Source organism: Gorilla gorilla, chromosome 1, assembly GCF_029281585.2.
Source record: "Gorilla gorilla gorilla isolate KB3781 chromosome 1, NHGRI_mGorGor1-v2.1_pri, whole genome shotgun sequence".
NCBI lineage: Eukaryota > Metazoa > Chordata > Mammalia > Primates > Hominidae > Gorilla > Gorilla gorilla.
In genome coordinates, this window is record NC_073224.2 from 223,965,801 (window position 1) to 224,021,520 (window position 55,720).

General features: G+C 53.8%; 1 protein-coding gene across 6 annotated transcripts; it reads left to right on the forward strand.

Annotated features, from left to right (window-relative positions):
- Positions 1-8,225: 8,225 nt before the first annotated feature.
- On the forward strand, positions 8,226-35,005 carry ARHGEF19 (Rho guanine nucleotide exchange factor 19). 6 transcript variants are annotated; one of them, XM_063702442.1, is made up of 16 exons: positions 9,074-11,774; positions 12,831-13,271; positions 13,689-13,970; positions 14,125-14,233; positions 14,310-14,386; positions 14,694-14,956; positions 15,632-15,792; positions 15,889-16,041; positions 16,305-16,434; positions 16,545-16,619; positions 16,793-16,882; positions 17,050-17,210; positions 19,395-19,553; positions 20,074-20,153; positions 22,688-22,792; positions 23,198-23,838. In XM_063702442.1, the coding sequence occupies exons 1-16, from the start codon at positions 11,663-11,665 to the stop codon at positions 23,353-23,355; spliced, it is 2,556 nt and encodes an 851-aa protein (XP_063558512.1). In that variant the 5' UTR covers positions 9,074-11,662; the 3' UTR covers positions 23,356-23,838. The 6 variants fall into 6 exon arrangements, with proteins under 6 accessions (XP_063558517.1, XP_063558521.1, XP_063558519.1 ...); XM_031005102.3 differs by having other exon boundaries at positions 9,074-9,420; XM_063702447.1 differs by lacking the exon at positions 19,395-19,553 and having other exon boundaries at positions 8,226-11,774.
- Positions 35,006-55,720: the final 20,715 nt, after the last annotated feature.

Sequence of the window (55,720 nt, forward strand, 5' to 3'; positions counted from 1 at the left end):
CACTCATCCATTCATCCAAATATCCCCATGTTCATCAACCATGCAAACAGACTTTCATCTGCTCATCCACCTAACCATCCATCCATCCATCCTCATGTCCATCAGCCATCCCATCAAACTTTCATCTGCTCACCCACCTAATCATCCACCCATCCATTCATCAATCCTCAACCATCCAACCAGACTTTCATCGCTCACCCACCTAGCTATCTGTCTATCCTCCATTCATCTATCCATCCCCCCATTCATCCATCCATCCATCTATCCATCCATCCTCATGTCCATCAACCATCCAACCAGACTTTCATCTGCTCACTCACCTAACCATCATCCATCCATCCATCCGTCCATCCATCCATCCTCATGTCCATCAACCATCCCACTAGACTTTTATCTGCTCACCCACCTGGCCATCCATCCATCCCTCCACCCACCTGCCTGTCTACCCACTTACTTGTGAATAAACTATAGAAATTTACTGATTGCTTGCCTAGTTTACCTGCCCATTTGTCGGCCTACTGCCTGCTCACTCATCAGTCTATCTATCCCTTTTCCACATGTCCACTCATTTGCTGTTTACTTCTCCGTCTACCCACCATCCATCTAGCCATCCATCCACATGCTTTTAACCATGCCCTGGGGAAAAAGGTCCTGCAAAACCAAAAATGAATTAGAACCCATTCCTGCACTTCCAGAGCTCCCTCTGCAGTCAGGAAAAGGTGGGGGGCTTCCCCTAGCCTAGGATCATGGCACCAGCCTCTTGGCCCTAGGATGCACATTTCTGTTGCCCCCTGTGATAGGAGTGCCCACATCTACAGTTTGCTGCCCTGGCCCTGCAGATGACCCAGAACCCAGTGACAGGCTTGAAGGAGCCCTACTTCCAACCACACAGCTGCCTTTCCCGCCTACTCACCAGCTCTGCAGCCATCCTCACTGTGGTGAGGGGACACTGGGCCTTTGCTCTGGAAGGACTGGCTCCTCCAGGGTGGGTGCACTGGAACCCTGGCAGTCCACTCTCCAGCTCTGACAGCCCTCTCTCCTGGCCCCCAGCTCTGTGTGGTGATGATTTTCCTGGTATCTGTCATAATTTACCATGGCATCATCAGCATTGCAATGTTCCACACTGGCAACTCTGTGCTCATGACCCAAGCAAATGTCCTCTGGGGCAATGGAGGGTGAGAGCACTGTTCCAGGCTCCAGGCCTAATGTGGGCATCTTCAGGTTTTTTTCATCCCACCAATGGATGGGCTCCCGGTAATGGCCCACCACACCCGCCTAATTTTTGTATTTTTAGTAGAGATGGGGTTTCACCATGTTGGTCAGGCTGGTCTCAAACTCCTGACCTCAAGTGATTCACCCATCTCAGCCTCCCAAAGTGCTGGGATTACAGGTGTGAGCCACTGTGCCTGGCCTGTTCTTCCTCTAAAACCAGGTAATGTGTTGCAAGGCTATCTTTGTGTCATCTGGGAACTGGGAGTCTGGTGTCTCCAGTCACCCTCAAGCGAGAGTGGCCAGGGACACATGGCTGGCATTAGGGGTTGGTAGGTTAAGGACAGGAGCATGGGGGCTGACCTGATGGGCTATGCCTGCCCCCTTGCGCCCAATAGAATTCTGACCAGCTCTGCCCTTTGTCCAGAGATGCATAGAATCCAGACCCTCCATGAAAATGCCTTCACTTTCATTTTCAGTTTGTCAATTTCTATTCTTCACCCTTCTACATGGCATTCTTCAAAGGCAGGTGAGGACCACTCCCCAAACCCCAGCCTTAGGGCTGTCGCCTCCCAAGGAAGCAGCCCAGCAAAGCAGCAGCACCCTTTGGGCTCCAGATTTGTTCCTAGCTAGGTGTTGCTATGGACCTTGAAGCTGGTTCTTGATTTCCCTGGGCGAGAGTCTTAGCAACTGTAATTTATGGGTACACCATTGCACAGCTGTGAAAATCTAACACCTGCATTCAGTCTGTCCTACAGCCCTCACTGGGTGGCCCCAGGCCTGACAATGCCACCTCCCAATGCTGCAGTTTGAGTTTATCACCATCTTTTGGGGGCCTTCCTGCTGTGCACCCTTGGTTGGATGCTAGGGACACAGAAATGAATCAGAGCTGGTCCTTTTTCCTAGAAGCATTGAGTCTTTAATGAGATCTGGTTAGGAGTCATAAAGTGCTGGACTCTCAGGAGGTGCTGTTATTGTGTAATTGCCATTGTCATTTGATGGGATGGGAGGGATGGTCACCAAAAGAGCCCACTCCCCAGCACAATGACCCCATCTTCCTGGGCCATAAATGCCGCATTGGCTGATCATGGGTTGAGCAGTAAGTAGATTTAGGCCATGGTCCCAGCAGACTTCTGGGGCCTAGTAGGGTAGGCAAGGCCTCCCATCAGCTCTGTCAGCAGGGTTAGCTGTCAATTCAGGGGGTGGCCAGAGGACCAGGAGCAGTGGGGAGAGGGGGTCAGCCTCAGCATGGAGTTTAGCTGCAGCCTGGCTCCAGAGAGGGAGAGCAAATTACCCACAGATGCAGGGGGCCCTCAAGTTTGTGGGATACCCCGGTCAGTATGGCACATTGCTCAGCATGCAGAGTGAGGATGTGATTATGTACCCCTGGGTTGCTGATTCTTGGGGGTTAGGGGGTAGTCATCACAACCTCAGGTCTGGCAGGGGTAGGATCTGCCTCTGGGGCCTCCAAAGTGGGTAGGAGGAGCAGGTGGCCAACTCTCTGCACCAGCAGGGAGGTGGGGTAACCCCTATGCAGCCCCGAAGCCCTGAGTAAGGTGCTCTGTGTCTGCCAACAACAGTGCGGTCCTGGTGGCTGCCACATTCAGGTCACCCAGCAGCTCATCATCATCATGGTGGGCAAACAGCTGCTCAACCACATGGAAGAATTTGTTGGGCTGTGAGTGTTGGGGGAAGAACGGGGGACAAGGCTGGGCCTAATCAGGCCATTTGGAGGGCTTTTATAAGAGCAGAGCAGAAAAACCCTTTACTGGGACAGAAGATACGGGCACAAGTCCTAGCCCTGCTTCTTGTAAGCTGCGTGGCTTTGTGTCTCTCTGGGCCTCAGTTTCGTCATCTGTACAGTGGAGACAATAATACCTTTCCATGAGAGTTGAGGGGATTATGAGGCGTTCAACAGGAAACAGTTTTGCAAATGGAGGGCTTTCTATTACTGTTTTTTTCAGGGGACAGTGATATTTCAGAGACCAAGAATGACTATGTGGGAAGTGCAGAGTTGAGAGCACTGGACTCGAGTCTAACAGATTGGATTTGAACACTGGCTCCACCACTTACAATTTGGGGAGCCTGGGGCAAATTCTCCAGGTGTGTTTCCTCATCAATACAGTGGAAATCATCATGGTGCCTGCCTCTAAGGGGTGCTGGTGATAGAAGTGGCAGTTCCTAGCACAAGGCCCTGTTATGACCATTATCTGGTTGCCCTGCCTCCAGGAAACGGAAGGCTTGGTGGCAGAAGTGGCAGCTGGCAGGGCAGAGGGACACCCAGATCGGGCAGGAGCTGCAGCACTGGGAGAAGGAAGGACTATGAGCTCATCAAGTGTCAGGGCCTGTTTGATGAATACCCAGGGATGGAGGAGCAGTCGCTCAGCAGCGTGTGCCCTGGGCATGAGTGGGGCCCCTGGGGGCCTGGCACAGCAGGGGAGGTGGCCCCGGGCCTGACACTCCCTGCCTGCCAGAGCTGCAGTTTGGGTTCATCAGCATCTTTGTGGGAGCCTTCCTGCTGGCACCCCTGTTTGCTCTGCTCAACAACCGGGTAGAGATCGGACTGGACGCCCACAAGTTCCTGTGCAAGTACCAGCGACCAATGGCTGGGCGCGGCTGGACATCTGGATCTGACTGCTCCTGCTGGAGGCCATGGTACACCTTGAGGTCACCGTGAATGGGAGTGAGGTAGATGAAGGGAATACAGGGGCAGGGGGCGGGGGAGATGGAGCTCAGAGACTGGGGAAGGGGGTTCAGGAATAGGGAAATGCAGGGCTGGAGAAGGAAATCCGGGTCAGAGGTTGGGAAATAGGGGAGAGGAGGCTAGGATCCCGGGCCAAAGGCTCATCCTGCCACGGGAGGGGGTCTGGATCCGAGTTGGGGTGAGTTAGGGGGTTGGGCCCTGAAGGCCCTCTGGCTCTGCAGGCTTTCGTCTCGCCTTCATCTCGGACTTCTGCCGCATATCCCGTAACAGTACGAACACCACACCCAGCTGCACGGATTTGTGAATTTCACGCGGGCACCCGCGCCCCCTGCCTACCTGGCCCAGAGCAAACACACTCTGTCCTTCAGGCTGGGGAGGAGGGGCGCGGCGGGAGGGGCGGGGCCCTGAGCTTTGGTGGGCGAGGCCTTCCTGGGAAGGGCGTGGCGCTGAGCCTTGGTTGGCGGGACGCTGAGGCGGGAGGGGCAGGGCTGTCTGGGAAGCACGGCGCTGAGCCTTGGTGAGGGAGGCCGGCCTGGGAGGGGGCGGGTGCTGAGCCTTGGTGGGCGGGGCCTGTCTGGGAGGGGCAGGTGCTGAGGAGGGAGGGGCGGGGCCTGGCTGGGAAGCCGGGAGCCGAAACTGGACGTGTGGGGTGGTGCCTGGCTGGGGTGCAGTGAGCTGATTCTGCCCCGGACAAATGCGCGGAGCCGGCTAGGGTACTGGCTGAACGGGCAGGGCCAGATTCTAGGGAGGAGGAGGGGAGGAAATGCGGGGTTCGGAGTCGAGATCCGAGAGCCTCTCCAGACCCCGCAACCCAGATACAAGGCCTCTCGCGACGTGGGGGTGAACCTCGCCCTCTTCTACTGGAAGCTGCTGGCTGTGCATGTGCATCTGGGCTTCATTATCGCCTTCGAGGTAGGCTCAGCCATCTGTCTTGGACAGACTTGGTTCCAAGTTCAGGCTCTGCCGCCGACCGGCTGGAAATTGGGATATATTATATAATAGGATCTACTTCATAGGGTCGTTATGAAGGTTCGGTGTCAAGCATTTGCACTGTGCCTGGCATGTTGTAGGTGCTCAATGAATTAATATCACAAATAATAATAACATTATCTCTTGGCAAGAGAAAGGAGAAACGAGAGGAAGCACTCTCCCACCAGCTTTGCTCTTTTACAAGCCCTGCCCTGACGGGGTTCCTAGTGTTAAGGGGTTCGAATCATACCTCTATGTCTTTGGGCAAATGGCAACCCCTTTCTGCTTCTGTTTCTTCACTTGTGGAGTAGAAATTACCCCCAGCTCATAGAGTTGTTGTGAGGATTAAATGAATTCATATCCGGAAAATCTTCAGGTTAGGGTTTGGCGCAGGGTAAGCGCTCCATGAGTTAAGATCGCTAAGGCAATCATTCTCTCTTTTTGGCCCCCTTCTCCCCAGAATGTAGTGTTCTTCTTCCTGTGCCCCAACGACCGGCTCGTGCCCGATGTGCCAGCCCTGGCTACCAAGATAACTGCGCGAGCGCTACCTGGCCAAGCAGGCGGTGGCAAACAACCGGGAGACGCTGTTTCAGTCAGCAAGGCAGGCGGACCCCGGCCCCACCCGCACCATAATGACCATAATGACCAGGCCCCTTGGCCTGCCCTCAAGCTTTAGCGCAGCCCTCTCAAGTTCAGCACTCTCTAGCCCCGCCCCCTTATTTGGCCTCACCCATTGGAGGGATTGGCTGGACTCCCTGTAGTTTCCGCCTGTTCCCGCCCATCATTAAGCTCCGCCCCCGCCAAGCCCCCTTTTCTACTTTATCTGCAAGCTGGGGTTGGGGGCTCTGCTCTGGAGTGCCAGCCTGCTCAGCCTGACCAGGCTGTGCTCTATGTCCGCACAAGGGACGCAGGGGCGTCCAGGACGCAGGGGCGAGTGAGGCAGGGCTGCCCTTCCAGGACCCTAGGTTCCCCAGGATGCTCCTCCTATTGGGGTCCTCTGGCTTCCAGTTACGCATCTGGGCAGTGTCCCAAGGCCGGTCCGGGAGTTGGATGAGAGGATTGGAGTTCCCTGGAGACCTCCAGACCTGCACTGCTACCCTTCCGTGTTCCTTGCCTCCTGGCCTCTGTGCAATGCTGACAATAAACCTGTCTCTGCGTCCCAGACTGCCACCTCTCCACGGCCACCTGGTCCCCACCCACACGGTGCAGTGTCTCCTCACTATGTGGCAATGCTCTAGGGAGCCAAAGTGAACATGGGGGAGCAGAGGGACCCTAATCACTCTGAACTTAATGGCCGTCGGTTGGCAGCCAAGGAAAATACTTCGGGGCCGGGCGCGGTGGCTCACGCCTGTAATCCCAGCACTTTGGGAGGCCGAAGAGGGTGGATCACCTGAGGTCAGGAGTTCGAGACCAGCCAAACCAACATGGAGAAACCCCGTCTCTACTAAAAATACAAAACTAGCCGGGCGTGGTGGCGCATGCCTATAATCCCAGCTACTCGGGAGGCTGAGGCAAGAGAATTGCTTGAACCCGGGAGGCGGAGGTTACGGTGAGCTGAGATTGCGCCATTGCACTCCAGCCTGGGCAACAAGAGCAAAACTCCGTCTCATAAATAAATAAATAAATAAATACTATGGGGGACTAGGGCATGGGCCATGAAACCTCTGCTGTGTATTCCGAGCCTGTAGTGTAAGAATAATAAGACCAATAAGAGTTTAGTTAGGTCAGCCGAGACACCCCGGATTACACTTTCACACACTTTTCACCACGAGACCCTCCTAAAAGCCTGGTGAGGCAGTACCAGGCAGTGGTGAAGGACTCAGGTTGGTGGTGGGGTCAGACAGACCTGGGTTTCTTTTCTTTTTTTTTTTTTGAGATGGAGTCTCGCTGTGTCACCCAGGCCAGAGTGCAGTGGTGTGACCTCAACTCACTGCAACCTCTGCCTCCCCACCTCCGTAGTTCAAGCAATTCTCCTGCCTCAGCCTTCTGAGTAGCTGGGATTACAGGTGTGCGCCACCACGCTCGGCTAATTTTTGTATTTTTAGTAGAGACAGAGTTTCACCACGTTGGCCAGGCTGGTCTCAAACTCCTGACCTCATGATCCGCTGGCCTCAGACTCCCAAAGTGTTGGGATTACAGGTGTGAGCCACTGTGCCCAGACTATTTTTGTGTTTTTAGTAGAGACAGGTTTCACCATGTTAGCCAGGCTGGTCTAGAACTCCTGACCTCAGGGGATCCACCCACTTTGGCCTCCCAAAGTGCTGGGATTACAGGCGTAAGCCACCGCGCCCGGCCAGACCTGGGTTTCAATACTAGTCCTGCCCCTTATTAGCTGTGTGACAAGTTATTTAATCTCTCAAACCTCAATGTCATCTGTAAAATAGGGACTTCATAGAACTGATGAGAGATTTCAAAGGCATAATGCTCATGACTTAACTTGTTAAGTTGGCCTCCCATATCCTCAGGTTCTGCATCCTTGGGTTCAACCAACAATGCATGGAAAATGAAAATAAAAACAAAAAATAACAAAAATAATGACAATAAAAAATAATGCAAATAAAAAACATTACAGGATAACAACTATTTACATAGCATTTACACTGTATTAACGTCTTATAAGTAATCTAGAATTGATTTAAACTGTACTGGAGTGCCGGGCGTGGTGGCTCATGTCTATAAATCCAGTACTTTGGGAGGCCAAGGCTGGTGGATCGCCTGAGCCCAGGAGTTTGAGACTAGGCTGGGCAACCTGGTGAGATCCCATCTCTACAAAAAATACAAAAATTAGTCAGGTGTGTGGGTGCACACCAGTGGTCCCAGTTACTCAGGAGGCTTAGGTGGGAGAATCACCTGAGCCCAGGAGGTCGATGAGACTGCAAGTGAGCCCTGTAATTGCACCACTGTACTCCAGTCTGGATGAAAGAATGAGACCCTCTCACTTGAGGACATTTTATTTTATTTTTTGACAATAAATACATAAAATAGACTGGGTGCGGTGGCTCACGTCTATAATCCCAGCACTTCGGGAGGTTGAGGCGGGTGGATCACTTAAGGTCAGGAGTTCAAAAACCAGCCTGGCCAACATGGTGAAACCCTGTCTTGACTAGAAACAAAAAAAATTAGTAGGGTGTGGTGGCATGCGCCTGTAATCCCAGCTACTGGGGAGGCTGAGGCAGAAGAATTGCTTGAACCTGGGAGGCAAAGGTTGCGGTGAGCTGAGATCCCACCACTTGCTCCAGCCTGGGTGACAGAGCAAGACTCCATCTTAAAAATAAATAAATAAATAAATAAATAAATAAATAAATAAATAAATAAAATAAAATAAAATTTACTGGAGGATGTACAAAGGTTATAGCAAACACTATGACATTTTATATAAGGGACTGGAGCAGCCATGGATTTTCGTATGGGAGGGTTCTAGAACCAATTCCCCACAGATTCTGGGTACCAAGGGACAACTGTACTCACCTGATAAGTGGTAGCAGTATCTACCTGACAGGGTCATGGTGGAGATTAAACGAGTAAATACATGTGAAGTGCTCAGGACAGTGCCTGGCACCTAGTAGGTGAACAATAAGTTAGTTTCATGAGTATTAGTCTGTGTACACATCTGCATATTAATATTAGGTGCCTGGCAATTGCTGTTAGCTCAAACAGATGGCAGGTAGAATTAGGGGAAAATGCAGCTTCCCCTCCCATAGGATTGGGAAGATTGCATGCTGGGCATAGAGCATGCCCTTCTTATTAGAGGCAGTTTGACTTGGCTATTTGGCTTGGTTTATTGAGGGCTCAATTGGTATAGTCTGGGAAGGCTTCATGGTGGAGGCGGCCACTGGAGATGGTGGGGCAGGTCATTCCAGGCAGTGGGAAAGGATGGGGATTTGCAAGCAGTGGCTGTACTAGATGAGGAGAGGCTGTCCAGGATGATGCCACATGTCACATCATCAACTTTCAGGATTGATTTCTGTCTCCCAATCATAGGGATGAGTGTTCCAATTTGATAGATGTAGTAATAGGATCAGAGAGGGTCATCAGGGTTCTCAGGGTCCCTAAGGAGCGCAGGGCTTGGGAGGCTCTCTGTGAAGCTCCCAGGATGCTCCCCAGCTCCAAGAAGTCCCCTGAGCATGCTCATCTTTGGGAAGCTCCAGAAGAGTGGTGACCTGTCTCCTAGGAGCAGAAGCACTGCCTCCCCCGTCTTTAGGACCTGGGTGTAGGGTCCTTTAGAGCCTCACTTGGGCATAGGACTCCCATTGTTCCAGCCCCCCTCTTGTACCCCAGACTAGCCAAACCGGTTCTGGGGAAGGGGGGCGGGGAGCAGGCACGTTGAGACAGCCGCCTGCCTCTCTCTGCAAGGTTCCCTCCTCCTTCACCTCCCCCTCCCTGCCCCACACAATACCCAGGAGCTTGCCTTGCTCGGCTCTGGGGCCATGCTGACATGCTGACATCGCCCCCTGAGGACTTGGCTGCAACCCCAGAGCCCCCAGGGTGTCCCGGAGCCCTGGACCGTGCTGGCAGCTGGACGGAGCTCCCTGGCTGAGGTAGGGCCCCACCTGGGTGCCAGCAGTCCCATTATCTTCCCGCCAGTTTTCCCCGCTGAGTGAGCCCTTTGTGCTGCCCGCCTGGTCTCTGATCCTGGCTCTGACCCACTATGGCCTTCTGGGGCTCTGTGAACCACTTGGCCTGGATCCACTTTCCAGCCATGACTTCCCACCTGGCTTTATTCCTTAAAGGGCAGAGAGGCTCTGGCAGGGTACCAGCTCTCCTGGGCAACAAGGCAAGGGGCACCCGGGAGGGGGCAGGGAAAAGCTAGGTACAGGAGGCCAGAAACGCTTTTTCTGATCATGGTAGTGTCCAGGGACTCTCTGGCAGCCTTGCTAAATGGGCCCATCGTCTTCTGTAATTAGCAGCACCCACCAAGGGTACTTTCCTCGGCCCCTGCCCATCCTTCTTGGCCCAGAGACATTTATGATGAGACATGTTAGAGAGGGCATTGGGCGGTGGGGCGGTCCCTTAGGAGCCACTTTACAGATGGGAATACTGAGGCCAAGGGATGGGCTGTGAATTGCCTAAGGCCACACAGCTGGTCAGTGTCAACACTGGGCCTCAAAGCTTGGGCGGAGGTTATTCTTTTTGGGCTCCAGAGTGGCCCTTGCCTAGTAGACACTAGAGTCTCTATCCTGTGATCGTGCCTTGGGAAGGTAATGTCCCTGCTGTCTGGGGCCAGTTCTCTTTCTGAGGTTTTTGTTTGTTTTTTCTAACAGAGATGAGCTACACACAATATGAACACAGCTTGTCCCTCTTAGCTCCCCAGCATTGAGGTTGGGTGGGCCAAACCCCTGGAGGGCCACAGGGCTGGCATCCCAGCTAGATGGGTCATTCTTATTACCCCTTGGCTTGAGCATAGGTGGAGGCTGACACACTCCTGACTTCCCCGCTAGGTACCTGCCTCCAGCTTCATCTCCCCAGGAAGCCTTCTATGTCCCCTCTCCCCACATTCACCTAGCCTTCTCCTCTGCAGCCTTAACTGGGGGTGCTCCTGCTGCAAAGCCTCAATGTTTTGCCTACTTATCCCTGCGAGCCATGGGAGAGAGGGTCCCTCCCTGCCCTCCAGGAGCTTCCAGAACCCAAGTGCTAGAATCTCCCAGCATACAAAGGGGCAGGGGGCATGTGTACATGCCTGCACATGTGTGCCCCCAGAAGCAAGCGGGACTTCTGTGTCGAGGACTTCTGATTCCTGCAGAGAAAGAGACCTGTCTGTGGGCAGGGGCCTCCTTCTGCACACTCCTGCAATATAATGTGTGTCTCAGCCTCACTCCTTCATCTTCCCCATCTGTGTGAAGGCCTGAGCTGCCTTCTGTCTAGAGAAAGACTGATGATAATAAAAATACTATCCTATTTGCTGGATGAGGAGACTGAGGCTTAGGGAGACTTGCTCAGATGGGTACTTTTCAGGCTAGAGGGACAGAGGCTGATGGTACAAGCTAGAGTGGCCACCGTAGAGAGGACCCCTTTGGAGCAGCCAGTCCCCTTCTTCCCACCCTCCCAGACAGCAGGGTGAAGGGAGCAGGGGGAAGCAGTTGAGAAGCTGTGCAGAGAGACTGGGACCTGCCATAGACCCAGCCATCTCTCGCTGGGTCCTCTTCTCCCTCCCTGTCTCCAATAGTGACTGACACTGTCACTGTTCAGGCCAAGGCTTTCCCTCTAAGTGCACTATGTATTTCAGCCATGGAGCAGTTACCTATTACCTCCTCCAGGAAGTCTTCCTGGAATACCCAGGTTGAGTTGAGCCGACCACCCTCCTCTGATGGTTCCTCTGGCTTGGCTCTTGCCAACCAGGATTGTAACTGTTTTCGTTTTTGGCTCTGCCACTAGACTGGCAGCCCACGGGCATGAAATGTTTGTCCATCTGTCTCCCTGGGTTTTCTGGGTTTCATCTGTGTCTCTGAGGATCTGGTTGGCCTGAAATTGTCAGTGTCTCTGTCTCCATCTCTGTTTCCCTGAATGTCTCAGCATCTGTGGTTTTTCTGTTTTTGAATGTCTTGGGGTCTTGGTTTCTCAGTTACTGGCTAAATGGTCTCTGTTTCTCTGGGTCTCTCTCAGTCTTCATTTCCTGGCTCTCCTGGTCCTGCCAGGCTGGGCACTGCCCCTTTGGCCTGAGGGGGCCTCTGGGGGGTCCTGGCTGCCCGGCCTGCCCACAGCGAGGCCAGGCTAGGGTAGGCCCCCGCCCAGCCCGCTGCCTGCTCCCTCCCTCCCTCCCTGCTTGCCTCACCACAGGGTTTGATGAATCAAACTCTTTGTCTGGGTGGGATCTCCCCCAGCCAGCTGGGCAGAGAGAGGGCTTCCCCTGCCGGAACAGCCAAACAGCATCAGCAGCGGGCCTGGGCCCAGAGAGGTGAGGGGCTGCAGGAGGGAGGCTGGCAGAGGGCCACAGGGCAAGAGCTGCGGGGGCTTGGGCCTCTCAGATCATCAGGCCTGCCCTGATCGGAGGGCTGGCTCCCCAAGGATAACTTCCTGCCCAGAAAGGACCCATCCAGCCTGGCCCACCCAGGGGCTGGAAGCTGGGGTGGGGGACAGCCCCTCTTTCACTCCAAGCCGGGGGTGCTGGGGCACCTCTTTGAACTTCAAGAAGGCCCCTGCCTGATCTGGGTGGTGGCCCGCCTGCTAGTCCATGAACCTCCCAGCCAACTTGGCACGGGTGTGGGCACCACTCAGCACTGAAGGCCGCAACTCTGGGCAAGGGTCGGGGAGATGGGGGGAGAAACATCAAAGCAAGGACCTGTGGGCTGGTGTGTGTCTGTGTGCATGTGAAGGGAACAGGAGGGTGAGAAATCTTGGGTGCCTGTGTAAATATCGGACGGGTCAGCGTGTTTGTGAGGAGTTGTCTGTGAATGTATGCGGTTGTGTAAAAATGTGTGTGTCTGTGACTGTGTGAGCCTGAGTTTGAAATGTCTGTATCTATGAAAGTGTACATGTCATTCTATACTTGGGAGAAAATGTAGTGTGGATGTATATGTTGGGAAATGGATTTGTGTGACAATGTATGTATTTGCATGTCTGGTGACATGTCAGTGTGTTTTAGAGAAGTACAAAGTGGTTAAAATCATCGATCTCAAAGCTAGAATGGCCAGGTTAGAATCCTGGCTCCACCATTTACCAAATAACCTCTCTGTGCCTCAGTTTCCTCACCTATAAAATGGGGATAATAAGAGCATCAACTCCCAGGGTTGTTGTGAGGATTAAATGAGATAGTATGTGTAAAGTACTTGGCCTATCATTCAGGCAATGCCAAGCAAGCATCAGCTATTTCTATATAATTAGACAAGTGAGTGTGTTTGTGGAGATGTGTGCACACAAGTGTACACAGGGGTTTGTCTAGGCCTCCAGGGGTGGTGGCTTACTGGCCAGCCCCACTGTCCTCTGTCTAGGTCTGATATCTTCTCTTCTGCAGGGCCAGGTGGGTGGCAGAGCAAAAGAGGAATGGACTGTGGGCCACCTGCTACCCTCCAGCCCCACCTGACTGGGCCACCTGGCACTGCCCACCACCCTGTAGCAGTGTGCCAGCAGGAGAGTCTGTCCTTTGCAGAGCTGCCCGCCCTGAAGCCCCCAAGCCCAGTGTGTCTGGACCTTTTCCCTGTTGCCCCAGAGGAGCTTCGGGCTCCTGGCAGCCGCTGGTCCCTGGGGACCCCTGCCCCTCTCCAAGGGTTGCTATGGCCATCATCCCCAGGAGGCTCAGATACAGAGATCACCAGCGGGGGGATGCGGCCCAGCAGGGCTGGCAGCTGGCCACACTGTCCTGGTGCCCAGCCCCCAGTTCTGGAGGGACCCTGGAGTCCCCGACACACACAGCCACAGCGCCGGGCCAGCCACGGCTCAGAGAAGAAGTCTGCCTGTGAGTCACCCTGGGGGAGGCGGGTGTGGGTGCCATGGCGGGGGGATAGGGGAGAGGCTGGGCAGCTCCTTAACCTTTATGTCCCAAGGTTCCCCCAAAAGTCAGGACAAGTGGTAGATTAGTGATAAGGAAACTAGCGGGGCTCAGGGAAGGCAAGTGACTTGTCCAAGGTTATGCAGTGAGTGAGTTACCATTCTGGGCAGCCTGATCCCTCTGCCTACTGCAGCCAGGCCCTGTGCTCTCCTTACCCCTCTCGTGGACCCCAGGGCTCTGGGGACCAGATGCTAGCAGAAACACAGGCCCTTCCCTTGGGCATGGTGCCTGAACCTCCCCAGGTGCTCAGGGCCAGGGGCAGCAGCTGGGAGGAGGTTGGGGGAGACCCCAGCCCGTGCTCTCACTCCTTGCCCCCAACCCTAGGGCGCAAGATGCGGGTGTACCAGCGTGAAGAGGTCCCCGGCTGCCCCGAGGCCCACGCTGTCTTCCTAGAGCCTGGCCAGGTAGTGCAAGAGCAGGCCCTGAGCACAGAGGAGCCCAGGGTGGAGTTGTCTGGGTCCACCCGAGTGAGCCTCGAAGGTCCTGAGCGGAGGCGCTTCTCGGCATCGGAGCTGATGACCCGGCTGCACTCTTCTCTGCGCCTGGGGCGGAATTCAGCAGCCCGGGCACTCATCTCTGGGTCAGGCACCGGAGCAGCCCGGGAAGGTACCAGCTCCTCCCATGGGCCCTGAGGGCAGCCAGATGCCGGGTGGGGGATGCCCACTCACCGGCCGCCTGAGGCCGTCAGGGTGCCTGGGCCGGGGCCCAGGCCCCAGGCCCACTCTCTGGACCCCCCACCCTCAGTTCTCGCCCTCTCCAGGGAAAGCATCTGGAATGGAGGCTCGAAGTGTAGAGATGAGCGGGGACCGGGTGTCGCGGCCAGCCCCTGGTGACTCACGAGAGGGCCATGGCGATTGGTCCGAGCCCAGGTACCACCTCCCGTTTGGGCTTGGGTCCGAGACAGGGTGCAGGCGAACTAGGGCCGTGACGCTCTCTCTTTCCTAGGCTAGACACACAGGAAGAGCCGCCTTTGGGGTCCAGGAGCACCAACGAGCGGCGCCAGTCTCGATTCCTCCTTAACTGTACGTGGGAGGGGGGTCCCTGGGAGGAGGTAACGGAGGAAGGGGCTGCGGTGTGGAAACGGGGAAAAGAGGGTTTGGAGAGTTGAGAGGTAGGGATCGAGTGAGAAACGGAGAATGGAACTGTTGGTATCTAGCACTCAGTAGGTGCTCAATTTGTTTATGGAATGAATGAATGAATGAATTCACTGTGTCCAGATATCCGAACCGCGGCAAAGGTTAAGTGACGCGGGCTCTTGAGGGAACCGGGGAAAAGCCGGGCAGGGGCTGGCGGGCGCCCCACGCTCTCGCCCGCCCGTCTTTCCCCCAGCCGTCCTCTATCAGGAATACAGCGACGTGGCCAGCGCCCGCGAACTGCGGCGGCAGCAGCGCGAGGAGGAGGGCCCGGGGGACGAGGCCGAAGGCGCAGAGGAGGGGCCGGGGCCGCCGCGCGCCAACCTCTCCCCCAGCAGCTCCTTCCGGGCGCAGCGCTCGGCGCGAGGCTCCACCTTCTCGCTGTGGCAGGATATCCCCGACGTACGCGGCAGCGGCGTCCTGGCCACGCTGAGCCTGCGGGACTGCAAGCTGCAGGAGGTGGGCGCGCGCGGGGACCCGGCGGGGCGGGGGCGGGGGCGGGGGCGGGGGCGGGGGCGGGGGCGGGGGCGGGGGCGGGGGCGGGGGCGGGGGCGGGGGCGGGCCGGGGAGTACGCGGTCCGGGGACTTAGCGGAAACCGGGCCATAGAGGGAGGGGGACACACAAAGGGGGTTGCTGGCGCGACTGTCCGCGCGGAAGGTTGGCTCTAGGACCTGACTACACGAGGCCGTCTGGAAGCGAGGACAGCAAGCCGCTGAGCGAGAGGCGAGGGGAGCCGGGCTTGGGTGCGGGTAGGGGGCGGAGCCAGCGGGACGAAGCCTAGGATAGGACAGGGCCGGATGAGGAGCGGAACCATTGGGAGAGCAAACGCCTGGTGGGCGCGGAACAAGGCGGGGCCAGGATCAGGGGCGGGACCTGGGGTGGGTGGGCGGGGCTCTGGGAGGAACGCGTCGGGGCGGGGCTTAGGAGAGGGGCGGGATCGAGGACAAGAAAGGCTTGCACAATTTCCCGCGGCGGGACGTGGGTCGCCGGGCCCGCCCGGCGCCAGATTAGGAGTGAGGCTAGAGAAGGGGCGAGGACGCGAGGTGTGGCGTCCTGGGGTCTGGGGATGCGAAGCCAGAGCCTCCGAGGTGAACTGGTCCTGCCCTTTCGACCCCGTGTGCGCCCTCCCTCAGGCCAAGTTTGAGCTGATCACCTCCGAGGCCTCCTACATCCACAGCCTGTCGGTGGCTGTGGGCCACTTCTTAGGCTCTGCCGAGCTGAGCGAGTGTCTGGGGGCGCAGGACAAGCAGTGGCTGTTTTCCAAACTGCCCGAGGTCAAGAGCACCAGCGAGAGGTGAAGAAGTGGTCTGGCCTGGCCCGGGGTGGGGACCGAGCCAGTGGTTGGCCAGCTCCCAGATCTGGGGTCTCCATCCTGGCTCTGACTCCTCAGGTTCCTGCAGGACCTGGAGCAGCGGCTGGAGGCAGATGTGCTGCGCTTCAGCGTATGCGACGTGGTGCTGGACCACTGCCCGGCCTTCCGCAGAGTCTACCTGCCCTATGTCACCAACCAGGCCTACCAGGAGCGCACCTACCAGCGCTTGCTGTAGGGCTGGGGGCTCTGAAAGGGGCGGGGGTGTGGAGGGAGTCTCAGGCAGGTGTAGGCACTGAGGGCTGGGTGATGCAAGGTGACTCTGGGAGGGGAGGGGTCCCTGAAAAGGTCTCTGTGACCAGGATAAGGTGAGATGCAACCCCAAAGGGCAGTAAGGATGTGCTGAGAAGCCCCCTGAGGACCCCGTGGATGGCCAGGGTTGTGGATCCCAGGAATTCAGGCCTACCTGTGATTCCAGAGTCCTCCCCATTTTCCAGCCTGGAGAACCCCAGGTTCCCTGGCATCCTGGCTCGCCTGGAGGAGTCTCCTGTGTGCCAGCGTCTGCCCCTTACCTCCTTCCTTATCCTGCCCTTCCAGAGGATCACCCGCCTCAAGATGTTGGTGGAGGTACCTCGAGGGGACAGGCCACAGGGCTGGGCGAGGGAGATACACCTGTGGGCGGGCCGGGTCTCAGGGGTATATGAGGACTGCCTCATTGTGCTGATCCCACCTTCCAGAACATCCTGAAGCGGACAGCACAGGGCTCTGAAGACGAAGACATGGCCACCAAGGCCTTCAATGCGCTCAAGGAGGTGAGCTGGGCAGGGCAGGGGCTGCTTGGCTCCTGAGGCCCCCCTGGACCCCCAGCATGTCTCTAAAACAGCCCCCAGCTGTCAGAGTCTCCGGTCCCCAGGCAAGAGTCTGAGGCTGGGCTCTGGGAGCCGGAGCTGAGGGGCTGCAGGTGACCTCCCCACGGCTCCCCTAGCTGGTGCAGGAGTGCAATGCTAGTGTACAGTCCATGAAGAGGACAGAGGAACTCATCCACCTGAGCAAGAAGATCCACTTTGAGGGCAAGGTGTGTGTCTGCAGCCAGTGGGATGGGGACCCCAAGGGGCAGCTCTTGTTTCTTCCTTGCCCTGGGGGCTTCAGGCCAGTTAATCGCTGCCCACACCCTCCCATCTACCATCTTGTGCTCTCTGCCTGGTGCCCCTGGGCCTGACCCATCCTTCTCCATCCCTCTAGATTTTCCCGCTGATCTCTCAGGCCCGCTGGCTGGTTCGGCATGGAGAGTTGGTAGAGCTGGCACCACTGCCTGCAGCACCCCCTGCCAAGCTGAAGCTGTCCAGCAAGGCAGTCTACCTCCACCTCTTCAATGACTGCTTGCTGCTCTCTCGGCGGAAGGAGTGAGTCGGGGCAGTCAGGGGTGGGTAGGTAAACTGGAGCCAGGCTGTCTTCCTCCCCACCACTGGGCTTATGACCAGTCCATCCCTGGGCCTGGGAGTCCCTGCCTGTGCCAGGGTATGCTGCCAGGGCACCCTGAGATTTGGAGGCTCCTGAAGCAAAGGCAGAGATGTGAGACAAGTCCATGTTCCAGAAGGGAGAATCAAGGGCTAGACTGTATGCCGAGGACTTGGAGATGCTGTGAGCCTCAGCCAGTAAGAGCAGAGACTAAGAGCATAGCCCTGGAGTCCCAGCTCTGCCCTGAGTCACAGCTATGCCAGAAGCCAACATTTACTCAGTACCTACTCTGTGCAAGGCATGCTACGTGGATTATTCCCTTTAATCCTCCAAATACCTCCCTGGGAAATAGGCTTCTCTGTTACTCTCAGATCATGGAGCTAGTAGGTGGGGGAGCCAGGAGGATGCCAGCTCTGTCTGATGGCAGCACCATGCCTGACTCACAGTGAACACTTGTTCAGTATTAGCTGTGATTGTTATGAGGAGTGAGGTAGAAGACTACCTGGATAAGGTGAATGGGATAAAGGATGGACATGTGGGCTGGGCACGGTGGCTCACACCTGTAATCCCAGCACTTTGGGAGGCCAAGGTAGGAGGATCACTTGAGTCTAGGAGTTCAAGACTAGCCTGGGCAACATAGTGAGACCCCATCTCTTAAAACAAAAAAGGATGGACATTTTATGCTATAAGAAGAATTCATTCCTGATTTGTTTGTTCATTTAGTAAACAGTCACTGAATCTCTGTTCTGTAGCAGGCCAGTGCTAGGGACATAAATATGAATGAGACTTGTTTTCTGCTCACAGGAGCTCTCAGACAGTGAAAATATATTCTGATAACCATATCATCAGGGTTTTGATGGAAGGGTGTACTGCGGTAGTTCCTGGTGTGGAGTGAGAATCAATAAAGCTTCATAGAGGACAGGACATTTGAGCTGGGTTTTGAAGGATGAGTAGGAGTTTTCCAGGTAGACAGGTAGTTTGAGTGTAGGAGTACAGCAGAGTCATGGTAGTGTAAAAGAGCGGAATGTGTGTTTGGGAATGATGAAGCCTAATGTGGCTGGATTTGTAAAGGAGAAAGGCAGCAGAGGGAAGCTGGGATGTTGAAGGTCATGGTAGAGAGGATGGACTTTTTCTGGGGCAGCAGGGAGCATGGAGAGTTAAGCAGAGGGATGATATTTTGCTCCTGGCCAATTTGGAGGATGAACTGGAAGGGGAGAGGCCAGAGGGTCTTGCAGTTGCTCAGGAGAGGGTAGATGCTCCAGAAGTGGCAGGGTACTTCAGGATAAGTGGATTCAAGGGACAACAAGGAGGAAAGACAGGACATAGCTACCAGGTGGGTGTAGGGGGGATGGAAAGGGAAGAGGTGAGCATGACGTCTGAGTCTCGTCTTGGGCAAACTGGTGGGGTCTTTCACTGGAATGGAGAACAGTAAAGGGGATCTGGCTTGGAGTGGGAGAAGCTGAGTTTTTTTTGATGCCGAGTTTTGTTGAATGAGTTGACATCTGTGGAACACCCTCCACCCATCCTGCCTACAAGTACTTACTGAGCCCAAATTGTGGGTCAGGCAGTATCATCAGACACTGAGATACAGTGGCAAAGAGACGAGGCTCAGCCTTCATGGGGCTTATATACTGGAAGAGAGTTAGACACTCCTCAGGGGAGCTGTCCAGTTGGCTCTTTGGAACAGACGCTTGGCAGAGAGGTTCAGAGAGAGGTCGTGAATCGCTTGAACCTGGAAGGCGGAGGTTGCGGTGAGCCGAGATCATGCCCTGCACTCCAGCCTGGGAGACAGAGCGAGACTCTGTCTTAAAACAAAACAAAACAAAAAACCAAAAAACAAACAAATAAAAAAACAAAAAAAAAGAGAGAGAGAAAGGTCAAAAGTGTGCTTGGGGCTCAGGGACTGGTCTCCATCACCTCCAGCCTCTACCAGCAAGCCAGCGGGGAAGGAGCTCTTGGTTCCTTGTGGGGACTAGCAGTGCCCTATCCAGAAGCAGGACCCTGTGAGAACGCTGGCAGGGCAGGCAACCCCTTCTTCCCGCTTCCAGTCAGAACCCACCTGATCCCGAGGGTGGGTGCCTGGAGCCAGGGCCCAGGCCAGGCTGACCTCCCCTCCCCCGGTCGTCCAGGCTAGGGAAGTTTGCCGTTTTCGTCCATGCCAAGATGGCTGAGCTGCAGGTGCGGGACCTGAGCCTGAAGCTGCAGGGCATCCCCGGCCACGTGTTCCTCCTCCAGCTCCTCCACGGGCAGCACATGAAGCACCAGTTCCTGCTTCGGGCCCGGACGGAGTGAGTGGGCCTGGATATGGGAGACAGGAGGCTCCCCCTCCCCATGGCAGGCACCCCCTCCCCATGACGGGCACCCCTGGGACATCCTGGCCTTGTTCCTCCCCAAGTGCTCAACTCTTCCCTGACTTGGGCAGGACACAGGGGCAGAGGGCAGGGCTGGAGTCCAGAGCAGGGGTGCCTGCCCCATAGGTGGTGTCGGGGGGCTGCCACCTCCTCCTCAGCCTCTAGGCATCTCTTGGATGTAAATCTCCACACCCTGCTATCTCTGGCTTCAGGACTGTGGCATTAGGCAGGATGGGGGTAGGGCTGGCATCCAGGGGGTTCTGGGCCTGTTATGCTCAGAGCTGGGTGGGGCACAGGCTTGGGAACAGGGTTGTGGGGTGGGCCCTGGGGTGGGGCAGACATGACCTGGGTCCTAGACCTGGACATTATGTCCGGCTCCCCCAGCCTTGGTTTCAGCACCCTGCCCTGGGCAACTGCACTTTGCATGTTGTGACAACTCAGCCTCCCCCTTCCCTAGAAGTGAGAAGCAGCGATGGATCTCAGCCTTGTGCCCCTCCAGCCCCCAGGAGGACAAGGAGGTCATCAGTGAGGGGGAAGGTAGTAGCTCATCCCTGCTGCTTACATCCCTGGGCTGGACCCTCACCCACTCTCCTCCCCTCCCATCCTGGGTGCTGTGTTGCTGGCAGGGCTATGGGGAGAGAGACCAACTTCTGGGGCAGTCAGGGGTAGCTCTGAGGAACCTCGAAGGCTGGGCAGAACTTACATAGCACAGGTGGACTCTGTGTTCACAGGCAGCATCCTGGAGATCACAAAGCCTTCGTAGCCTCCCATTTCACCCCTGTTTTACAAGTTAGAAGAGAGGTTCAGAGATAAATGGACTTGTGTAAGTTCACCCAGCCAGTAAGTAGCAGAGCCGAGACCAGAGCCCGGGTCTGTCTCCATCTTTGCATCAGTTGCAAACAAGACAAGAAGCAGCCGGAGCCAGGGTATGAGGGGTGGTGGGGGTAGTGGTGACAGGTGAGACATCTGCTCAGTTGGAATAAAGGTTTTTCCTTTGGGTGTGAAGTGAGGCTGGTAAGCCAGGGTGCGACCTAATCATAGAGAGCCTTCCTATAGTGTCCCTAGGGAGCTATTGAAGGTTTGTTTGGGTATTTTTTGAGACAGGGTCTTGCTCTATTGCCCAGGCTGGAGTGCAGTGGCATGATCATGGATCACTGTAGTCTCAACCTCCTGGGCTCAAGTGATCCTCCTGCCTTAGCCTTTTGAGTAGTTGGGACCACAGATATGCACTACCACACCTGGATACCACACCTTTATTTTTATTTTTTGTAGCGATATGGTCTTGATATGTTGCCCAGGCTGGCCTCAAACTCCCAGACTCAAGCAATCCTTTCCCTTCAGCCTCCCAGAGTGCTGGGATTATAGGCATGAGCCATCATGCCTGGCTTATTGGAGGCCTTTATTTGTTTATTTTTTTGGAGAGACAGTTTTACTCTGTACCCCAGGCCGGAGTGCAGTGGCACAATCTCTGCTCATTGCAACCTCCACCTCCCGGGTTCAAGTGATTCTTATGCCTTAGCCTCGCGAGTAGCTGGGATTACAGGCACTTGCCACCACACCTGGCTTTTTTTTTTTTTTTTGAGACAGAGTCTCACCCTGCCATCCAGGCTGGAGTGCAATGGCACAATCTTGGCTCACTGCAACCTCCACCTCCCAGGTTCAAACAATTCTCCTGCCTCAGCCTCCCAAGTAGCTGGGATTATAGGTGCCTGCCACCATGCCCAGCTAATTTTTGTATTTTTGGTAGAGGCAGGGTTTTGCCATGTTGACCGTGGCTGGTCTCGAACTCCTGGCCTCAAGTGATTCACCTGCCTCAGCCTCCCAAAGTGCTGGGATTACAGGTGTGAGCCACTGCGCCCAGCCTTAATGGAGGCTTTTGAGCAGAGGAGTTAGGGCTGAGCTTTAGGTAGTAAAGGGAAAGAAAGGGCACTCATGCCCACTGAGCGCCTGCCATAGGCCAGGCCCAGGGCTAGGGGCCTTGTATTTGCATTAAATCTAATTTAATCCTCATGGCAACCCTACTAGGTAGACATTTTTCATATCTGAGAAAACTCAGGCTTAGAAGGTGAAGTAAATTGGTCACACAGCCAGTAAGTGGCAGAACTGGGATTCAAGCGAGGTCTGGCCCCTCAGTCTGTGGCTTTGGATGCTACCAGCCCACCTGGTCTAATGAAAAGAGCTGAGGACCAGGAAGGGGGTAGATGCTCTGGCTTGAGCTAGGAGTCCCACCTGGGTGGGGGTAAGCTCTCTATTCCCAGATGGTCAGGGGAGGTCCCTGGCAATTAACATTTGACCCCTGAAGGATGAGGAGAGGTTGTCACGAAAAGATCTGGGGAAGAGCATCTGGCAGAAGGAAGAGCCAGCACAAAGGCCCTGGGGCAGGAGGGAGCTTAGAGTGAGGAACAGCAGGGAGGCTGGTGTGGCTGGAGCTTTGTGAGCGAGTAGGGAGGGAAAGTGGAGGGGAAAGTAGGGAGGGAACGTGGAGGGGAGAGTAGGGAGGGAAAGTGGAGGGGAGAAGACGAGGATAGCAGGGGGCGATGCCAGACCATGAAGGGCCTTGTAGGGCCTAGGGAGGACTTTGGATTTTATTCTAAGAGGACTGGGAAGCCCTGGAGGGCTTTAAACAGGGGAGCGATGCAGCTTGAATCCCAGTTGGGAAGGATGGGCCAAAGGGAGCATCAGAGCGATGTTAGGGGCACATTGCAGGGCCGTTACTGTTTTCTGTGGGGTATCTGGGGGCAGTTGGACGTTGGGGTCTGAAGGTCAAAAGCAAGGTGTTGGCTTGAGCTGGGGAGGGGACAGCCATTGGTATAGAGGCAGAAACTGAAGCTGGGATGGACTGGATTAATCCTGCACTTGTGTTTAGGGTAGGAGAGGAGATAGGCCAGGGTGGGCAGAGGGTATGCCTGCTTGAACGTGGGCCTGTGGCATGGGAGTGGCAGAGGAATAGAAGCCTCAATGGCCACCTTCCCACCCCCTTACTTCCTCCTACTGCCCCTCCCTGCCCTACCCATGCTCCTGCCCCTGCCATCCTGCCCTTGGGACTCCCTGAGCCTCCCTTGGGCTGTCAGATTGCCCCCAGGTTCAGTGTGTTAGGACATACAAGGCACTGCACCCAGATGAGCTGACCTTGGAGAAGACTGACATCCTGGCAGTGAGGACCTGGACCAGTGACGGTGAGGGAGCCTCCTGGGAAAGTCTCCCTGATGGGGCTTGGGTGGGCAGGAGGTGGCTAGATGACTAAGATATCACAGGGAAAGGTTCTGCAAGTGTTGATCTGCCACAGCATGTGGGAATCAGGTTAGATGAGAGGAGGAACTTCCTGCTTGTAAAGATATAGGATTGAGAGTGATGGGGGAGAGTGGGAAATACCCTTTCAGAGGATATCAGGAAAAACAGGTCAGAAGTTCATCTACAAGACAGCTCAAGACAGGGTCCTTCCTGGAGCTCAGAGATGCTGAGATGATGTCACCTTGGCCCCAACGGTGCAGACAAAGCTTGCATCAGGGCTGTGGTGTTCCCTTCCAGGCCTGGCCCTGGTACCCCTTTGATGCTGTTGTTCTTGGCCTATGTGTCCCTAGGCTGGCTGGAAGGGGTCCGCCTGGCAGATGGTGAGAAGGGGTGGGTGCCCCAGGCCTATGTGGAAGAGATCAGCAGCCTCAGCGCCCGCCTCCGAAACCTCCGGGAGAATAAGCGAGTCACAAGTGCCACCAGCAAACTGGGGGAGGCTCCTGTGTGATGGGCAGCCGTGGCCTAGGACCCCACCTCCATGCCTGGCTCCTGGATGGTCCTGGAGGGGCCTGCAGTGTCTCCATTCCCCAAGCTGCTCCTGCTGGCACTTCGCTTCTGTGGCCTTGGCATTGAGGGCACAGGCTGGACACAGGAATGGGGGCGCCTCCAGAGGGTCTCTCTGTCCTCATGCTCCTCAGTGTCCACACTTCAAGGCCAAGTGTAGTTTCTTCCTCTGACATGGGGACCATAACAGGTGATCACTGATACCTGGCAAAGACTGGGGCCCTCTCCTTTCTATGTCCTCAATCCTGCTTGACTCTTGGTCCTTCTGGCAGGGACCTGGCTGGGGAACGTTCTGGTGCTGATGGTGCTGGGACCTATATGTATATTTATATATATCTGGGGTCTTGTCTACCACCTCCCCTGGTCAGAGCCCGAGTGGGTGCTGGTTGCTGTGTCTTGTCTGTAAATAAACTCCTATCATGCCTTTGCTTGGAGTCTGTGATCCATCTGATGCTGCCCCCACCCCCGCAGTCCTATTTTCCCAGCTAAAGACCAGGAGAGTCTCCGGCTGGCTCCCAACTGGGGCTTTGCATTTCTCTAGAGTTCATCTCTGAGCTGTAAGGGTGACCAGGGGGCAGGGGGACGATTGTGTATCAGCTAGGCTGCTTTCGGCTGCAAGTAACAAAATGTCAGATACAAATAGGCTTAAACATTAAAGAGATTTGATTAGTTCTTTATTTGTTTCCTGTGGCTTCTATAACAAAATTACTACAAACTGAGTGACTTAAAACAATATTTTCTTCTCTCACAGTTCTGGAGGCCAAGTCCAAAATCAGCAGCACTGGGCCCACACCCAGGGGCTGTACCCCCTCCCGGGGCTCGAGGGGAGAGTGGTTCCTCACCTCTTCTCGCTGCTGGTGGCTGCCGCGTTCCTTGACTTGCAGCCGTATCACTCTGATCTCTGCCTCCGTGGTCACACTGCCTTCTCTGTGTGTCTATACCAAATTTCCCTCTGCCTCCCTCTGATAAACAAGTGATTGCATTTCAGGCCCACCCAGATAATCTTCCCATCTCATAATCCTTAATTTAAATCAGATCTGCAAAAACCCTCTGCACCCCCCGCACCCCACTTTTTTGTCATATGAGGTAACATTCACGGGTTCCAAGGACTAGGGCATGGATATCTTTTGGGGGCCCTTTTTCAGCCCAAGCTGGAGTGCAGTGGTGCAATCTTGGCTCACTGCAACCTCCGCCTCTTGGTTCAAGTGATTCTCCTGCCTCAGCCACCTGAGTAGCTGGGATTACAGGTGTCTGCCACCATGCCCAGCTAATTTTTATATTTTTAGTAGATATGGGGTTTCACTATGTTGGCCAGGCTGGTCTTGAACTCCTGGCCTCAAGTGATCCACCTGCCTCGGCCTCCCAAAGTTCTGGGATTATAGGCATGAACCACCATGCCCAGCCCCTCCCACAGTTTTTGTCACTGAGAAGTATAGAACCCATGCAGGCTTCAGGCAAGGCTTGATCCAGTGGCTCAATGATGTCACTGAGGACCCAGATCTTTCCATTTTTCTACTCTGTTGTCCTTGGTGTTGGCTTTATCCTAAGGCTTCCAGGGGCTTCTTCATTCACATCAAACATGGAATAAGAGAATTGTCCTTGTCTCAGCCTTCCCAGAGTCCTGGGATTCTCTCTGGTTGGATCAGCTTGGCTCACATGGCTACCTCTGGGCTGATCATGGCGGTGCGGATGGGCCTAGCCTAAGTCCTGTGCTCTATCCCTGGAGCCAGGCTGGGGAGTTGTCTTCCCTTGAATCCTGTGGATCCCCAAGTGGAACGTAGTGGCTGCTGCAAAGGAGGGGTGGGTGCTAGAGAGGCCAATGCTTATTACATCACCCAAAAGAGTGGAAGGGCCTGGGAATAATGAACTTGGAGATGTGAACACCTGTGGGGATGGGAGCATCCTTCAACCCTCCAAAGGAGGTCATGGGGCAAAGAAAACAGGTGAGTCAGGGTGATCCAGAGGGCAAACGTGGGACAGGTGGGGAGAAGCTCAGATCCATGAGGAAGTCTCTGGGAATGACTTTCTATCATGGTGTAGTATAGGGATGGAGGAGCATGTGGGCTTAGGAAGCAGACACATTGGAATTTTTTTAATTTTTTTATTATTTTTTTATTTTTTAGACAGGGTTTTGCTCTGTTGCCCAGGCTGGAGTGCAGTAGTGTGATCATGGCTCACTGCAGCCTCCCAGGCTCAAGCAATCCTCCCGCCTCAGCCTCCTGAGTAGCAGGAACTACAGGTGTGCACCGCCCTGCCCAGCTAATTAAATTTTTTTTTAAGATGAAATTTTGCCATGTGTTGCCCAGGCTGGTCTTGAACTCATGGGTTCAAGTGATCCTCCTGCCTCAGCCTCCCAAAATGCTGGGAAATCAGGTGTGAGCCATCATGCCCAGCCTTGAATTTTTTTGTTTTTTGTTTTTTGTTTTTTTGATTTTTTTTTCTCGAGACGGAGTCTTGCTCTGTCACCCAGGCTGTAGTGCAGTGGTGCAATCTCAGCTCACTGCAACCCCTGCCTCCCAGGTTCAAGTGATTCTCCTGCCTCAGCCTCCCGAGTAGCGGGGATTACAGGCGTGTGCCACCGTACCTGGCTACTTTTTGTATTTTTAGTGAAGACAGGGTTTCACCATGTTAGCCAAGCTGGTCTCGAACTCCTGACCTCAGGTGATCCACCCACCTTAGCCTCCCAAAGTGCTGAGATTACAGGTGTGAGCCACTGCGCCCAGCCTCCAGCCTTGAATTTGAATTCTGCTTCTGACATCTATATCCCATGTGATTTTAAGAAATGAACTTTTTGTTTTGGAATACTTTTAGGTTTATAGAACAGTTGCAACAATGGTACAAAAAGTTCCATCCACCCCTTTCACAACTTCCCCCATTGTTAGCGTCTTACGTGACTACGGTACAGTAGTCAAAACTAAGAAACCAACACTGGTACACTGCTATTAACTCAACTCCAGACTTGATTCGGATTTCACCAGTTTTCCCACTAATGTCCTTTTCTGTTCCAGGATCCAATCCAGGATCCCACATTGCGTTTAGTTGCTGTGTCTTAGTCTTCTCTGGTCTGTGACAGTTTCTCAGTGTTTCCTTGGTTTTCATGACCTTGACAATTTCAGAAGTTCTGGTCTGTGGACTATCCCTCAATTTGGGTTTATCTGATGTTTTTCTCATGACTAGCCAGGAGTTATGGGTTTGGGGGAGGAATACCACAGAGGTAAATAAAGTGCGCTTCTCATCACGTGATTCCAGGAGGCACGCGATGTCCACGTGACTCGTCTCTGGCAATGCTAGCCTTGATGACTTGGTGAAGGTGGTGTCTGCCAGGTTTTTCTTTTATGAAGTTACTCTTTTCCCTCACTCTTCTCTTACTTTCTTCCTTCTTCTTCTTTTTTTTTTTTTTTTTTTTTTGATGGAGTCTCGCTCTATCGCCCAGGCTGGAGTACAGTGGCACGATCTTGGCTCACTGCAAGCCCTGCCTCCCAGGTTCACGCCATTCTCCTGCCTCAGCCTCCCAAGTACCTGGGGCTACAGGTGCCCGCCACCACGCCCGGCTAATTTTTTGTATTTTTAGTAGAGATGGGGTTTCACTGTGTTAGCCAGGATGGTCTCGATCTCCTGACCTCGTGATCCACCCGCCTTGGCCTCCCAAAGTGCTGGGATTACAGGCGGGAGCTACCGCGTCTGGCTTCCTTCCTTCCTTCCCCTTCTTTCTTTCTTTCCTTTCTTCTTTTCTTTCTCCCTTTCCCTTTCCTTTTCCCTTTCCGTTTCTTTCTCCCTTTCTCTCTTTCTCTCTCTCTTTCTTTTTCTTCCCTTCCTTCTTTCTTTCTTTCTTTCTTCCCTTCCTCCCTCCTTTCCTGCCTCTCTTTCTCTTGCTTTCTTTTTGAGATAGAGTCTGGCTCTATTGCCTAGGCTGGAGTCCAGTGTACAATCGTGGCTCACTACAACCTCTGCCTCCCAGCCTCAAGCCATCCTCCCACCTCAGCCTCCCGAGTAGCTGGGACCAGAGGCACATGTCGCCACACCTGGCTAAATTTTTTTTTTTTTTTTGTAGAGATGGGGTTTTGCCATGTTCCCCAGGCTCATCTTGAACTCCTGGGCCCAAGTGATCTGCCTGCCTTGGCCTCCAAAGTGATAGGATTACATGTGTAAGTCAATTTATTTTAATTTAAATTTTTTGTAGAGAAGAGGTCTTGTTATGTTGCTCAGGCTGGTCTTGAACTCCTGGTCTCAAACAATTCACCCTCCTCAGCCTCCCAAAGTGCTGAGATTGGCCAGGTGTGGTGGCTCATGCCAGTAATCCCAGCACTTTGGAGGTTGAGGCGGGCGGATCACCTGTGTCAGCCTGGGCAACATAGTGAGACTCTGTCTCAAAACAAAACCAAAGTGTTGGGATTTCAGACATAAGCCACCATGCCTGGCCAACTATTTTATTTTTATTTTTTGTAGAGACAGGGTGTCACTGTGTTGCCCAGGCTGGTCTTGAACTCCTGGGCTCAAGCGATCTACTCACCCCAGCTTCCCATGAGGTAGAGACGAGCCACCATGCCCAGCCCCCTTTTCAAATTCTGTTCTTTGGAAGCAATTTGAGCCCACATTCAAGTTGGCGGAGGCGGATATACTTGGAGCCAATTATTTGGAATTCTTCTGTAAGGAAGTTTTATTCCTTTCCTTCCATTTATTTGGGAAGTCATTTACAGTCATGCATTGCTTAATGGTGGATACATTCAAAGAAATCACTGTTAGGCAATTTGGTCATTGTGAGACCATCATAGAGTGCTGTTACACGCACCTAGATGGAGGAGCCTGCTACACACTTAGGTTATGTGGTGTAGCCTTCAGCTCCTGGTAACCTGTGCTGCATGTTACTGTACTGAACACTGTAGGCACGTTACTGTACTGTAACACAGATCACTAGGCAATAGGAATTCTTCAGCTCCGCTGTAACTTTATGGAACCACCATCATCTATGCGGTCCATTGTTGACTGGCAATGTAGAATGTCACTATGCAGCATATGACTGCATTTCTATCAGCATGGACCTCTGCATTTATTATTTTATTTTATTTTATTTTATTTTAATTTTATTTTATTTTATTTTGTTTTTTGAGACAGAGTCTCACTCTGTCACCCAGGCTGGAGTACAGTGGCGTGATCTCGGCTCACTGCAACCTCCGCCTCCCAGGTTCAAGTGATTCTTCTGCCTCGGCCCTGAGAGTAGGTGAGATTACAGGAGTGCACCATCACGCCCGGCTAATTTTTGTGTTTTTAGTAGAAATGGGCTTTCACCATGTTGGCCAGGCTGGTCTCGAACTCCTGACCTCAGGTGATCCACCCGCCTCTGCCCCCCAAAGTGCTGGGATCACAGGCATGAGGCACCATGCCCAGACTGTTATTTTATTTTTCAGATGTTTCCGGCTTTGGCCATTAGGAGCTCTTTCAGATGAGCTCCTGTGTCTGTTTGACATGCCCCCATCTTTCTGTTTTTTGAGCATTTCCTTGCTTTCTTGCGCTGCATTCCAGAGCAAGATGCTCTGGAATCATCTTGCATTTTTTCCTGCCTCAGTGCTAGAATCAGCCATTTCTCCAAGGAGTCTGATCCTTTTATTTTAGAGACAGGGTGTGCTTATTGCTGCTGAGGCGTCACTGCTTCTAGGCCCTCTCATCAGACAGAGGTGGGAAATATATATATATATACACACACACACACGCACACACATATATATACATATATTTATATATGTGTATACATATAGACACACATATATGTCTATATGTATATACATATATGTGTGTCTATATGTATACACATATGTAAATATATGTATATATAAAACACATGTATACATATATGTAAGTATATAATATATACTTACATATATAATATATGTAAGTATATATTATATACTTACATATATATGTAAGTATATATTATATACTTACATACTTACATATATAATATATACTTACATACTTACATATATAATATATGTAATATATATTACATATATATTACATATATTACATATATTTCATATAATATATGTAATATATATTTCATGTAATATATGTTATATATTACATGTAATATATGTAATATATATTACATGTAATATATGTAATATATATTACATGTAATATATGTAATATATATTACATGTAATATATGTAATATATATTACATGTAATATATGTAATATATATTACATGTAATATATGTAATATATATTACATGTAATATATGTAATATATATTACATGTAATATATGTAATATATATAATATATATGTAAATATATATATGTAAGTATATATGTAAGTATATATATGTAAGTATATATGTATATATGTATATGTGTATATATGTATATATATGTATATATATGTATATATATATTATATATATGTGTAAGTATATATATATGTAAGTATATATAATATATACTTACATATATAATATATGTAAATATATAAATACACATGTATACATATATGTTAATATATAATATATACTTACATATACAATATATGTACATATATAATATATACTTACATATATAATATATGTATACATATATAATATATACGTGTGTGTGTGTGTGTGTGTGTGTGTGTATGCACCATGTGATTTTTAGGCAAGACACCAACTCTCTTTACAGCCTCTTTAAGGCTCCAAGCCCCATCTGCAAAATGGGGACGGTGATAACATTTCCTGCCTCATGGAGCCACCGTGAAATGAAGTATGTAAGTGGTTGACACAGTGTCTGGCCCATAATTAGTCACGAGAAGTGGTGGCTTTTATTGTGTCAGAGCGGCACAGCCAGAGCATGGGGGCCCTTGCGAGGTGGGGAGGCCCCCGTCCCCTGAAGATTGAAGGAACTCAGGCAGTCTGGGAATGGGATTCCTGTACTGAGTAGAGACCACGGGGCCTGCGTCTTTCTTCCAGTGCTGAGTCTGCCTGAAGAGTGCCCAACTTGGCAGCAGCTTGGCAGAGCAGAGGAAACAGGCTCTCCTGCATTCAGCCTGCCCTGGCACATCTGGAATCTGGCTGACACCTGAGTCTGGGTTAGACTGCTGGGGGCCAGGGGGCTGGCTTTGGGGCTGTGCTTCAGGCAAGGAGGCCAGGGCTGCTCACCGGGCCCACTTCCCTCATTCCCCACCTGCTCCCTGCCCACCTGCCCAGGGGGTAGATCCGGGCCAGGCATCTTAGGGGAGCCCCTCTCTCAGTGGTGCCTGCCTCTGCCCATCATGCCCTGCCCTGGTAGGGCTTTGGCCAAGGACCCAGGGCCCTGCCCCTGCTTGCTGCAGAAGGAGGAGGAAGCTGGGGGGTGGTATCTGCAGGACAGGACCTGGAGATGGCGTCTGGGGTGGGAGTTTTGGCCCCTGAGGCTGTCTGCCCAGCCAGTCTCCAGTCCTTCAGGAGCTCCTCCCCACCCAGTGCCCATGCCCTTCTCTGCAGCGATCCTGCTCTGCAGAGACTGCAGGGACCCTGCTACCCCTCCTCATTCCTCCTGGTCTCCAAACTCTGAGCCTATTGTTTAGAAGATTTTGTCCTGAAATGAAACTGTTGAGAAAGAAACTTATTTGATTGTTCATTTTCAGGGCACACTGAGGTTTCATATGAACCAGTGAGCCCTGGCTTCAGCCCAGCAGGCACTTCAGCTCTGGGGCAGACAGTGTGGCTTGCTTCTTTGTTGATGTCCTCCCACCCTCCCTCCCTTCCTTTCTTCTTTCCTTCCTTCCTTTCTTCCTTCTTCCTTCCTTCATTTCTTCCTTCCTTCTCCTTCCTTCTCCTTCCTTCCTTCCTTCCTCCCTTCTTTCCTTCCTCCCTCCCTCCCTCCCTCCCTCCCTCCCTTCCTTCCCTTCTGTTTTCTTGCTCTGTTGCCCAGGCTGGAATGCAGTGGCATGATCTCAGTTCACTGCAACCTCCACCTCCTGGGTTCAAGTGATTCTTGTCCTAGCCTACCGAGTAGCTGGGACTACAGGCGTACACTACCACGCCCAGCTCTCTTTCCATCTTTCCAATCCCCTTCATTCTCCTCTCTGATTGTGTCACCTATGGACCAAGGGACATCAGCAGCATCCCCATCCTTGGTGACACTCCCTAATGGTGAGACAGACAAGTAAACAGGTGAAGTGCAGGGCCCCACACAGAGTGTTGTCAGGATGTGAGGCAGCAGGAATTCTACATTGTTGGTGGGGTGTGAATTGGCACAGCTACTTTGGAAAACAGCTTGGCTGCATCTGCAAAAGCTGAACTTGCCTATGCTATGACCCAGACATTCCACTGCTTTCTTTGGGTATACACCCAACAGAAATGGGTACATATGTGCCCAAAAAGACCTGAATTAGCATGTTTTTAGCAGTATTATCCATTAATAGCCAAAATGCTAGAAACTACCCAAATGCTCATCAATAGTAAAATGAAAATCCTGGTATATTCACACAGTGGAACACTGCACAGTCACGAGACTAAACCGTCTGCAACTACAAGTACTGTCTGTGTCTGCATAGGCGAATCTAGACTGAATGGGAGAGAAGCCAGACGCCAAAAAAAAAAAAAAAAACAAAAAAAAACCCAACAAAACAAATTAGTTGATTTGCATAAAGTACAAAACCGGGCAGACTAATTGATGGATTGAGGTCAGGGTGGGGAGCGCCTGCAGCTGAAGTAGTGACTGCTTAGGGAGGGACTGCCGATGTTGCTTCCACAGGGCTGTGCACTTTGGGACAGTCCATCAGGCTGGGCGCCTAAGATCTGTGTGCTTTTCTGCATGGGAGTTAAATTTCAGCTGAAAGCTTACACAGTGCAAACTGTGGGGCTGTGGGGGCACAAATAAGGGAGCAGCCTGTCCTCACTGGCGGTCAGGGTGGGCTTCCTGGAGGTGGTGCCACTGAAGCTGCATCCTGAGAGCTGAAATGGAGGTGACAGGAGGGGGACAGTGCAGAGCCGAGTGGCCACTCTGGGATTCCTTGTTGATCCATGTGGTGACCTGTTTTCTGTTGTCTCTCCCACTGGACCGTGAAATCCATGAAGAAAGGGCCTCTGGCTGTCTTCCCAGTGCTGTGGCCTCATTGCCAACTGCCATGCCTGGAACCCAGGAGCAGCTCAGTGAATATTTGTTGCTGGGTCTGAGCCTGGCTCTGCATGAACCCTGAGCCCGAGCTCATAACTGCCCCTCAGACCCGCTCTGCTTCCAAGTCCCACCCCAGCTCTCTTCCCTCCTTTGAGCTACTTGGTGCCAGTATGGTAGGGTGGAGGGTCTGGATGCCCTCGGGCTGTGGGCGGGGCTGCCCCATCTGGGCTGAGACTGCCCTGGACACCAGGAGACCCACTGGGCCGCTCTTTTTTTTTTTTTTTTTTAGATGAAGTCTCACTCTGTTGCCCAGACTAGAGTGCAGTGGCACCATTCTGGGTCACTGCAACGTCTGCCTCTTGGGTTCAAGCGATTCTCCTGCCTCAGCCTCCTGAGTAGCTGGGATTACAGGCGCCCACCACAGCGCCCAGCTAATTTTTATATTTTTAGTAGACACGGAGTTTCACCATGTTGGTCAGGCTGGTCTCGAACTTCTGACCTCAAGTGATCTGCCCCCCTCAGCCTCCCAGAGTGCTAAGATTACAGGTGTGAACCACTGCGCCTAGCCTCGCTTGGCCACTCTTGTCACCCTGACCGGGATTTGAACCTGGGTTCGCTCTCACTTCCTGTCCCCAAGTGTGCCTTCCCCTTCCCAGGATCCCACTCTCCCGGCGTTTGTCTCCCCCAGATTGTATTTCTGATGCTACTGGGAGAAAGAACTAAAATAAATGGGCTGACATTGTAGCAGGAGGGACTCTGGTGGGACTTAAGGCAGAGTTTGCCAACTGTGGGAACTGTCTCAGACACCTGGGTGAGTGGAGGGAGTGGAGTTGGGGAATTTCTTCCCCTGAGCAGCGTGAAGAACAGGATGAACAGTCATCTGCTTGGGTGGGGCACAGCGGGGTGGAGAGGATGACCTTTGGAAGCCACTCTCAAGCTCTTGGCTCATGAGCTGCCCTGAGGGTTGGGAGCTGGTCAGGAAGGAGGAAGGGGTAAGCTATTGGGGCTAGCGTTTCGGCTGCTGGAAGGGTGTGGGAGGAGAAGAGGGGCACTGAAGGAGGCAGAAACCAGGACTGCTTTACTTAAATGAGGCAATAGGATTTGGGGGATTGGAAGGTTCCTTAGAGTTTCCAAAGCAGGGTGTGGGAAAGTCCAGCACCGGGTTTGGAGGCAGGTGGACCTGGCTTGAGTCTTGCTTTAACTTATAAGCCACGATGCTCTAGGCAAGCTGCTTCCCCTCTCTGAGCCTCAGTTTCCTCGTCTGGTAAACGGGCATGCTAATGCAGCTAAAAGAAAGTGATGCCTTGGAAAAGGACTTCAGCAAAAGCCCTATGCAAAGGGGAGTTGATCTCCCAGGACAGACTGGCCAAGGATTAGTATATAACGACAGCCATGTTATTCTCTCCAACCCAAGTGCCAGGTGTTAGGTCTTTTAATAGCCACCTAAATTCCAGAAGGGTATATTTTGGAGGCCAATTTAGTTCAATAGATGGTTTGTTGTTGTTGTTGTTGTTTGTTTGTTTTGTTTTTGACAGAGTCTCATTCTGTCGCCCAGGCTGGAGTGCAGTGGTGTGATCTAGGCTCACTGCAATCTCCACCTCCTGGGTTCAAGCGATTCTCAAGTCTCGGCCTCCTGAGTAGCTGGAATTACAGGCATGTGCCAACATGCTTGGCTATTTTTTGTATTTTTAGTGGAGGTGGGGTTTCACCATTTTCCCCGGCTGGTCTCAAACTCCTGAGCTCAAGCAGTCCTCCTACCTCGGCCTCCCAAAGTGCTGGTGTTACAGGCATGAGTCACCACGCCCGGCCAGGTGTTAGGTCTTTTAATCCTTATAACAACCCTATTTTTGTCACCCCGTTCCACAGATGAGGAGTCTGAGGCTCAAGGAAGTGACATGACTTGCCCAAGGTCACATAATCAGTTGGAGCTTGACCAGGGACTTACATTCCCATCTGATTTCAGTCCAGAACCCTGCACTGTTTGGTGCAGCCTATGATTGACGGAGAAGGTACTTGGCAAACCATAAAGCAATGAATATCATCATCATCGTCATCATCGTCATCGCCATCATCGTCATCATCATGAGTAGCAGCAACAGCATTTTATTTTTTTAGGGCAATTGCGGTTCTACAACGGCAGTAATGGGAGCAGCATCCTTCCCAGCCCAGCCACCAGAGGGCGGCAGAGCCCAGGGCTGGGATAGCGGGGTCCTCCGAGCTCAGCCTGCTCATTCCCCACATTGCTGTGGGTTGAGTCCTCCTCAGGCTTGGCTGTGTCTGTGGGGCAGGGGTAGGGAGTAGAGGCAGGGGCAGTGGGCTGGGTAGAGGGAAGGGAGGGCACAGAGCCCGGGAGACAGGAGCACATGGCCAGTCCTGGCCTCAGCTGTGAGGGTTCCTAAGTCTGAAACATGCTCAGAGGCTCCAGAGACCACCCCCTTGGTCCTATGATGTCCCAGTCCTTCATGTCAAGTTCTTCTTCTTCTTTTTTATTTTTCTTATATAAAAATATGAATCACAGAAATAGCTAGTGGTTGTATTTACAATTTGAACTTCATTATCACATGGCACAGTAACTCACATAATGTATCCATTCTTTATATTGGTGTAATTTTTTTTATACTTTAATTTCTGGGATACATGTGTTGAACATGGAGGTTTGTTCCATAGGTATACACGTGCCATGGTGGTTTGCTGCACCCATCAACCCGCTATTTACATTAGGTATTTCTCCTAATGCTATCCCTTCCCTAGCCCCCCATGCCTCCCTTTTTTTTTTTTTAAGAGTCTCACTCTGTCACCCAGGCTGGAGTGCAGTGGCACAATCTCAGCTCACTGCAACTTCCGCCTCCCAGGCTCAAGCGATTCTCTTGCCTCAGCCTCCTGAGTAGCTGGGATTACAGGCATGCACCACCATGCCAGGCTAATTTTTGTATTTTTAGCAGAGATGGGTTTTTGCCATGTTGGCCAGGCTGGTCTCGTACTCCTGACCTCAGGTGATCCACCCACCTCGGCATTCCAAAGTGCTGGAATTACAGGCGTGAGCCACTGCCCCGGATATGCCAAGTTCTTGACTAAATAAGGGGACAATAAAAATCACCGCCACTGTGCACTGAGTGTTGTTTACTACTCCATTGGCACCAATTATGCCCTTTAATCCTTGTAACTCCGCTAGGAGCAGGTTCTATTCAACTCAGCCAAACTTTACTAAGAAGGAAATGGAAGCTCAGAGAGGAGAAGTGACTTGCCTGAAGTCACACAGCAAGTAAAAGGCAGAGCTTCTTTGAAACCAGACCCACCAGACCTAGGCCTACTCCCCGAAGCCCTTGACTATCACAACTTCCCCGACCCCAGCTCTGCAGCGATTCCAGCTCAAAGTGTAAGCATGTTCCCCAGCCCCCAGGATTCTCACAGCAGCTTGAGAGGCTGGAAGTGAAGACACGGAGGATGTACCAGTGATGTACCCGAGCCCACTCAGACGGGCTCTCAGGAGGAGCTCTGCCCAGGCCGGGCACAGTGGCTCACACCTGTCATCCCAGCACTTCGGGAGGCTGAGGCAGAAGGATCACTTGAGCTCAGGAGTTTGAGACTAGCCTGGGCAACATAGTGAGACATCATCTCCAAAAAAAAATTTTTTGACAGGGTACGGTGGCTCATGCCTGTAATCCCAGCACTTTGGGAGGCCGAGGCGGGCAGATCATGAGGTCAGGAGATCAAGACCATCCTGGCTAACAAGGTGAAACTCTGTCTCTACTAAAAACACAAAAAGTTAGCTGGGCATGGTGGCGGGCGCCTGTAGTCCCAGCTACTCAGGAGGCTGAGGTGGGAGAATGGCGTGAACCCGGGAGGTGGAGCTTGCAGTGAGCTGAGATTGCACCATTGCCCCCCAGCCTGGGCGACAGAGTGAGACTCTGTCTCAAAAAAAAAAAAAAATTTTTTTTTAATTAGCCAGGTGTGGTGGTGAGTGCCTGTATCCTAGCTACTCAGGAGGCTGAGGTGGGAGGATCACTTGAGCTTGGGAGGTAGAGGCTGCAGTGAGCCATGATCACTCCACTGCACTCCAGCCTGAGTGACAGAGTGAGACCCTATCTCAAAAGAAAAAGAAAAAGAGGCCAGGCACGGTGGCTCACACCTGTAATCCCAGCACTTTGGGAGGCAAAGGCAGGGGGATCATAAGGTCAGGAGTTCGAGACCAGCCACAGTCAACATGGCGAAACCCCGTCTCTACTAAAAATACAAAAAAATTGGCCGGGCACGGTGGCTCACACCTGTAATCCCAGCACTTTGGGAGGCTGAGGCGGGTGGATCACGAGGTCAGGAGATTGAGACCACAGTGAAACCCCGTCTCTACTAAAAATACAAAAACTTAGCCGGGCGTGGTGGTGGGCGCCTCTAGTCCCAGCTACTCGGGAGGCTGAGGCAGGAGAATGGCGTGAACCCAGGAGGTGGAGCTTGCAGTGAGCTGAGATCGCACCACTGCACTCCAGCCTCAGTGACAGAGCAAGACTCCATCTCAAAAAAAAAAAAAAAAAAAAAATATTAGCCAGGCGTGGTGGTGGGGCACCGGTAATCCCAGCTACTCGGGAGGCCGAGGTAAGAGAATCGCTTGAACCTGGGAGTCGAAGGTTGCAGCGAGCTGAGATCGTGCCACTGCACTCCAGTCTGGGTGACAGAGCGGGAGTTTGTCTCAAAAAAAAAAAAAAAAAAGAAAAAAAGAACAGAAAAGAAAAAGACTAGTTCTTCCCAGCATTGCACTGGGAAATTCAGGCTGGTGCTGGAAGCTGCCATGGTGAGAGTGAATATTGCACCTGGAAATCAGCTCCCGCATCCCTGCCCTGGAGTCCGCTGAGGCCTGGATTGGGAAGAGATAGGACCGAGAGGCCCAGGGGCCCTCCCTGTTTCCCCACCAGGCTTCAGCCCCTCAGCCAGGCCCTGCTGATGCCTCTGCTCTCCCTTGCCTGGGTGTGGTGTGTGGTGATGAAATTGGTGGAGGCTGAGCCCCAGATCCTATTATCCCCTCCAGGGTGTGACAAGTGTCTGTGACTGGCCCTGCTGGAACCTCCCCCAACTGGAGCCTGAGGACAGGGGGTGCTCCTGAACCCATTCCCTATTCTTGACCCCCCTCTGGGCAGCGGGATCCTTCAGACCAGATTCCATGGAGGCCCTAAGCTGTGCCCTGTGGCAGAGTGGCCCTGATACCTCCCAAAGAAGAGTGACAGCAAGTGGTGTCACATAGACCTGCCTCAATGCTCGCCTACACCTGCCCCTTCAGGGTGGGGCAAAACAAGGCTCTGCAGACAGCAAGTGGGGACATGCCCTGAGAGGCTGTGCTGCTTGGCTGAGGTGGTGGCTGGCAGCACTGGTCATGCAGAGCCTTGGTGGCACCATGGACTCAGCCCACGGCTGGCTCGGACTCCTGGATCTGGTGGCTTCTGGGGTCTGGGCAGGTGGTGGGAGGTTCGAGGGGCACCTGGAGCTAAGTACCTGTGCACTGGCTGTGGGGAGCTGCAGGGCAGGACAGGGTTCCCACACACCCTTTTCCCAAACAGGTGCCTCCCTCCCTGACACCCACACTGCGTCTACTGTTTTCCAGGAAAAGGCCGATGCACTCGTTGAGTCAGCAGATCGAGGCTGCTGTCACCCTGGCAGCTCCACAGGGTGAGCCTGTTGCTCGCAGGGCCCAGCAGGGCCTGCCCAGGAGTCCCAGAGCTGGCCGGGCTCCCGTTACCCGCCCCGTACCATTGTTCCTGCCTGGCACTTGGCTCTGCCTCTCTGGCTGTCCTCTCCTTCCCCACCCTCTGGCCTAAACATCACCTTATGCCCAAACCCAGCCACTCTCCAGTTCCACAAATGTCAAACTGGCTCATCCCTGGGGGTAGGAATCAGCAAGAGAAGACCTGGATTTGAATTCCAGGACCACACTGACTGGCTGTGTGGCCTTGGGCAAGTTCCTTTACCTCTCTGAGCCTCCGTTTCTTCATCAATGAGAGGCAAGTTGTCCTCCCACCATGTCATGCTGTTGAAAGGAATCAAGTGCCCAGCACAGTGCCCGGCCTGCAGGACGTGCTCAAGAAATGGCTTTTGCAGAACACGACAGAATCTTCTTCCCCAGCGGGACCTGTTCTCCCAGGGCCTGTGGGGAAGGAAGTGGCGGGATCTTCTGCTCAGCCGTCTTACATTAATCAGCATGCAGTCATCATGTTCACACCAGCTCTAATTGTTTGCTGCTGAAATGGGCTCGAGCTTTGGGGCTCTCACCTCAGCCAGCCCGGGGCTCCGGGCTTGGGCAGAGCTGGTGCATGGAGCAGGTCTGGGGCTCCTGGCATGAATGAAGCCTGAAATGTGGACAGGTGCAGTCGGGATGTGGGAGAACCCAGCCTTGGGCAAGTCCCTTTACCTTTACTCAAAGAGGGGAGTGGGTGGCTGCCCGGGGTGTGGGGCACTGGCCGGGCACCTGCAGGTGGGGAGGCCTGGCCATCTCTGGAGCAGCTCCGGTGATGAACTCTGGTCAAAGAACTCGTCCTAGAGGGTTTGTCCCACACCTGCTTCTGGTCTTAGCACGTGACCCCTGCTCCAGATAGGTCCTTCTTGTTTGTTTTGGGCTTGAGAGGAATTAATGAAATTGTTAGGGTAATTGGCAGCACGGCGGACACCATCCAAGACTGGCAAAGGGGGGCTGGGAGGACCGAGAGGAGAGAGCCTGGCACACGGGGATTGCTTGGATGACGGTGAAGAGGGAGGGGTGTGTAAGTGGCGGATGGCATGTAGGAGCGAATCAGTGAATGAACAGTGAGTGAGTGACTCAATGAACGCGTAAGCTGGAACCTCAGTAATAGCATTGGCCAACACTCGTGTAGTTCTCACTACATGTGCAACGTCGTTCTAAGCACTTCACTTGTAAAACTCATTCAGTCCTCTCAAAAACCCTGTGAAGGAGGCACTATGATTACCTCTGTATTTTTTTTTTTTTTTTTTTGAGTCTCACTCTGTTGCCCAGGCTGGAGTGCAGTGGCGAGATGTCAGCTCACTGCAACCTCCGCCTCCCGGGTTCAAGCAATTCTTGTGCCTTAGCCTCCCAAAGTAGCTGGGATTACAGGTACCTGCCCCCCACACCCGGCTGATTTTTGTGTTTTTAGTAGAGACAGGGTTTCACCATGTTGGGCAGGCTGGTCTCGAACTCCTGACCTCAAGTGATCCGTCTGCCTTGGCCTCCCAAAGTGCTGGGATTACAGGCGTGAGCCACCGCGCCCGGCCGATGACTACACTTTACAGAGAAGGGACCAGAGGCACAGAGAGGTTAAGTAACTTGTCCAAAGTTACACAGCTGGGAAGTGACTGAGTTCAGACTAGAACCCCGGCAGGCTGGCTCCGTAGTCTCCAGGTACCAAGCACCTTCAGGATCACGAAGAGAGTTCAGAGCAGAGGGGATAGGAGGATGGACTTCTCTTTTGCAGTCTCGGCCTTGAGACTCCAGGCTTCATGTCATTCAGTCTGTCATTCATTCATGCTGCATAGTCGCTGGTCAGCCGCTTACTCACTCATGCACTCACTAAGCGCCGGCTCTGGGAGTGTGAAGCGGGGAGACTTGTAAGATTCTGTCCTCCCCGGTCCTCGTTTACCTTTCAGGGCTCAGTTCAATGCCACCTCCTCCAGGAAGGCCACAGGGCTCTAGGCTTCCCCTGATCTCCCCAGCTAGGCAGTGCTTATGTTCTCAGTTCTTGGAATACCATGGGTGCTCAATAAATGCTTGAGGAGGCATCCTGTTGCTGCTGAGCCTTCTCCTGGGGTCTCGTGGCTTTCCCAGCTCTTTGTCCCTTCCTGTCCTCACCCCAGCCAGGATGCTCCCGTATCTGGACAGAGCCTGGATCCCCCCACACCTCCCATGACCTTCCCATCCCACCAGCGGAGTGGAAACTCCCCGAGCACTGGGTCCAGCCGGGGGCCACGGTCAGCAGCGCTGGGATTCACCCCTGCCCTGAAAGGGAGGGACCTGGGCCCGCCCGGGCTCAGCCGCCAACAGCAGCCTCTTCCTTCCCTGGCGAAGTGTTTGTTTTCAAATTCCTGAGGCCTGCGTCACCCCCAACCCTGTGTCCGCTGGCCCCGGCTGCCTCTGCTTCCTTCCTCCGCTTGCCGGACCAGGCTGATCTGTGGGGTGGGGCGCTGGGCCAAGCCTCTCCCTCCCATTGCCCACCAGCTAGGGCCAGAGCCTCGAGCTGGCTGACTGGAGAGCCCCAGAGGTTGGTAGGACATGGGATAAGGGAACTCAGGACCCCTCATCCCAGCCCCTCTGGACAGAGCAGGGAAATTCCAAGTCTTTTTGCTCTTCAGGGAACAGTGCAGGCTGGCAAAGAATCATGGGCTGGTAGCCGGAACTAGCTATCTTCATCCCAGCTATCTTCTGGGTTAGCTGGGATGGGGAAGTTCTGAGCAGGGCACATGCCCCTAAGCAGGCCTGGTCTGGGCCCAGGAGGCCTGGTGCAGGTCAGACTTCATTCAAGCTCTCTTCCTGGCCGGGAGTCTTTTTTTTTTTTTGAGACGGAGTCCTGCTCTGTTGCCCAGGATGCAGTGCAGCGGCGCGATCTCGGCTCACTGCAACCTCCACCTCCTGGGATTACAGGCGCCCACAACCACACCTAGCTAATTTTTGTATTTTTAGTAGAGACGGGGTTTCACTATGTAGGCCCGGCTGGTCTCGAACTCCTGACCTCAAGTGAGCTGCCCGCCTTGGCCTCCCAAAAGAGCTGGGATTACAGGCATAAGACTTTGCATCCAGCCAGCGCTGGGAGTCTTCAACAACTAGGGCAGTGGGGTGGGTTTCAAACTTGACCTCATGTGCATCAGAATCAGCTGGGGTGTGTGGTGAACGGGCAGATGCCCAAGCCCTGGCCTCTGAGATTCTGATTCAGGGGGTCTGGGATCCCAGGGATCTGAAGTTTTGGCTTCCCAGGTGATTCTGCTGCCAGAGGCCCAAACTGTGGAAAGCCAACACTCAAGAACATGAATAACACACAGCCAGGCCCAGCTCTCCCACTCACATGCTGCTGACCTTTTAGAGCTGCACTGGCCAGTTCGGTAGGTACTATTTAAATCTAGAGGCCGGGTGCAGTGGCTCATGCCTGTAATCCCAGCATTTTGGGATCCAAGGTGGGTGGATCTCTTGAGGTCAGGAGTTAGAGACCAGACTGGGCAACATGGTGAAACCCCATCTCTACAAAAAGCACACAAAAAATTAGCTGGGTGTGGTGGTGTACACCTGTAGTCCTGGCTACTCAGGAGGCTGAGGTAGGAGGCTGGCTTGAGCCCAGAAGGCAGAGGTTGCAGTGAGCTGTGATTGCGCCACTGTACTCCAGCCTGACAGAGTGAGACTCTGTCTCAAATAAACAAATAATTAATTTAAATTAATTAAAATGAAATAAAATTAAAGTCAGCTCTTCAGGTGCACCAGACGCATCTCAAGTGCTCAGTAGCCGCGTGCGGCCAGTGCGGAGCAGATGTAAAACGTTTCTATCCATTCATCATTCCATCCACAGCAAGTTCTTCTAGACTGCTGTTCTCCAATGTCAGTTTCACAGAGGCAGAGACCTTTGTCTGCTGTGTTCATTGCTATATGCACAGCATCTGACTCATGCCTAAAACACAACAGGGGACCAGTAAATCTTTTTTTTTTTTTTTTTTTTTGAGATGGAGTGAGTCTCACTCTGTCACCCACCCAGTCTAGAGTGCAATGGCCCAATCTCGGCTCACTGCAACCTCCACCTCCCGGGTTCAAGTGATTCTCCTGCCTTACCCTCCCGAGTAGCTGAGACTACAGGTGTGCAGCACCACGCCTGACTAATTTTTGTATTTTTAGTAGAGACGGGGTTTCACCATGTTGGCCAGGCTGGTCTCGAACTCCTGACCTCAAGTGATCTGCCTGCCTTCGCCTCCCAAAGTGCTGGGATTATAGGTGTGAGCCACCATGTCCGGCCCAGTAAATCTTTTTCATTTGTCTTTTTATGGTGGTAACATATACGTAACATAAAATCGACCATGTTAAGCGTTTGGAAGTGTACGGGTCGGTGGCATTAAGTGCATTCACACTGCTGTGCAACTTTTCACCACCGTCCATCTGCAGAACTTTTTCATCATCCCAAACTGAAACTCTACTCAACAAAAGCTCCCCATCAATCAATGTTTTCTGAATAAATGAATAACCTTGGCCGGGCGCAGGGCTTATGCCTGTAATCACAGCACTTTGGGAGGCCGAGGAGGGCGGATCACCTGAAGTCACGAGTTTGAGACCAGCCAGGCCAACATGTTGAAACCTTGTCTCTACTAAAAAAAAGTACAAAAATTAGCCAGGCGTGGTGGCGGGTGCCTGTAATCCCAGCTACTCAGGAGGCTGAGGCAGGAGAATCACTCGAACCCAGGAGGTGGAGGTTGCAGTGAGCCGAGATTGCACCACTGCACCCCAGCCTGGGCGACAAGAGTGAGACTTTGTCTAAAAAAATAAAAATAATAATAATAAAAAAAAACCTTGGTCAAATCACTTCCACTCTCTGGGCTTCTGGGCTTTAGGTTCTTCATTTACAAAATGGGTAGCACATGCGTTCCCACCCGGCAAGTTCTTTGCAAGGATTAAATAAGATGAAGCATGTGGTTAGCACAAGCCCTGGCACACAGCAAGTGCTCATCAAATATTAGCTGTTCCTGTATTATTATTATTAGCTCATCAGGAAGTCTTCCCTGAACATTCCACACCTCCTTGTTTTCTAAACTCGGCAAGACTAGAGCACACCTCATTCAAGGCAACAGAAACAGAGTCCGCTGCTGCCGGTGTGAATCACGTGGGCGTGTTCTGTCTCCAGGGCGTGAACTGTTGCTGGTCCTTTGTGTGTCAGCTAGCCTAGTTACTCAGCTAGCCAAGGTTCCCCAGCCCCGATATCCCGCAACAACCTCCTGAGATGGGGAAAGGAGTTGGAAGGAACCCTTATGTGGGTGCCATTGTACAGATGGGAACGCTGAGGCCCATGGTACCAAGGAAGCCAGTGCCAGAGCCAGGACTCAAAGCAGGCATCCCGACTCCAGTATCCTTCAACAACACCACCCAGCACAGGGGAGCCGCTAACTGAAGGAATGGGTGGATGGATGAATTAAAGTAGTCAGGCTGAAGGGCCCCATTTTGCAGCTTTGAAGAAACAGGCTCAGGGAGGTTAAGTGAGGCGCTTGGTAAATATTTATGGAATTGATCATACGTGGTCAGAGGGCAGGGCACGCTAGCCAGGGGCTCTGAACCTGTAGTACCTTTAATCCCTGCCCCCAAGGGACAATCAGGACAGTTTCTTGCCCTGGACAGGAAGTTGTCATGATGGGGTAGAAAGAGACGCTAACTCTTGGCCTCGTGAGGGAAGGAAGGCATTTCTTTGGCTTTGGTGTCAGACAGGCTCAGATCCGTCACAGGTCCTGAGACACGGGAGGAGTCTTGCTAAGCTCTTAAACTTTCTAAGCTCCAGACCCTTCTGAGACGCTATAAATGCTGTGGCCTCCAGCCAGTGGTGAGCTGGTAAATGTTTAACAACCTGCTTTCTAAAAGGAAAAGAGAAAAAAAAATGAAAAGGGTAAAAAGAAGGCTAGGTGTGGTGGCTCATGCCTGTAATCCCAGCACTTTGGGAGACTGAGGCAGGTGGATCACTTGAGGTCAGGAGTTCGAGACCAGACTGGCCAACATGGTGTAACCCCATCTCTACTAAAAAGAAAAAAAAAAATCAATCGGGCATGGTGGTGGGCACCTGTAATCCCAGGTACTTCGGATGCTGAGGCACGAGAATTGCTTGAACCCGGGAGGCTGAGGTTTCAGTGAGCCGAGATTGAACCACTGCACTCCAGCCTGGGCGACTGAGTGAGACTCTGTCTCAAAAAAAAAAAAAAAAGGAAAAAGAAGAGTGTCACTGCTGATTGCTGTGGTGTAAATACTCCCACTACAGTTGACTTCAAGTAACCAATGAAACTTGGCTTGCAAAATGCATGAAAATGGAACAAGCTACTCTCCCTGAGCCTGCAAGAGCCAACTGGGCACACCACTCAGTGTAAACTCAGGCAAATGCTTCCTCTTTTTGTGCCTCATTTTCCCTATCTGTAAAGTGGGTGGTAATGGTTGCTACCTTCAAGGCTCTTATAAGGAGTCATTTCCATGTTCCAAACTAGAGGTGGCAGGATCTTCAGGGACTGGTGAGGACAGGGGAAGGTCACATTTTGCAGCCCTTGGAGGTGCGTCAGGGGATGGCAGAAATAGGGCTGGTGCCTCACCCTTCATAGGCTCCTGGGAGCATGTCTTTCTTTCCCTACCAGCAGAGGTGACCATGTGGCTCCCTGCCCTTCTCTTTAGGCCACTTTCAGAAGCCAGGCAGTGGGGAGGTCGGAGTAGCCAGGCACTGGTGACAGAGTTTGCCCAAATCTGGAAAGACAGTCTCCCATGTCCCCACCTTACTAATCCCGCACACTTACCCTGACTTTACTCCTGGGGCTGTGGGAGACAGGGGTGGAATGGGCCCCTGCCACCCAGGCAGCCCCTCCTGTCCCTGCATGAATCCTGGCATGACCCCGGACACCCAAGAAAGTGCACCTTTGACAATGGTGCACCAGGTCATGGTGGCACCTCTCCCCTTGGTGGTGGCATCTGGGGCCCTTGCACACAGGGGACAAGGAACCTGAAGTGAAGGGGAGTTGACCTATTGAGGCCACACTGAGGACAGTCCCTCTCACTTTGGGAGAGGAGATGGCACTCCTGGTCTGATGTTCCAGAATTCCTCTCCATGGAAGGAGAGGAGAACACCATAACATATTAGAGCAGAGAGGGGCTCCGCGGCAAAGGCAAGGCTTCTGTTACAAAGATGGGGAAACTGAGGCCAGCCAGGGGAAAAGTCATATTCACAGTCACACAAGGACTCAGACGTCAAGTTAGGACCTGGGCCCAGTGCATGGGTGGCCAGTCTCTCTTCCGTATCTCCTGACTTTGTGATCTGCCCACCTCGGCCTCCCAAAGTGCTGGGATTACAGGCATGAGCCACTGTGCCTGCCAGTCTCTCTTCTCTCTTCTCTACTGCCTGGCAGAAGGGGCTGAAAGGTGGGGGCCCAAAAGCTTGTCTGTCCTGGGGGAGGGGTGACCAGCCAAGGCAGGACATTTTCCAGGGGGACCCTTGTGCTGGGTGACCACCTTAGGGGAGGGCACATCACTTCCTAGGAAGCAGACCACCCCTCTGAAAGACGCAGGGACCTGAGAAGTGTGGTGACTGTGGGTTTGGGGGTGTCAGTAATGTCACTTGGGAGTGGGGGACCTGGGTCGTCCTGGCTTTGCCCCTAACCCTCTGTGCGGTGTTGAGCAGGCCATGGCCCCCTCATCGGCGCCAGTCTCTGGCTGTAGATGGGTGGTTTGGGCCAGACCAGTGTTTTAAAACTTGTCTCAAGCTGCAGAATTATTTTCTAGATGCTTAGTAGAGAAAACAGACACAGGAAGGGCAGATGCAGGGGCAGTGGGAGCTTGGAGGAGGAGGACGGAGGAGGATGGAGCATTTGGGTCCTGGAGCCTCCGCTGCTAGACACCCCCTCCCTCCCCTGGAGCAGCAGACCCCCGACATAGGGCCGTGGCATGCCTGGGGATTTTATGGCAGGGGCCCAGGCCACACCCCGAGGGAGGAAGTCTGGTACCTCTCCTGACTCCTGAAAGCTGCGGAAAAAGAAATAGAGAAAGAGACAGAGAAATCAAGAGATAGGAAAACAAAGAAAGAATGAGAGAGAGAGAGAGACAGAGGCAGGGAGAAATAGAGGAAGACAGAGAGAAAAACAGAGAAAGGGAGGTACAAAAAAGAGAAATATTCCATGATGAGAAGGAGAGAGATAGGGAGAGAGGGAAGGGGGAGAAAAAAGAAACACATGTTTCCACTCAAAGTTCTTTTTTGTTTAAAATAAAACCAACCCAACAATCTCTGCTGCTGACGGTTGGCCGGAGCCCAGGCCCCAGGCGGAGTGTGACCGCGGGCCTCCTGGCACCCGGCCTGGAAACTCAAGTCATCACCGCCTGGGCTTTGCTCTCCGCAGCCTCTGACACGGTGACTTGTCCAGACACTGGCTCACGTCTGAGGGTCACAGGAGAGACCCCCGCACAGGCAGGGCCCCTGAAGCCTCTCCCAGGTCCCCCTAGGCTCCTACCCACTACGGGAGCCTTTTAGCAATTCTAGGCTGGGAGCAACCAGCCACCATGAGGCCCGAAGCAGAGGGCCAGGCAGGGAACTGTGGCCAGGAGGAGGGCCTGCCTGAGCAGCGACAGGCGCAAGCTCGGCTTTAATTTGAGACCTAATCAGCGGGGGCTGGCATCCACCCCTGTTCCCCAACCACTTGCGGAGGCCCCTCCGTTCCTGCTCTGGAGAGACACATCCCGGCCCCTGCTGCCCCAGGCCCAGGGCCCCTGAGGTGGGGACTGTGGAGGGTGGGATGGGAGGAAGAGCAGGCTCACAGGAGTCATAGGCCTTGCCTCCCAGCACACCTGCCAGACCCGCACCGAGCCCCATCCCACCCCCTCCCACCCCCTCACATATATTTTACACTCAGTCCCAAGATTTGTTCTGGCCTAAGCCCCACATACCCAGGCAAGAAAGAAGCTGGTCTAATAGCAGCTGCAATTGAGCACACAGGGCCCCAGGGCCTGCCACGTGCTGAGTGCATCATCTCATTCAAGCATCCCGCATCCCGAGCGACGCTAACGTTCACTTTACAGATCATGAAACTGAGGCTCCGAGGGCTTAAAACACTTGCCCAAGTCACACGATGAGTACAAGGTGGGATCTGAACCCAGGTTTGCTCGCCCACCATAGCTCCACACCCGGAGGTAGTGGGGAGCTTCTGGGGTATGGGGCCAGCCCCGGCACCCCAGGGCCCATGGAGGGAGTGCGGCCCACCCCTCAGGCCCAGGCTTCCGTCCCTTCCGGAGCTGAGAGAGGCAGGCCTGAGAACAGCTGATCCCCCGGGTTTTGTTCTTGGCACAAAGGCGCCCGGATCCAGGCTTAGCAGTGAATGGCGAGGGGCCCACAGCCCCCTCCCTCGGGCAGGCCTGGCAGGCTCAGCCCCTGCCTGCTTCCCCGCAGCCCATGAGCCCTCAGCTTCCTATTCAGAACCCCGGCTCAGCCACCCACAGGAGTATCAAAGGCTGGCAGATCTGTGGGGATTAAAGGAGGCAGTGAGGGGCTGAGAGCTGGGGGCACGCATATGGGACTCCCCTTTTCCGACAACCTACTATGTGCTGGGTAGATAATAATGGGAAAGACCAGAGAGGGGAGGGGACTCGCCCAAGGTCACACAGCAAGTCAGACAGAATCAGGGTGCAAATCCAGATGGCCCTGCTCCCAGCCAAGGCCTGTTTTCATCAGACAAGTTTCTTCTGTGCTTGGGACACCCCTGTCCTATGGCCTCTTCCTGGGATGAAGAGACAGAGAGAAAAAGACAAAGGCAGACAGAGAGAGGAGAACCTGGCCAGGCCGACACAGAGGGAGGGAGGATTCCCTGGGGGAGGCTCCTCCCCTGACTGCCTGATGGGGTTGCTGAGGGCCAGGGCTGGAAGGATGCAGGTCCTGGCCCCCCTCCCTGCCCCACCCCCTGTTAATGCCTGGTTGGCTTGAGAGGCAGAGGATGGGCAGGGTTCCCCACTTGGACGGAGCTCCAGGAAGTGGGGAGACGGAGCCCCGAGCAGGAGAACTGTGGAGCCTCCTGCACCAGGTCTGGCCCTGGCTGGTGGGAGTAGAATCTGGGAGTCCTTACCGACCTGGGGTGCAGACTTGCCCAGGGGATGGGAGAGTGCGGGTCTGGCTAGTGAGGCTCTGGGTGGGTGGAGAGGAGGGCAGGCATGATGGGCACTCAGCCCCTGGGGCCTATACCTGCTGTGTGGCCTAGGGGAGGTGCAACTGCCTCTCTGGGCTTCAGCCCCATTCTAGGGCCCAGAGCCAGAAGACCCCCTGATTCTATTATAGGGGTGAGGGTCTGCTTCACGGAATCCTCACGGTGAGGCAGGCTGATGCGGAGCCCCAGACGGGCGCACTCTCATTCAGTCCTCCCCATAAGCCCACCAGAAGGCTACTGCTATTCTCCCTTCACCTTACAGGTGAGGAAACGGAGGCTCAGAGAGGCCTTGTTCAAGTCACATGGCTGGTACAGATTTCAAAGCCTCATGACCTCACTCCATCCCCCTGCTCTCAGGACACTGGGCCCTGACTCCTGGCTCCCTTCTACCTGTGGCAAGGTAACAGAGGCAGGTGTCTACCTGCCCCCCAGTCACAGGCACGGTGCCACGGCACCCCCCAGGAATGTTGCTGCATTCCTGTGGCAGGGGTGTGGTTGCCGTGGCTCTGTTTGCCCGAGGCCTGGGCTGTTGCTAAAGCAAGCCCTATCCCCAGGCGCTGAGTCAGCTGGGCAGCCAGGCTGGGCAGCTCTGGCACTCCCAGCAGAGCCCGACCCTCACCAGGAAGGTGGTGGCAGGACCAGAGGAGGAAGCTCCATTTCCCATGAAGGAGGGAGGGGTGCTTGGGGCAGGAGTGGGACAAAGGCTGGGAGTAGTGGGGGAAGTCAGGCCCAGGGGTCCAGGGAGGGGAAGGGAGATCCCCCAGAGAAGCTGGGGAGCTGAGTGAGGATTTCAGACCTGAAGGAAGGCGACTGCTTCGCTGAGCACTGTCTGTGTGCCAGGCCCTGTGTCGCTGCTTTGTCCAGCCGCCTTATCTCATATAATAAAACTGACTCACTCTCCTCAGCCTCTGTCTTTCATAAGGGGAACCTGAGGTGTGGTTAGTTCTTCCGCAAAAGAAGGACACAGACAGGCCTGTGACGCTCAGAAAGGTGCTGTATGCCCCAGTGGGAATGGTGGGGACGCAACTCCCCCACCCCTCCTCTGCCAGGCCGGCTCTATGAGCCTGGACTCCTGCTCTGGGCCTCAGTTTCCAAGCTCTGCTGGGGTTGGCCGAGAGGAAGAGGCCCCGTGAACTCCTCCTCAGGGCTGATACCCTTCAAGTGACCTCGGCTGGCCTCACCCACTCGGGGCCAGACATTGATCTCCCAGCAATCCGAAGGTGGAGGGTGCCTCCATGCTCAGATTCCTTTTTTTCTTTTTTTTTTTTTTTGAGATGGAGTCTTGCTGTTGTTGGCCCTAGCTGGAGTGCAATGGCGTGATCTCAGCTCACTGCAACCTCCACCTCCCGGGTTCCAGCAATTCTCCTGCCTCAGCCTCCCAAGTAGCTGGGATTACAGGTGCCCACCACCACGCCCAGCTAATTTTTGTGTTTTTAGTAGAGACGGGGTTTCACCATGTTGGCTAGGCTGCTCTCGATCTCCTGACCTCATGATCTGCCTGCCTTGGCCTCCCAAAGTGCTGAGATTACAAGGGTGAGCCACTGTGCCCAACCAGATTCCTTTTTCATTATGGGCCATGCCCCTGGCCTGCCGCCCTCACTCTACTCCATCCCCTGCCACTTAGAGATGCCGAGGCAGAAGGCAAAGAAAGGCACACCCCAGGAGAAACAGTAGGGTGGAGGGCCGAGGGCCAGGAGGGGCTAGGGACCGAGGGGGCCTGGGTTGTTGGCCTCCTGGTGCCAGCTCTGCTCCCTTCTGGGTCTTCCCAGGAACGGAATAGGCAGGTTTGGGGCACTGGATGCCAGGTTGGGAAGACGGGTGGAGCCGGGTGGGGCATGGGGGTCAGGAGGCTGGGAGTTTCGATGGCGGGTTTTGGCGGTTTTTGATAAGAGAACCAAGGGGTGGTCAGAGTCCGTGGGAGACAGGGCTGAATGGGGTGGGGTGGGAGGGGGCAGTGATCCAATTCCTGGCCAGCCAAGCGCTTGTGCCCCACTGTCCAGGGCCTCCGCCCAAGTCTCAGGACCAGCTGCTCACAGCCGTGGCTGCCCTCGAAGGCTTGCAGTGGGGGAGACTCCAATAGATGACATGGATGTGGGGACTCGGGGCTGAGAGGCAGTGTCTGTTGTGCTAATGCCCCTCCCTCGGAGACATTCACCGTAGAGCTGCTGGACTGAGCTGAGGTCCCAGTCTGATGGGGGAAGGTCACCTCTGCCCCGGGAATATCCCACAGCCTCTGCCCTCAGGGAGCTCCTAGTCTGATAGCAGAGGCCTGGCCTCTGTCCTGCTGAAGCCTCCACTCTCATGGGGAAGCCACAGCCTCTGCCCTCTGAGGAGGGGACATATACTCCATTTCCGGAAGAGCCCTCCAGTCTGCTAGAGGAGTCACCACCTCTTATCGTCGGGAAGTTTGTGATCTGAAGGCAGAGGCGGGCAGACGTAGCACTGACTCGCAGGGCTGCCCAGGGCCTGGGCCCTTCACCTGCTGGGCCTGCTGAGGCCAACTTGGAGGTGAGGAAGGCAGGGCAGGGCAGGGCCCAGAGATCCCCACTCCTCCCAGGGATCAGCCTAGGGTCAGGCTTGGGCGAGGTCTGGCCCGGCTGCCCTGACTGGGGGGTGGTCTTTGCAGACGGGCCCCGAGGCACATTCTCAAGCTATGGCATGAGGCAGTTCTGCTGGGCAAAACAGTTATTACCGCCCGTCGCTGGCGAGACAGGGAGGGTCTATTACAGGGTTGGAGCTGCAGGCAGCCCCCCCTTCACTCCACCCTACCCACCACGCACACACACCTGCACACACACACCCCCATGGGCAGACTCACTAGTTGCATGATTTTCAACGAATCCCTTCACTTCCCCATGCCTCAGTTTCTTCATCTGTAAAAGGAGGATAATAACATAGGCTTGCCTGGACACGTGACACCTGTGTATGCCAGGGCCTCCGTCCCCTACCCGGTTCCATTGCTCAGGACATACACACTGTCAGACGTGGACACATATACGACCCTGAACATTCACCTGGGAACTCACATGCAATGTGCACACATGTCCTGGCTTGCACGCCTTCACCCAAGTGCACACACACCTGTATAAGAAGTTAGAGAGGCTGGAGGTGACGGCTCATGCCTGTCATCCCACCACTTAGAGATGCCGAGGCAGAAGGATTGTTGGAGCCCAGGATTTCGAGACCAGCCTGGGCAATACAGGGAGACCCTGTCTCCACAGAAACATTTTTAAGATGAGCTGGGTGTGGTGGTGCACATCTATGGTCCAAACTACTCGGGAGACTGAGGTGGGAGGTTCGCTTGAACCCGGGAGTTCAAGGCTGCAGTGAGCTGTGATGGAGCCACTGCACTCTAACCTGGGCAACAGAGTGAGACTATGTCTCCAAAGGAAAAAAAAAAAAAAGGGTGGAGGATTGGGGCAAAGACCGCAGGACCCCAAAGGGAGCTCTCATACCCCCTCCACCAGCAGCATTCTATCTCTGGGGCAGCCTCCCACATCTACAGGCTCAGTGCCCCTTCCTCGCCCCCTCTCCCGGGGAAATGCCAGGTTAACAAGGGGAGTACGAGCATGTGAGAGCCACGTAGATCTGCCTTCAAATCCCAACTCTGCCCCTGAGTCTCAGTTTCCTCATTTGTAAACTGTGGAGATTAATAGTCTTTGGGAGATCATGAGGCAGCGGGTAGGGGTGGACTCCGTGAGACGACCTATGTCAAGCGTGTTGCTTATAAAGTGCCTAGGAAATAGTAAGTGCTCACTAAATGCTGCTTGGATTGACTTGGGAAGGCAGGACCTCTCTGGAGTGTGGAAGAAAACAAATAATTACCAGGTGTCTTCAACAAATTTGTTATGTCCCAGGGCCTGAGCTGAGTACTGGTCCTCAGATCAAAAACAAAGCAAAAGCAAACCAAGGCCTGCTCCGTCCCTTCCCTGAAGATGCTTGCCCAATACTGGAAGCTTGTCAACAACCAGTTTCAAGTCAGTGTGAAATATGTTGGGAGACACAGCAAGGCAGGAGGGCATGGGTCAAAGAATAGGGTTGCCACTTGTCAGGGGGTAATCTTGTCAAGTGACTTTCCTTCTTTAAGCCTCGGTTTCCCTCTCCATATAATGGGCATGAAATAACCACCTCCCTGCACTGTTGTTCACGTTCACGAGGTTTTGGGCACATGGCCCGGCGTAGTGGCTCATGCTTGAAATCCCAGCACTTTAGGAGGCCGAGGCGGGCAGATCATTTGGGGTCAGGAGTTCGAGACCAGCCTGGCCAAAATGGCGAAAACCCATCTCTACTAAAAATACAAAAATCAGCTGGGCATGGTGGCGCATGCCTGTAATCTCAGCTACTCAGGAGGCTGAGGCAGGAGAATCACTTGAACCCAGGAGATGGAGGTTGCAGTGAGCTGAGATCATGCCACTGCACTCTAGCCTGGGCGACAGAGTGACACTCTGTCTCAAAAAAAAAGGTTTTGGGCACATAGCCAAGATCACTAAATAGAAGGGATGATGATTGTGGTGTTGCTGCCCTGGAAGTTGTCTCTGGGCCCATTTCTCCTCTTCTGAGCCTGTGCTGGAATGGGTCTGAAGGTCTGGGATGAGGCTTTCTTTTTATGGCAGAGCTGGAGGTTTCCCCACCAAGAACCCAGTCCTGTAGACCTCAGATCTCAGGATCAGGACAAGGGACTGGGGCACCTTGGGGTGTGCTTGTGCTTGCAGAGACATGGTCAGCCTTTAGCCTGGATTTGGGCATTTCTAGTGACCACAGACCTGGGGGAGTGACAGAGGTGTCCTAACCCTTAGCAGTGTCCAGCCTGAGAGGAGAGGCACAGCCCCTCACCCCCAGGAGCATCCGGTCAGAGGAGGGAGACAGCACAAGAAGTCACCCTCTCAATAAGCTAAGACTTCAGAATGGCAGAGCTGGAAGGCCCCTTAGAGATGTCTCTTGAGTCACTAGGAGCTTGGTCTGGAGAGATTCACTTAGGGTCCCAAGGGTGGGGATGCACTGGGGGACAGAGTGGGGGTGTGACGCAGCAGGGCTGAGGTGAACTAGAGCATGCATACCCTGACTACAGGCCTTCAGAGTCAGAATGCCACACTCAGCCCCTGCTCAGACAAACCTGCAGTCTCATTCCCACCCTTGCGTGGTCACTCGCCAAGCGCCTGGTGCGAGCTTCCCTTTTTACAAATGAGAACACTGAGACTAGAATGAGGAGGGAATTTTCCAGGTGTGAGACCTTGAGCAGACCCCCTACCAGCTTTAGTTTTCTCATTTGTAAATATCGACAAAAGTGGCCTCTCCATACAGGATTGGTATGAGGACAGAAGAAGATGGGGGTGAAGGAAGCACAGAGACAAAGCTCAGCCAAGCCTAGCCACGATCACAGTGATGATGAATTATTATTGTTATGAAGTGTCAGTGGTGCCACTGGGCATGGTGGTGGTGGCTGAAAGCTTCCTGGAGGAGGTGACTTTTAAAGGCAGGGGTGGCCGAGTGCAGTGGCTCATGCCTGTAATCCTAACACTTTGGGAGGCGGAGGTGGGCAGGTTGCTTGAGTCCAGGAGTTTAACACCAGCCTGGGCAACATGGCAAGACCCTGTCTCTATAATACAAAAATTGCCAGGCATTGCCAGGCACGGTGGCTCACGCCTGTAATCTCAGCACTTTGGGAGGCTGAGGCAGGCGGATCACGAGGTCAGGAGTTTGAGATCAGCCTGGTCAACATGGTGAAACCCCGTCTCTACTAAAAATACCAAAAAAATTAGCCGGGTGTGATGGCACGCGCCTGTAATCCCAGCTGCTCAGGAGGCTAAGGCAGGAGAATTGCATGAACCTGGGAGGCGGAGGTTGCAGTGGGCCAAGATCTGGCCACGGCACTCCAGCCTGGGTGACAGAGCGTGACATCACCACACACACACACGCACACAAAATTAGCCAGGCATGGTGGTCCCAGCTATTGGGAAACTGGGGTGGGAGGATCACCTGAACCCGGGGAGATGGAAGGCTGCAGAGAGTCATGATCGCACCACTGCACTCTGGCCTGGGTGACAGAGCGAGATCCTGTTTGAAAAAAATAAATAAATACATTTTAAAATAAATTTAAGACAAATAAAAGCAAGGGTGATGGGTTTGGGGAGGAGGGGCGGAGAGAGAGGCGGGCCCAGCGAGGCTGGCGGGGCCCAAGGGGAGGAACCTGCAATGGTATGCAAAGTGCATGGGGCTCTCCGGGCCGCCGCCTCCCCACCGCCCCGGTTTCCATGGCGACGGAGGCCTCCGCCCCCCCAGGCCCAGACCCCTTTTACGAGACGCAGAGGCAGTTCCTCGCCGCGGGGAAGGGGCTCTGGCTCCGCGGTAAACTGCGAGCGGCGGCCCTCAAAGGCGGCACCTGCGGAGCCGGAAGCTGGGGTGGACCGGGGTGCTAGACTTGGGGGGATGGGGGTGAGGCTGGGACAGGGGCCGCCCCGCCCCGCCCCGCTTCCTCTCGCCTCTTGCGCTCGCTTCTACACAGCACTTCCCACCCCGAGACCCTAGCTTCCCCCGGACCCGCTCCCAGGGCAGGTGGGCCATCCCCCCACCCACTCCCCCTCCCCCACCACGGGACCCGGAGTTCCACCCCGTGCCCCCCACCGCACCCCCGGCCCGCGTCCCTCCCCGCGTCTCCTCCGGTCCCGCTCCATTGTCCTGGGCAGCCTTGCTCTCTCCTGCCTCCTCCCACCTCCCTCTCCTCCACGTGGCCCGGGCTCCTTCCTGGGCTTTCCCGGGTGCCCAGCATTCTCCATCTGCCTCTGTGGCTCCGTCTCTCCAAGTCTCTTTCTGCTGGTCCCTCGTCTCTCAGCAGCAGGAAGAGGAGAGGGAGCGGTGGTGGGGAGTGAGAGCCCTTTGAGGGAGGAGACTGGATGACCCCAGGCAAGGGACTTCCAGGGCTTGGGGGGCCTGGGTCCCCAACCATGCTGGGCATTAGTCAGGCTCCTCTTAAGGAATCAGGAAGTAAGAATGGAAGCCGGGCACAGTGGCTCATGCCAGTAATCGCAGCATTTTGGGAGGCAGAGGCAGGTGGATCACCTGAAGTCAGGAGTTCGAGACCAGCCTGGCCAAAATGGTGAAACCCCATCTCTGCTAAAAATACAAAAATTAACCGGGCGTGGTGGCGCGTGCCTGTAATACCAGCTACTCGGGAGGCTGAGGCAGGAGAATCACTTGAATCCAGGAGGCGGAGGTTGCAGTGAGCCAAGATCCGGCCATTGCACTCCAGCCTGGGTGACAGAGCAAGACTCCATCCCGGAAAAGAAAAAACAAAACCAAAAAACAAAAATTAGCCAGGCGTGGTGGCGCAGGCCTGTAATCCCAGCAACTTGGGAGGCTGAGACAGGAGAACTGCTTG

Bases quoted from the DNA above. Each gene is read 5' to 3' on its own strand.
- ARHGEF19 (XM_063702442.1), top strand. From the start codon at position 11,663: ATGAATCAAACTCTTTGTCTGGGTGGGATCTCCCCCAGCCAGCTGGGC. The intron at 11,775-12,830 runs GTGAGGGGCTGC...TCTCTTCTGCAG, and splicing joins GCGGGCCTGGGCCCAGAGAG to GGCCAGGTGGGTGGCAGAGC. The intron at 19,554-20,073 runs GTGAGTGGGCCT...CCCCTTCCCTAG, and splicing joins CTGCTTCGGGCCCGGACGGA to AAGTGAGAAGCAGCGATGGA.